The sequence below is a fragment of the Phascolarctos cinereus genome, unplaced genomic scaffold, assembly GCF_003287225.1.
Source record: "Phascolarctos cinereus isolate Bilbo 61053 unplaced genomic scaffold, phaCin_HiC Scaffold_726;HRSCAF=1367, whole genome shotgun sequence".
Taxonomy (NCBI): domain Eukaryota; kingdom Metazoa; phylum Chordata; class Mammalia; order Diprotodontia; family Phascolarctidae; genus Phascolarctos; species Phascolarctos cinereus.
In genome coordinates, this window is record NW_027556098.1 from 282,009,494 (window position 1) to 282,081,582 (window position 72,089).

The 72,089-nt window shown below is 37.6% G+C and overlaps 1 protein-coding gene across 1 annotated transcript; it reads left to right on the forward strand.

Moving 5' to 3' along the window:
• The first annotated feature begins 22,448 nt into the window (after positions 1–22,448).
• On the forward strand, positions 22,449–53,267 carry MTNR1B (melatonin receptor 1B). The gene is made up of 2 exons (XM_021000613.1): positions 22,449–22,890; positions 52,402–53,267. Exons 1-2 carry the CDS (start codon positions 22,449–22,451, stop codon positions 53,265–53,267), a joined length of 1,308 nt encoding a protein of 435 aa, XP_020856272.1.
• Positions 53,268–72,089: the final 18,822 nt, after the last annotated feature.

Sequence of the window (72,089 nt, forward strand, 5' to 3'; positions counted from 1 at the left end):
TACTATGGTGAGAAATGATGAACAGGTTGATTTTAGAAAAAAACATGGAAAGACTTGCATGAAATAATAAAGAGTGAAATGAGCAGAACCAAGAGAATGTTCTATATAGTAACGATATTGTTTGAAGAATAACTAAATGACTAAGTTATTCTGAGTATTATAGATACTTAAATCAACTATAAAGGACCTATGAAGGAAGATGTTATCCATTCCAGAGAAAGAACTGGTATGCATAGTATGATTTTACATACATACATACACATACATATGTGTGTATATATAGAAATATCTACACATCTATATCTATCTGTGTGTGTATGTGTGTGTGTGTGTGTGTGTGTGTGTGTGTGTGTGTGTGTGTAAATGGTGGCCTTCTCTAGTGTGGGTTGGGGAGTGATGGAGGAAGACAGTTCAGAACTTAAAATGTAACAAAAATAAATTAAATTAAAATTTAAAAGTAGACAAATGGATATTAAATTTTTAATAATACCCTCCCATCTAGCTCTCCATCGCTCCAACATTGCCTAAAGCCTTCAGAATCGTGGGAAGAAGTGTTTACAATGTAAACTGCTGTAAATTTAACTTTTGTAACAGTTCCTTCCCTGGGCCCTAGGAGCTAGGATATAGTGTCTTCTCTTTGAGAGAGGCCAGCCTTTCATACTTTTAATAGATTGTAAATCAGTCTCTAGAGTAATCTGGCTGCTCTGCAGATGTATGGACTGTTCCCTCCCAATTTGCACTTGGCATGGAGCACCTTACTGATTGATAGCTCTTTCCCATTGTCTGCCAGTTTATCACTCATAAGAAAAATGTATGGCCTTTCTGAACTATTTCTTCGAATTTCTTAGTGACTTGAATTCAACCACTGTTTTTAAGAAGAAGGGGGCTAAACAAACTTGGATTATCCTAGAGGAAATGAAAGGCTTTTTTTTTCCCATTGGCTTGAGGACTCATGGGTGCTTGGGCTTGGAGGAGGGAAGGGAAGGGAGGAATGCAATAGTTTTAACTATGATAGAGATATGCTTCTGTTTGGCATTCATCCAGTCAGATGCATTTTTGTGTGTATTGAGGAGGTAAGAATATACAGAAGTATTATGTAAGTTAGGGTTCCTGTCACACCATCACAAAATCTCAGAGTTGAAAGAGATCCAGTTTTTATGACATGATACAGAGTGTACCAAGATAAATCAGAGAAATTCATGCAATGACCCTGATAATGCAAAGGAAAGTAACACGGAAAGACATCAGACCACTGATCCATTCAGTGAACTCTTGTAATTCTATTCTAATCCTTCTGTTTCTTTTGCACACAGTGTTCCCTTTTGTGTGTAGGAACACATGACCTATTCCATATCAAATACATATTTGTATGTTGGGTAGCTTTTAATTTTCATTCTTTTGGGGAAATTCCTTAGATTTTTGAGTCTATAACTATTTCCATAATAGCAATTTTCTTTGGGCTGCTAAGACAGTGATGAACCAAGGGACTGATGGAGGGTACTTAGCCTCTATGCATGTAGGAATCTTGAAAATGCCAAGCACAAGGTAAGATGTCAAGTCTTTAGGGATCTTTATGCATTAGAACTTAATTTTTTTTCAATCCCTGAAAATCCACTATCTCTCTCCAGCTCCATCACTCACCTCAACTGAGAAAGAAAGAAAACCAAAATACCTGTTACAAATATGTAGAGTCAAGAAAAAACAAATTCCCACATCCAAAAAGTATGCCTGATTTGCACTCTAAGTCTCTTGACTGTTTTATCAAGAGATCGGTAGCATGTTCCTCTGGAAACTTGATAGGTCATTACATTGATCAGAGTAACTAAGGCTTCCAAAGTTGTTTGTCTTTATGATATTATTGTCATTGCACAAATAAGTCTCCTGATTCTGCTCACTTCACTCTGCATCATTTCATACAAGTCTTTCCAAGTTTCTCTGAAATCATTCCCTTCACTTCTTATACCACAATAGTATTCTATTACAATCAAATACCATAACTTGTTCAGTCATTCCCTAATTGATGGATATACCCTCAATTTCCAATTTTTGGTCACTACAAAGGAGCTCCTATAACTTTATACATTCCTAACTAGAATTTGTCTTGCTTAGGAGTAATCCCTCCCTTAGTGTACCCTCTTTTTAATCTCCCCCTCTATTTTCCCCTTTCCTTCCTGTTTCCCTATTAAGTCAAAAATATTTTCTTACACAACTCTGTGTGTGTTCCTTCCTCTTTCACCAGTTCAGATGAGAATGAGGTGTAAAGATTACTCACTCCCTGCATACTTTCCTCTTCAGATATACTTCTACTTGCATACCCTAATTATAAAAGACAACTTCTCCATTCTTCCTATTCCTATTTCCCCTCTAGTGCATCCCTCTTCCACTCCCTTTCCATTCTTTTAAGATCATTAAAATATAACAGAACCATTCCCACACCTTTGTCTAATTAGATTCCCTCTATAATCCCTGATGATGATAGGGTTCTGAGGAGACAAATGTTATGATCTGTCCATATTAGAATGTAAACAGTTTATCATAATTTGATTATCATAAATTAATTACCTTTTTAAGTTTCTTTCAATTCCTGTGTATGCACTTCAAAGTTTCTTTGCAGTTCTGTTCTTTCCATGGGAAATGTTTGTAATGTTTATATTTCTTTAGAGGTCTGTATTACCCTGGAAGTATTACATTCAGTTTTGCTAGGTGAGTTATTCTTGGTGTCTATAAGTCTATATCCTTTGCCTTCTGGAAATTAATATTCTAAGTTCTCTCTGCTTTTATAGTGGTGATTACTAAACTGTAGCCCCTCAGTTCTTGAATTCTTTTGTTTTTTGGATGGTTGCAGTGTTTTGGGTTTTTCTTTTTTTTTTTTTTTTGTCTTTTACCTGGAAACGCTGGGATTTTGGTCATCATGTTCGTGAGGGTTTTTATTTGGATGTTTCTTTCAAGAGGTCACTGGTGGATTCCTTCTATTTCTACTTTGCCATCTGGTTAAGACATTTGGGCAATTATCCCTTATGATTTCTTGAAATATTTTGTATAGGCCTTTTTTTTGGTCATGGATTTCAGGTAGTCCAAATGAGACTTAAATTATCTCTCCTCAATCTCCTTTCTGGGTCATTTGTTTTGCTAGGAGATACCTTACATTTTCTTTTGTTATTTTTTAGTCTTTTGATTTGTTTTAATATTTCTTGTTGTCTCATAATCATTGGCTTCTATTTGGCCCATTCCAATTTTCATGGAGTTTGTAGTTCAGACAAGATTCTGGACCTTTTTGATCCGAGCTGTTAATTCCCTTTCCAATTCTTCTTTTTCCTAATAAGTCTCATTTCTTTTCCAATTCCCTCCCTGTCCCCTAGTTTTCTCATTTTATTTATAAAACATTTTAATCTCTACAAAAAAACCCCACCTGTTTTTGTCTGTTCCAGGAAACCTAGTTGAACTGGTGTAGAAGACATATTTTCCTTTGAGACTTTGCTTGAGGATATTTTGGAGTCATTTTTTTCTTCTGGGTTTGTATCTTCAGCATCCCTGTTCTATGATAGCTTTTAATGGTGGGATTCTTTTTGTTGTTGTTGTTAGCTCATTCTTCCAGACTACTTCCTAACTATGGAATTTATGTTAGGGTCAGGCCCTGTGCACTAATGGTGGGAATTTCTGGGTCTGTCTTGTGTCCTTCTGGGCCCTGCTATTACTTGGCATATTGAGTATTGTATTATTCCAGAATCTCAGGGGCAGTTCAGCCCAGGTACTGGAAAGCTTTCAGTGTACGTGAAAGAGTTTGATCCAGGGTGAAGTCTGTGTGTTGTTCCCTGACCTGAGCTCTGCAAATGTAATATACACTACATGCACAAAACTTGCTTACAATTAATTATGCAAACTTAGTGCAGTGGAAACACTAATTAGGCTTACACTTCTTAAAGCTAAGAATCAAAGGTTTTTATCAAATAAATGCAATTGTTAGTTTGTGTTATCTATTAGATGATACAAGCATTAGCCTTACTAGGAACAAATTCTCAACCTGATTGTCTAGGGTTTCACAGTAAGTATGTTTCATATTGGTATTAAATGATAAGGTTCCCTCTCTGCCTGCTGAAGGTTATGCATCTCCCTCCCTGGAAGTCAGGAAATCTCTGTCAGTCAATCAGAACTGTCCTCAAGCCAACATAGGGTTGCTTAGATCTCAAGTGGTGCAAAGGAACACAAGAACCAGCCTCAGTCATGCCCCAAGGTTGAAGACTAGGGGTCTGTGGTGGGTTTCTTACAGTTTTGGCCATGGATGTTACCCAATTTCTGATTGGTGATTTATTACTTAAGTTTATGATGAAGAGAAACTATCAATCAGAGCTAATGTTATTAGCAAGTATTTGTCAGTCGTTCAATGGATTTAGGGGACACATGTCATTAGTAGCTATTTATCAAGTTGGGGAATAAACACATCATTGTCAAGCTATGCTGCTTAAGTCCTTATCTTAATACAGACAAAAGACAACTTATGTAACAGTCATTCTATCACAAAATGGAAGCTTAAAACCAAATGGATTTAGTTATATCAAGACGATAAACTTATTCTCATTACAGTAAGTTCCTGACCTAGGTTTAGATCTGAGCCACACGCCTGTGGACTTGCTCCAATTGGAGTTTCAGAAGACTGTTGCTGGACTTAGCTACTATTGGCCAGCTAGAAAGCCCTGATGATTATCAGTGATAAAATTTCCAGCTCCGCTTTGGTCTGGGATTCCTGCCCTGATTATTTTGCTACAGGCTTTAAATTGGGCTTAAGGCTGGAACTGAGACCTTGCTTAGTTCCTGGGATCAGAGCTGCACAGTTGCTGCTTGCTTCTGAACTTGTTCTTTGCCAGGTGCGTAGACCAGGGCACGTGTAATCATTCCTTACTTTGGAATGCTACCCTTATGTGCCAGTCCCTTTCTCACTCTACTCTGGATCTGTGAACTGGAACTAAGTAGTGAGTAGGAATGTGCTATTAAATGTTTAACAACTGCTCCCCAGGAAAAATGCATACACAAAACACTTTAACTTAATCTGCATTATTAACATTTTCTCCACCACTTTCTTAGGCCTAGACAAGAAATAAAAAAATAAATCAAGGACTGATTTTTGGCATTTTCTGATTTCTAAGGTGTAAATATTTACACTGACAATTTAATGATTGGCTCTTGTGCACCGTTACAAGCTGGCTCTAGCACATCCCTGGTAGTGAGCAACAGAGCTGCCAGTTGGCATCTGGTTCTGCACCCTGCACAAGCTCAGGCCCAGCTATGTAAGTTTTGGACCTTTTCTTACTCTGGTTCTAGCTCCCTTTGACAACCAGGGTCAGAAAAATGAGTCAGTCATTTTTTTTCTTTGGATCTCTCAACCAGGACTTGTCCTCATGTATCTTCTAGATCTGTGTTGAGAAGTTATGGGGTAGAATTCAATTGTATTTCTTCCTGCACTTCCACTATCTGCCACACAATAAAAACTGGACCCATTATGAAGAAATTCATTAGGCCTAAAATGAAGGCTCCATAAATTGTATAATGTCCCATAAGAGGCTTAACCTTTCTGTACATCTGATGTCCATATTTATAATGTTGGGAGCTGAAAGAACTAATGATGAAGCATACTATCTGCCTTCAGAGAAAAAAACTGATATTGTTTGAATACAGATTGAAGCACGCTATTTTTCACTTTATTTTTTCTTTTATTTAAGTCTTCCTATACAAAATAACTAACATGGAAATGTTTTATATGATTGCATATGTATAATCTGTATCTGATTACTTACTGTCCCAGGGAGGGGAAAGGGGAGGGATAGAATTCAAAACTCAAAACTTAAAAAAATGTTTAAAATTTTTTTACATGCAATTGGGGAGAAAATAAAATATATTACAAATTTTTTAAAATGAAGCGTGGGAGCTAATGTACATAACATTAGGATCATAGGTATAGAGTTAGAAGGAAGAAAACCAGCTAGTCCAAGACCCAGAGAATTGCAGTGACTTTCCCAAAATCACCCAAGTACGATGTGGCAGAATTGAGATTTGAATCTATGTCGCCTGACTTCAAATATAAAACTACATCATTCTGTCTCTCCAAAGTGTCAGGTCTTACATCTTGCTTTAATAATGTAAAGTTCTATATAAAACGAAATAATCAATGTAATGTGATATATTTCTGATGGGCTCATTTTGCAGTTGAAGAAACTGAGGCAGATAGAAGTTACTTTGAATTGAACTTTGTCTATGGTAGGGACTGGTAAAAAATAGTAATGTTTTATAATTGTAACTTTTCAAAATGCAGCGAATAGAGCACTGCACCCAGAGTCAGTAAGATTAGAGTTCAAATTCAGCCTTATACACTTACTAGCTATATGACTTTGGGCAATCATTAACTTCTATCTGCCTCAGTTTCTTCAACTGTAAAATGAGGATAATAATAGTACCTGTCTCCAAAGAGCTGTTGTAAGGATCAGATGAGATAATGTTTGTAAACCGCTTAGCACAATGTCTGGCACATAGGAGGCACTTAATAAATGTTTGGTTCCTTTTGCGAAATATAACTGCCTCTGAAGAACTGAAAATCAGTATCCCACAGAGTGTGATGGAGAAGCACGTGATGGGTGTGAGCAGGCTGCGACATATTATAAATAAGGAAATTTGAAGAATAGGGTGAAAGATGTTATCGAGGAAATGTATATTAGGAAGAGAAGATAAGGCTGGTTGTGCGGTGAATGTGAAGTATACTAGGTGTGTAGCCATTGTATTCTGGCGATACCCTCACAAGGTCAAGAAAATGTGAGGAAGGTCTCTGGGAAACCGGATGAAGGATGTGGACAAGAGTTGCATGAGACAGATGTGCAGGCAGGGGTGGCTTCTAATCTGAGTTATTGGAAGTAATACCTGATCTGATCACTTGGGTTGAATATTTTCACATGCATGTGACCTTTCTTTTGAATGTTACACCATTCCTGTGTGACACAACTATTTGATGGTTTGTGTAGGTATGTCTTGTTGTTGTTGTTTTCACTGGACTATAATTTCATTGTTATAGGGAGGGGAGAATCTTCCTCTGCCGATACAGATCAGTACCTCCTCTGCAGCTAGGGCAGCTAGGTGATACAGTGGATAGAGTGCTGGACCTGGAGTCAGGAAGACCTGAGTTCAAATTCAACTTCAGACACTTAACTATCTATGTGACCCTGGGCAAGTCACTTCATCCTATTTGACTCAGTTCTTAAATAAAGAACTGAGCAAAATGAGCTGGAGAAGGAAATGGCAAACTATTCCAATATCTCTGCCAAGAAAACTCCGAAGAGTTGGACATGACTGGAAAGACTGAACAATAACAGCCTTCTCTTCAATTTATAGTCTTAGAGATTCACTTAGAGCATTGAAATGTTTGTTAAGTGACTTGTCTAAGTTCAAATGGCTAATATAGAAGAATTAAGACTTGAACACAGATCTTCTTGACGTCAGGGTCAGCTCTCTAATCATAAAACATAGATATTATTATTCTCATTTTACAGAAGGGGAAACTGAGATTTGAGTGATCAAGTGACTTGTCTAAGATGGTCATTAATAAGTGACAGCTGGGACTAAACTCCATGTCAATTTATTGATCAATTAATCAACAAATATTTGCTAAAGGATTACTGTTTCCCAGGCACTTAATATCACTAGGCACTCAGAGACAAAGACAAAAATGAAAGTCTTTGCATCATAACCTAATACTATCCTAGAGTTTTATACTACACATCATACTCACGGCCCATCTACCCAATGCCCTGAAGGTGACCATCCCCTGGGATAGAGAATCTTTGCCCAAAATCTAACCTGGAAAACTGGCTACATACACAGTTGAAACTACGTTCGTTGCTGCAATTTTTGTGCTTGCAAAGGACTTATTTGCTCAGTAGGGGTTGAAGATGAACATGTAACAGGAAGTTGGAAAAGAAAGCTAATAGGGGAAGCTAGGTGGTACAGTGGATAGAGCACCAGCCCTGGAGTCAGGAGGACCTGAGTTCAAATCTGGATTCAGACACTTACTAGCTGTATGACCCTGGGCAAGTCAGTTAAGCCTGATTGCCTCAAAAAAAAAATGGAAAAGAAAAGAAAAGTAATAGAGCTGAAAAGTGGGCAAATCTTCTCAAATGTGCTCCTCAGTAATACTGTGACTGGCAGGTTGTTTTGAGAGAAGTGCTGTGTTAAGGTCTCCCCCACTGTCTGTGGGACAGCTGTACTAGTTACCAAATGGAGCAGGCTGACTGCAGCCTGGATCTAAATTTAAAGCTAAGCTACATTATTATGATGAGCTCAAATCCTTCTCTGGGTTCCAGTAAAGCAGCTGCACAGATAGATTTTCAGGATGTCCTGCTTCAAATTCCATAGATTAAGACAGAACCTACCAAGTGATCCAGGGGGAAACACTGATGAGGAGTATGGCCATCCCCATGTAATCAGTAGTTCATTACCAGCCTGTATATTCATGATGGTCAAAGGAGATAATGAAGTCTCATCACTTATGCTAGAAGCCATTGAATGGTAGAGGCCTGAGAGAAGGATTCCCTATCTTCTGGGAATTACTTATTTATAGTTTTGACATGTTTGAAAACTGTGCAAAAAGAAAGTACCATTTAACATATATATTGTCTCAGGAAACAACTCGGTACAATGCTTTCAATATAATAAATGTTTAGTAAATGTTTTGAGAATTGAATTGAATTGAATTAAAATTGAATTAAAGCCTTTGTCACTTACTAAAAAGCATTGTGGATTGGAAAACAACGTTAAGTACCTAGAGTAATTCACCCGACCACTCTAAACTTCAGTTTCCTCATCTGTAAAATGGGGTTAATGATTGAGGATATATAAGCTAATGGATAACAATCAGCTATGAGGTAGTTGAAAGAGTCCTGAATCTGCCACTAACTAGCTGAGTGACATGGGTAGTTCAAATCATATTTATAAATTCTTCATCTATAAAATGAGGAACATGATAATCTCATTACTTACATAAAGGTTGTAAGGAAAGTGTGGATGGCGTATGAGTGCTATTTGTGCCTACTAAATTTCAGTGAGTCATAGTTGCCCCACTCTAGTTACAACTCTACCCTGAAGTTTTGAAGATAAAAATGAAACCATTCTTGTCTTAAAGAATTTATAAATATTTTTTCTGGGAGGGGAAAAATCATCTCATTTGAGCTGTCTGTCTATAGAATGCTGCCTTGGGAGGCAGTAGGCTTCTCACAACTATAGAACTTCAAGTGAAGGCTGGATGATATCATGTTATGGAGGCATCATGATATGGGTCACATTGAGTTACCTCTGAGGTCCCATACAACACCAAGTTTCTATAATTTTGTAAAGAAGGAAGCATTAATTTGAAGCCAATGAAGATTCAGCTCACTGATCAAAGCAATTTATCCTGCCTTCTTTTCAGAAAAATTCTAACCCTGTCTTAAGCAATCCCCATTTTAGGCTATGTGATCTAGGAAATGCTCAGCCCATGTGCCTGATGGAAATGATCATCTCCACCTTCTGTAAGTTTACATTTAAAATACCTATAGAGGTCTCACGGGGCCAACACAAAACAATGCATCTATTTGTGCACACACACTAATACTTCAGTAGTTAATCAGGGCACCCCAAAGGTGTTTGTGTGTGTTTGCTGAGACCAGTGTCATTGGCAACAGATCTGTTGTCTGTATTGGAGGAATATAGGACCTAAGAGTCAAGAGACCTGTGTTCTAATTCCAGATTCAGCTGTGCATCTAATGATCTGGGTCTCAAATTTTTCACCTGCTAAATGAAGAGAATCATGCCAGTCTTGTCTACCATAGGCAGCTGTTACGAAGATCAAATGAGCATGTAGACCTCAAAACACTTGGCAAAGAATAAAGTACAATACAGATGTTATTATTACAGCAGCAATAATAATAACTTACCTCGACTGGGTAGGGGAGAAGGTTTGATTTGGAGCTGTGGAGGGGAAAGAAGGAGTAGCAGAGAAATGTAGTTAGGGGAAGGTCAGGAGATGGCGACCACCTTATTCAAATTCCATTCCATTAATTCTAAAAATATTGATTAAGCACTTATTACTGTATTCTAGACACAGCATTAGGTGCTGGGAAAACTCTACAAAACCCAAAATGAAACAGTCCTTGATAACAAGGAGCTTACATTCTAATCAGGAAGACAATAACACATACAAGTAGAATTACATACGTATATACTGAATAATAGGCAAAATAAATACATAAAGTTTGGGGAATTGTACTTTAGCAGCTGGGGTCAGGCTGTGTGTATTAGGAATGACTTCACATAGAAGGTGGTGCTTGAAAACCAGGAATCCTGAGAGATAGAGGTGAGAATGGAGAGCACTGAGAACAGCTAGTGCAAAAGAATGGAGGTATAGAATGTGAGGAACTCAGTGTGACTGGACCTTAGAGTACTCTGTGTGTAGATCTGTCCAGTTGGCCTTAATGTTCAGATCCTTGATCTATCAGCTCTATCTTTTCAGGGGTCACTTCTATCCTGTGTTACTAGAGAAGTGAGCTTGAAAATGTGAAAGCTGTGAAAGGCATCACTCCCTTTAAAACTCTTCCTTAAAAATCTGTCAAAAACATTGCTCTGAGAAGTGTGTGTGTGTGTGTGTGTGTGTGTGTGTGTGTGTGTGCATGCACGGAAACCACCATCCCTTCTTGGGCAGTGTCCTTCAGGATTTTTAAGCAATGTACAGTAAAACTCTTGTCTGATCCCCACTGAAAAATCAGAGACAATTTTAATCAAATGAGGAACATGGAGAGATAGTTCATGAAAATTATCATGCTTATAGACTTTCAGGGACATTTCTAGCTCAGTACATCCTTGAAAATGCACAAAAAAATTACAGGATTTTAGGGTTGAAAAAGACCTAAGAGGTCAACTTGTACCCAATTAAGAATCCCTTCTACAATTCTGCTAACAAATTGTCACCCAGCTTCTACTTGAAGATCTCTAGTAAAGGGGAACTTATTGTTTCCTAAGGCAGTACATTTCTGCCTTTCACATTTTTTTTTTACATTTTCTCTTTTACATTTCTCTCTCTCTGTTTCTCTTTCTCTGTCTCCCTGTCTCTGTCTCACTCTTTGTCTCTGTTTCTCTGTCTCTAACCCTTTCTCTCTCTCTGTCTCTGTCTTCATACACATATATATAATACATATGCATATATTATACGTATATAATATATGCATATACACACATACATATCCACACACGCACATATACATATCTGTATGTACATTTTATCTACGAATTGAAAATATAATCCCTAATATTGAAAATACAGATTCAACAAGTAGGATGAAATTAGACTGCATCTCTTGAGTTCATTTGGTTTTTACTTGGCCCATGATTATGTAGACTTCTAGGTTCCAAATGAAGAAGGAAGTAGAGAGAGGGAAAGACAGAGAAACAGACAAAGCGAGCAAGACAAAGGGACAGATACAGAGTGACAAAAAGAGAGACAGAGAGGTAGAACTTTACCAGTTGTGTGACCATGGGCAAGTGAGTCATTAAGCTTGTTTTCTCATCTGTAGAACAGAGATAATAATCCTTGTAGTATCAATCTCACAGGCTTGTTGGGGAGGATCAAATAAGATAACATATGTAAAGTTCTTTATAAATTTCAAAGCTCTTTATCAATTTCAGGACTCAAGAAAGAAAAATTTTAGAAAACCTGTGGCTCTTTAAATCCTATCCACCTCGTCTAGTCCAGGTAGCATGTTACCTTCTTTCTTACTTGACTTGATCACCTGTTTCTTGGCAATCTTTGGGTTAAAGGTAATATCATAGCTTCATTCCAAGTTTTAGGCCAGATCTGAGGATCACTTGGGGTATTAACCCTTTTCATTGTTTTGAGTCAAGAAGGTCCAACCCCTTTTACAGCAGAAAGCTGGAGCTTCAATTGAGTCACATGATACATGCTGCTTCCTTTTCCTGAGACTCATTATTTTGACTGAACCTGAGTACGGAGGGTGCAGTTCTCTCACTCTTGAACTCAATGCCAGATATTTAGAGGGCAACAAGAGGGTCATCAGTCGATAGACATTTATTAAGTGCCTCCCATGTGCCAGGCAATATGCTAAGTGTGTAGATGATAGAAATGTAAAACAGTCCCTGTTCTCAAGGAGCTCCCTATCTAAAGGGGGGAAACAATGTAATCGTCTATGTACAAATGAACTATATACCCAATAAATTGGAAATAATCAAAAAAGGGAGGGTACTAGAATTATAGAGGATCAGGGAAGGTTTTTCATAGAAGGTGGGGTTTTAGTTGGAATTTGAAGGAAGCCAGAGAAAACAGGAGGCAGAGATGAGGAAGGAAAGTGTTATTTGCACAGGAGGCAGCCAGTAAAAATACACAGAGTTGGGAATGGAATATCTTATTTGAGAAATAGCAATGAGGTTGGTGTCACTAGATCACAGAGAATGGGGGGTGGGGTGGGGTGGTGGAGAGGTGTTTAAAAAGATGTAAAATGATTGGAAAGATTAAGATGGAGTCGACTGATAATTTTGATATTATCAAAGATACTTAAAACAGGAAGACACATTGCCCTATTCCTTGGATTGATCATGTTTCTGCCTTCAGTTTATTGAGCTGATTCTAATTCTTCTGATTATTACTTGATATAGGGAAGAGTCAGATCCCTCACCCAACACCTGGAGAACCAGAAGATGTCTGTGGTTGATGGTGATAGCATCACATAGGCTGACCTAACCATGGTTATCTTGTACCACAAAAGAAGAATTGAAAAGGCTCTACAAAGTAAATGACCATACACTTGGATATTCAGGGACTTCAGTGCAAAAGTGGGAAGAGGTAAGGATAATAAGAAATATACAGGAAAGCATAGTTCCGGAAAAACAAGTCAGAAAGGCTGAAGACTTGTAGACTGCAGAGAGGCCTCAGGCTTTTGCATCATGAATACTTTCTTTGATAAAATACTTCATTGGCACTGAACTTAGCACCAAATAATATTATGAAATTGACTATATTTTAACAGACAGGAAAAGACTTGTTATTGATGTAGGAGTTATCCCTGAATCAGGAGTTAGACCACTGACTTATCAAGGCAAAGATCAAAATTAGTCAAGAGCAAGAAAAAGAATAATAATTGTGAAAAGGATATGATGTCCAGCTGAAACAGTTTGATCATGAACTTTTTACGTAAGTAATTAGGATGAAAAATGAGAAACGAACAACAGGAATTGTATTTTATACCTATTATGATAACTCTGTATTGACATTCGGCCATTGCAAGTCTATTGTTACAAGAAGACCAAAAGGACTAAAAAAAGCATTTTAGTCAGTGGAGGTTAAAACCAATTTAAAGGAAACTTCTTGTCCTTCTACCATTTTCATTCTTAAATGATCTTGAGATAACTTTGTATTTAAAGAGGAAGACAGGGGGTAGCTAGGTGGTACAGTGGATAGAGAATTGGCCCTGGATTCAGGAGGACCTGAGTTCAAATCCGACCTCAGACACATAACACTTACTGGCTGTGTGACCCTGGGCAAGTCACTTAACCCCATTGCCTAACCAAAAAAAAAAAAGAGGAAGACAGGTGGACAACAAATAGAAGAAAATGAAAAATATCTGCAAAGATTGCTGTAATTAACAATTTTCAACATTAAGGATGGTGGAAATACTATGTTTGATCTTAACATCAGTCTCCTGGATGTGCCTATAGCTACAAGAAGCAACATCACTAAGAAGGATAAAGATAGAAAAAACAGCTGGATTGGATAAAATGTATGTAGAGGAGATCTATGTTGGAGAAGACATGATTGCATAGGTATTGAGCAATCAATAAGCTCTTGAAAGTACCCGAAGGAAGGGAAGCTATTAAAAGCATAGAAAAAATCTTGGATCGTGTTAATACTCAACAAAGATGACCAAGAAAGCATGAACAAATACTGATCAATATGCCTACTCTCCCATTTATCCAAAATATTCATGTAAGTTGAGGACATTTTCAATGATGATATTGGTAAAGGAAAAGCAGGCTTCCACAAGGACTATTCAATAATAACTACCATTTCATAGCTTACTGAAGAATGAAGAAAATACAAGATCCTGCCATTCTTACTGTTTGTCCATTGTGAAAAAGCATTTAATTTTGTGAAACAGTGTCACTTCACAAGCTCTTCCAATAAAACATCTCCCATTCATACACTAAAATCATTCAAGGCTCTTTGGAATGCATAGGAAAGAAACAACTCTGTTCAGCAAAGTTCAAATCACAAATATCAGTCATGATGTAAGAGGGAGATGTACACTTGCCAAAAGTATTTGCTGGATCTCCTGTGTCACAGTTTTAGAACTGAAGTTAGAGAGGGATTCACCGTGGGTGGTGAGATTCTTCTGATGTGAACGTAGGTGGGATGTCATTGTAGAGGTTGACTCAAATCCTAGAACATTGGTTTCCTCACAGAAAAAAAAATCTGTAACCACTCAAAAAAGTTTGGTATCCCTAGCCACACAGAAAAGACAAGTAGATGAAGAATGTGTACTATACAATTAACCAATAAATATTTTTTAAGTGCTAGCTATGTGCCAGGCACTGTGGATGGATGTGAATGCAATCTTTATGAGTGAATGAAACAATCTATATTCAAAAGGAGCTTGCATTCTAAACAGGGGAAATAGCAAGAACATATGTAACTGTATGTAAAACTTATAGAGATCATTCATCAGTATTTATATGTGGGACAGAAAGTACAGATGAACAGTGGTTTGGGTCCGCAGTCAAACAAGAGGAGTTGGGTGGGCTGGGTGGCCTTTGAGAATCTTCTTTCACAAAACTTCTTTAATGACTCCATGCAAGCATAGGCACATTTTTTTTTCATATCAGCATTTTACCAATGTTATTGTATAGCAATGAAAGTCAGATTATAAGTCAAAGACTGGATGTGAATCCACATCTTCTTAACTTCTAATCCAGAACTCTATCCACAGCATCATGTGGCCATTTTTTCCCATGTAGAATTTAGGTGTTAGTTCTCAGGCTGAAGATAAGCTTTGAGAGGTGTAGTAAATTGGACCAATACTTGTGGCATGAGAAAACCTTTAAGCTTCACTACAGACACCAATTCTTAGGGAAAAGAAAGCAAGTCTGCTTTAGCCTAATAAACTTCGCTTGAGGAAAGCAATTCAGTGTTCTCAACTTGGGAGAAGACAGTCAATCATCTGTGTTTTTGAATTTTCCCTGGGGCACGAATTTAGCACCTACCACAAAGCCTGGCCAAGGTACAAGCTTGTCAAACTATGATCATGTTCTAGGCAGGTAAGGGAAAGTGTTTGGAGGATCAGGCCAGCTAATAGCATTCCTCTAGCACCACTAGTCAGACAACAAATATCCAGACCCCTTCATACAATTATCTCAAATTCTAGGTGGTTTGGGGTAGCAAAATAGTGGAAATAATCATCTCTGTCCCCCTCCCCCAATCAAACCCAACAACCATATTTTTTCTTATTTTGGGCAGAAATTCTTCATTATTATTGCATGATTGAATTACTGGAATATTATTAATCTATAATCATAACACCATGTTGCTGTTAAGGAGATAGTCTTACAATGAGGCATCACCTCATGTAGTCATAGAATTTTAAAGCTGGATGGGAATTTTAAAGCAGGGCCACTGTTGGATGTTGGGCGTGTTCCTTTATCCCTCTGGATCTCACTTTCTTCATCTGTAAAATGACAACATTGGACTATATGATCTCTAAAGTCACTTTGAGCACTCAGGTTCTACTTCCATAGTTTACAAATGTGGAAACAGAGGCCCAAACAGATGAATCAAGTTGTCCAGAATCACATATCTGGTTAGCAGCAGAGCTAAAACAAAAACCCAGGAGTCTGATGCCTAACCCAATTATCTTCCCATTCTACCACCTGAACACTTGTCTATTTTCCTTTAAGAAATATGATTACAAGTGCTCTGAAACTTCCATTTTAATTCAAATTTTATTATTTCAACTAATAAACATTTATTTTCTCTCCTTCCTATCTCTTCCTCTCTCTCCACCCCTGCCTCTGACCACTGGAAAAGAAAAAGAAAACCCATGTAACATATATCCATAGTCAAACAAAACTAATTCCCATATTGACCATGTTCAAAAATTTGTGCCTCATTTTGCATATTTAATCTATCACTTCTCTGAAAGGAAGTGGATAGCATTTTTCATCACAGCACATTTCATCATTGGATTTTTATCAGGAAGTAAATATAAAGATTATGTATTCCCCCTAAGTCTTCTCTATCTCAGGAATCATAGCTGAACATTGCATTGATCAGAATTTTTAAGTCTTTCAAAGTCGTTTGAATTTACAATGTTGTTATCGTATAATTGTTCTTGTTCTGCTCACTTCACTGTGCATCAGTTCAGGCTAGCCTTCCCAGGTCTCTCAGCAAGTCTCCTTTTTCATTTACATTAGTATTCCATTACATTCTTAACTTTTCTATGTTCTGTGATCTATGACAAATCACCTATGAATCTAAGGACTCAGCAAAACAAATAGAGCTAACAGTCCAGAATAAGTGTGAAATATCACTTAGCTCAATGGATGTTGATATTACCTATTCTTCAGTTGGGCTGAAAACTAAAGCTCCTTTCCCTCTGCTCACTTTAGAAACAGAAAAAAAAAGTCCTTTAGAGCTGTAATTTAGTGAAAGATACTAGAGGAGGCGCCAGTTTCAATACCAGGAAAGTCAATTTTTTTCTGCACAATGCATTCTCTTAGGGGCAGCTCTTCTGCTTTAAAATGTGAGCCATATGGATTGGTCCTAGGTTGGATTTTTGAACTAGTTAGAGTAGGAAGAACAGTTTTTCACTTTAAGAGGAAAACCTACCTTGACTACACCTAGGTAGCACTCTAGATTGCTCACGTAGACGCAGAGTTCAGAAGGAGAAAAAAGATTCTAATGGCTGGCTCATGGAGAGTTATTAGAGAAAACTGCTATGATTTGGTAAGTAAAAAGTTCTGTGTTTGTATGCTTTCTCATTTCATAATGAGTCATTTTAACTACGACCTTTTTAATGAAATTAATGAACAGAGTATTACTTGACGTTATTTTATTCAAAAAGGAGATGAGGTTCATCTCCCATGACATGTTCTTAATGAATCCAAGTTGGTGCTTAACAATTCACCCTTCCCAAGAATTGACAAGCCATCTTTAATTATAAGCTCTGGAATTTTATCAGGAAATATATATTAAGATTATGTATCTCCCTAAGTTTTCTCTTCTCCAGGCTAAATCTCTTTCCTTTAACCATCTTTCCATGACATGCTTTCAAATTCCCTCATCATCCTAGTTACCTTCTTCTGGACACACTCTAGCTTTCCAAAATATGGTACCAGAGCTGAACAGAATAGTCCAGATGTGATCTTACTAGGGCCAAGTCTAAGAACTGTCATCTCCCTTGCTCTAGTCACTATATTTCCATTAAATTAATATATATATATATATATATATACAATTCTTTTTTTTAAAAAAGAATGTATTATCTATTGATTAGAGAAATGCAAATTAAAACAACTCTGAGGTATCACATCACACCTATCAGATTGGCTAACATAACAGAACAAGAAAATGATAAATGTTTCCACAAAAAAGATGTGGGAAAGTTGGAACACTAATGCATTGTTGGTGGAGTTGTAAATTGATCCAACCATTCTGGAGAGCAATTTGGACCTATGCCCAAAGGGCTATAAAACTGTGTATACCCTTTGATCCAGTAATACCACTTCTAGGTCTGTATCCTAAAGATATCATAAAAAATGGGGAAAGGACCCACATATACAAAAATATTTATAGCAGCTGTTTTTGTGGTAGCCAAGGATTGGAAATTGAGGGGATGCCCATCAATTGGGGAATGGCTGAACAAGTTGTGGTATATGAATATAATGGAATACTATTGCTCCATAAGAGATGATGAGCAGGCAGATTTCAGAAAAACCTAGACTTATATAAATAGATGTTGAGTGAAGTGAGCAGAACTAAGAGAATGTTGTACACAGTAACAAGCAATATTGTGCAATGACCAACTTAGATAGACTTAGCTCCTCTCAGCTATGCAATGATCTAAGACAATTCCAAAAGACTAAAGATAAAAATGCTATCCATATCCCAGGAAAGAACTATGGAGTCTGAAGGCAGATTGAAGCATACTTTTCTCTCTCTCTTTTTTTCTTTCTCATAGTTATTCCCTTTGATTCTGATTCTTTACGACATGACTGATGTGGAAATATGTTTAATATTATTGTACATTTATAACGTATCAGATTGCATGCTATATTGGGAAGGGGGGAGAGGAGGGAGAAGGAAAATTTAGAACTCAAAATCTTATAAAAGTGAATGTTAAAAACTAAAAATAAATTAATTAATTAAAAAAATAAATTAAATCAAGCTTCAAAAAAAGAATGTTGTAATTGCATGACATTTTAAAATATTTTTATTTTAAACTGGACAAACACCAAGAAACATGGATATTTCATATAAAAAAGCAGGAAAATATTACATATAAAACTCTGAATTTCTATTATTAAGCTCTTTTAAAAAAACATATATTAAATTCAATATGCTTCTTCCAAAGTGGGCCCATTTGTTAGTGTTTCCCTCTGAATCTCCTCTGTTTTATTCTTTGCATTTTAAAAATGCTTCATTGATGTTTTCTTTCTTTTTTGACATTGTCACCTGATTCACCTCTTCTAACCCAATCCTTCCCCCATCAAAGTTTTTTTTAATCCTCCTATATAAGAAATAAGCATAAAGTGAGACAAATCTATGCATTGCCCAAGCCCCAAAATATCTGTCTCATTCTTTATCTCTGAATCATCACCTCCATGTCAAGAGAAGTAGATCATTACTTTGACCATAGTTCTTAAGGTTTTAGAAGTTATTTTTGTTTGCAGTGTTGTAAGGCATTGTATAAATAAACTGGTATCACTCACTTTGCTTATAAGGTCTTATAAGTATTCCCAGACTTCTCTGAATTTGTCCCTTCTGACACTTTTTATGGTGCAATAATATCCCATTAAATTGATATAGCATTATTTGTTCAGTCAGTCTCCAAATGATAGTGAACTCTCTTAGTTTTCAGTTAATTTTGTTACAACAAAAATACTGCTGTAAATATTCTTGTTCATATGTGTCCTTTCTCTTTTTCTCTTTGGGGTATATGCTTAATAATGTTATTGTTTGGTCAAATGCTGTATGCACAGTTTAGTTCCAAATTGCTTTCCGGAACGAATGTGCCAATTTATAGCTCTACCAACAGTATAATGGTGTGCCTATCCACTCATATTCTTTCCAACAATTTTCCTTTTCCTTTTCGGTCATCTTTTCTAACATGATAAGTATAAGATAGAACTTCAGAGTTGTTCCATGTTGCATTTTTTTATTATTAATAATTCAGAATATTTTTTCACATGACTGTTGCTTGCTTGCTTTTCTTCTTTTGGAAACTGCTCGTTCCTATCCTTTTGATCATTTATCAATAGAAGAATGACTCTTGTTCCTAATATTTGAGGGGGTTCCCTATGTTTGTATTTTTTAGATATCAGAACCTTTATCAGAGAATATTTTTTGCAATAGTTTTCCTTCTAATTTTAGCTACATTTATTTTGTTTGTGCAAATGTTTTTCAACTTAATGTAATCAAAATTATCAGTTTTATCTTCTGTGACTCTCTCTATCTGTTGTTTGGTCAAGAACTCTTCCCCTATCCATTGTTGGAAAATGCAACCGCTTTCTTGTTCCTCAAATTTGTTTATGATATGACCTTTCATGTCTAAGTCACATATCCATTTGGAGCTTGGGGTTATTTTGTGTGAGATAGTGGTCTGAATCTAATTTTTGCTAGATTGTTTTCTAGTTTTCCCAGAAGTTATAGTCAAATAATGAATTCTACCCTTGCCTGAGGTAATTGAACATTGTGACAGTGTGTTAAAGGCTGATGCCGTTTTTGCCAGAGATTTTCTTTTCTAAATTATTTGTTCTTTTATCAATATTCTTGTGAGCAGGCTTTTGGTCTGAATTTGAATCTAGTAAGAGGTATATGACAAGAATCAGCTGGATTTCTTGAACCTCTGTTTCTATTGCTCATTAGTATTTTTTCCTCCCATGCAATTTCATCTCACCATAGGTAGTAGCTAATATTTTTGTCTGTTATGAATAAATTCTTTCTAGATGAGAGTGAACCAACCTGGAATGCTAAAAGCAATCAGGAGTCCACTCGTGTATGGTTATCACAGTCAAAGACTGCTTGCTGCAGTGACTGAAGTGGAAACTTTCCTATACTGGAATGGAATTGGAAAACTGGGCTGGATTCAAATATTTGAAAAAACAACCAGTCTATTTCTCTTTCTAGAAGCAAGAATGTGGGCAACAATATGAAATCATCCTTACTTTGTGATCATGGTCTAGTAATCTCTTAGCTTCATTTTCCTCATCTGTAAAATCACAGAAGTTCAGATTTGAAGGGGTCTAAGAGTACTTTTGGTCCAATCCATACCTGAGCAAGAATCAAACAAGTGCCTACTGTGTGCCAGGGACTGTAGATATACAAAGACAAAAACAGAAACAATTCCTGCCTTAAAGAGGCTTATGTGCTCTCTAGGGAAACAGCAAATGTAAGTAAATACAAAATACATGTAAAGTAAATAAAATATAATTGGATGTTTGTTGGGGAACTGGAGGGGTGAGGGGGATAGCTTCTGTTAGTAGTGAATCAGCCTCTGTTTGAAGAAATCCTTTGAGGGAGACATCCAATCTTCCAAGGCTACCTATTCCAATTATTATCTCATTTGATCCTCACAACAGCTCTGGGAGCTAAGTGTTATTGTTATCCCCATTTTATAGATAAGAGAATTAAGCTATTTGTCCAGGGTCACATGGCTAGTAAGTGTGTGAAGCCAGATGTGAATTCAGGTCTTCCTGACCCTAGGCCTGGCACGCTATCCAATGCATCTTCAATATTCCTTAACCTAAGAGTAAGAAGGAATAGAGGCAAGAAAGGCAGAAACTATGGCAGGGCCTTATGTTTGAGGAGTCTGAAAGGGGAGAGTAGGCCACTGGTGTTCTCCCCACCCAAAGGTTTATACTTCTTATTGCCTCTCTCACTACCAGGAAAGAGAAACATTGATTGGGCTAGTTGGTACCTTTTGAATTCATACCTAGTTCAAACTGAGCAGCTAATTATCAGGTTATTGCCCTTTTCCTCCTTATCTCTCTCTCTCTGCTCCATTGGGCTCCATATAGAGTTGTCTCCCTTCTCATTTGCCCCACTTGGACTTGGATTTGACTCACCTGGGCTTGAGCCTTCCCTTTTAAAGAGAAGCATCTTTTTGATGACCAACTTAGTTAGGATCAGGTGAGGGCTCTTTCACTTAGGACCGTTTAATAGAGGAGGCACTGCCTTGGCTCTAGGACTACATTTCACAGCCTCCACAGTCTTGGACTAAGAACTGCTGGATGTGACTAAATAAAAAGAGTAAGACTTTTTGTCAGCATTGGAGAATGAGAGCTGCTGCGGCCAAGGGAAGGGGCATGGTCAGGCTTTGGTGAGGAGAGCAGACCACCAACTAAGCGTACATAGACTGAGGACACAAGTAGGGAGAGTAGATGATCTGGTCTATGTGGTGAGGGCCATGCCTAGGGAAATAGGAGTATCTAGGACTATTCCAAGAGGATACAGTTGGGCAAACAACACAGGTAAAATTGGGTTAAAATGAACATTAACATGAAGGATAGCCTTGATGCAGAAAAGACTTCACAAATAATCCTGAAGGGAAAGGAACATTCCCAATTCCATGCCTTGGTAACTGTGGGGTGTTTACATACTAACTATATATTATGAACCTCAATATGTTTTAATTTTTTAATTTTAACTTAAATTGTTAATTTCTTTCTTTTTATTTAGTTCTTGCCTGGCTGGTATCTTTTTATTAAGTCATTCCTGCACAATGCCTGGCACATAACAATACTTGTTTCCTTCCATCCTTCCCTGACCTCCCCACTTTGATCCTCTTCTCTCCTTGCCCAGATCAGAGTGCCTCAAGGTATTGATTAAATGAGATAACGGATGAAGTGCTTCGTCCTGGAGCTCTTGGCCACTGTCACAGCAGCTACTGAAGCATGGACTCCAGAGACAAGAAGAGTTTGGTGGTGTCTCCCACTCAGTCGTTATCCCTCTTCACTTCTTTCCTTTCTAATCCTTAATTTTCTTCTTTTAAGTCCTCCTCTTACTACTTCCTCTCCTCCCCACCCTCAGTGAGCCAGGGAAGTCCAGGTATTGCTTGGCTAAGTGACAGTGAGAGTATGTGGGGAGGGCAAGGCTCGTTATAAACCCTCCTGAGGCCTTGGAAGTGGAGGAGAGGGAGGGGCAAGACAGAGTTGTGAGGATGGTGGCTTGGGCAAGAGCCAGAAAAGCCAGAGGCAAGGACAGAATTAAAGCTAAAACCGGGTCCAGGGAGGTGGGGCAAGTAGAAAGAGGGCCGAGCCTAGGTTCCCGGGCATGTGCCCAATCACTTGCTGCTGCTGCTACTGTGCGGTCCATGCTGCGGTGGACACAGGAGCCCAGACAGCAGGTTGGGGAAGCAGAGGTCCGAATGCTGGAGAATGCCTCTCTCCACAATTGCTGTGAGCTGGCTGGATCCGGCAGCTCTTTTAGCTGGGAGGAGGAGGAGGCGGCTGGGGAATGGACACAGCCCTCCTCGGCCGCTCGGCCCTTTTGGGTGGCCCCAGCGCTGTCCAGCGTTCTGATCATCACCACCGTTGTAGACCTCGTGGGCAACTCGCTGGTAATCCTGTCGGTATTAAGGAATCGCAAACTCCGGAACACAGGTAGGGGAGGTGGGCAGAGCTGTGGGCATCTCATTCTTCCTCATTCCACCCATTCGCCTGTCCCACCATTCTACACTCAATCCCCACTCTTTAATCTGGTTCAGAAAAATATCCCCTCACTATAAGCTTTTAAATCTTTTGACACTACTTATGTTTTCTCCAAGTTTGACATGGAACCTAAAAGTTGGGCTCAGGGCTTTGCTGTGGTCTAGTCCCTAAGGCATGGGAAGTCCAGCCCCTTCTATTAGTTCATCTTGATTCAACAACCAAGTTGAAAAGTTTTGTTGCTCATTTCCTGAGGCTGCTGCCCTTGGGGTGGGTGAGCTTTGGTCAAGAAGTATGTTCCATAACTGACTCCCACTTCATGCAATTCTAGGGAGTGCTATCTGCTAACAAATTTCTGAGGTTTTCCCTTGTGCTTTGTGGACACTGGGTCTCTTTTGATTGCCAGTTGATCTAGTACCAAATAAGAAAACTTTGTTGGTCACAGAAATTGAATAAATATGCCTGGAACATATAAATAGACTGTTTCTTTGGAGATTAGAGGGTTACTGGAAATATTTAAAGACGAAGGAATAACTCCCCTTCATATTTGTGAGTTTACAATTCTGAAATTTTCTCACATTCTAGACTTTCAGATTTTCTGTGCACAGGATTTGGAAGGAAGAAAACTGAGTAGGGGACATACCCTGGACAACTGTCCTGCTTGGTCATTAAGCTTATATCATGGTCCTTAGCATTACAGATTTACAGCTTGAAGGTTGTCTAGTCCACCTCCTTTATGTTATAGTTTAGGAAACTGAGGCCCAGATTAGGTGCCTTGCCTAAAGCCACAAGTGTAGTGAGAGGTAGATATGGGATCTGAACCTCTGACTCTGAATTTTTCCACTTGCCCCACACTGGTCAAGAGAGCTGAAATATCTTTTCTTTGCAGCCTTCCTCAGGATATAAGTCAAACATAAAAATTATTAAAATAAAAAAAAGGCCCAGCAACAGCAAGCAGCTTATAGAGTTTAGAAATCTTGCTCAAGGGATCTATCACATAAGGGAGACTATTTTTTAAAGTAAATGCTCTTTTCTTTGACTAGTTGGATCCAGGATCTTCATACCAGAGGAACCACAGGAGGATTTGATGTCAAGTCCTGACATGTGTACATATCCACTCAATCAACCAACAAGCATTTATTAAGCACTTATTAATATCTAGGTACCAGGTCATCTTGAAAGTATTCTTCTTAAGGGGCAGCTAGGTGGTGCAGTGGGTAGAGCACCAGCCCTGAAGTCAGGAGTACCTGAGTTCAAATCTGGCCTCAGACCAAACACTTACTAGCTGTGTGACCCTGGGCAAGTCACTTAACCCCAATTGCCTTAAAAAAAAAGTATGCTTCTTAATAGGAACTCTTAAAAAAAACAAACCTCTTCTTATGTATATAATTTAATATTACCTCAATTACTTAAAAGTTCTTTTAAGTTCTTGTGGCTATAATAGCTTTTTTGAATAAAGTATATATGTTTATATTTTGTTCAAAGTACCATAATAATTCCTAAAAGAAAATTACATTCAATTCTTTTGCAGGAAGATTATAGCTCTTTCTTTTAAAGTTATAAACCAGAACCAAGGCACCAAGGCTTGAAAAAACACTTTACATAATAACGAGTCACAGTTATAGAGCACTTTAAAGTTAACAAAGTGATTTTTCTCATAACAGCCTGGTGAGGTAGATGTTGCTGTTGTTATTGTTGTTGCATTGTATTGGACTCTTTGTGAGCCCATTTGGAGTTTTCTTGGCAAAGATACTGGAGTGGTTTGCCATTTCCTTCTATAGTTCATTTACAGATGAGGAACTGAGGCAAACAGGATTAAGTGACTGACCATGGTCACACAGCTAGAAAGTATTCAAGGCTGCATTTGAACCCAGGGAAAATGAGTCTTCCTGCCTCCTCACACTCTTTTCATTGTTCCACCTAGCTGCCCAAGATCAATAGTGCAGGTATTATTTTTCCCATTTTGCAGATGAAGAGACTGAGGCTTGGAGAAGTACAATGACTTCCCTTAAGGTCATATTGCTTATACATCATAGAGCCTGGTTTGGTACCTAGGTTTCCCTCCCCCCCCATTAATAATATTTTTTTCCAATTACATGTAAAAATAATTTTCAACATTCACTTTTATGAGATTTGAGTTCCAAATTTTTCTCCCTCCCTCTCTTTCCTTCTCTCTCCCCAAGATAGCAAGCAATCTGATATAGGTTATATGTGTACAATTATATTAATCATATTTCCACATTAGTCATGTTATAAAAGAAGAATCAGAACAAAAGGGAAAAACCATAAGAAAATAAAAAAGTAACAAAACAAAAGTGAAAATAGTATGCTTTGATCTGCATTCACACTCCATAGTTCTTTCTCTGGATGTGGATAGCATTTGCCATCATGAGTCTTTTGGAATTGTCTTGGATCACTGTATTGCTGAGAAGAGCTAAGTCTAAAAAACTTGTCATAGCACAATGTGGCTGTTACTGTGTACAATGTTCTCCTGTTCTGTTCACTTCACTCAGCGTTGGTTCATGTAAGTCTTTCCAGAACCTGGGTTTTCTTGCTTCAAGTCCAGTGTTCTTTTCATTATGCTACTGTCCCCATTTTTAAAAGCTTGCATTAGGAAAGCATAATAAACAACCAGAAAAACATATTTAATAATCTTTGTCTCAGTTCTATGCTAAGGAACATTTAAATCATTGTCTAAGTTGAGAAGAAAAAGCAGCTTTCTTCCCCTTGTTTTTATACTCTTTCCTTATGTTTAGTTCAGTTCTCTTGTGCTTGGCAGCTGGCATGTGTCTGTCTGCTCTAACACATCTTTTTTTTTAATTTCCTCCCTCTATTAGAAGGGCATAAAGAAATGTGATTCTGCTGCATCTGAGCTGTGAGTCTGCCTGACTAGTTGTGTGCATAGTGGGATCCCCCGTACTCCCAGCTGTTCTCCTCCTGTTTGTGGGAAACAGTCCTGCAGAATGATAGCACATTTATATAGTGCAAGTCACTTACCCTCTGTCAGTTTCCTCATCTGTAAAATGGGGATGCTAATAATAGCAGTTTCCTCCCAGAATTGTGAAGAAAAAATGAAGTAGTATTTGTGAAATTCTTTACAAATCTTAAATTGCTATATAAATGCTATTTATTATTACTTCTATAAGGTTTGCAAAGTGCTTTACATATATTACAACTCTTTGAGGTTTTATTATTATTCCCACTTAAAGAGAAAAATGAGGCTCAGAGAGGTTGAATGATTTGCCTGGACTCACATAACTAGTAAGTATGCGAGGCAGATTTGAATTTAGGAAGGTCTTCTGATTCTGTGCCTGAGGCTTTATCTACCACTACCTTTCTTTGCTTCACACCCTTTTAGACTCTGAGCTCCCTTGTATTTTGGGTGCTTCTAGTGTTTGGTATAATGGAATAATACAAATGTAATTGAATTGCTGGTACCTCATTTATTCTAATTCCTTTCCCTCTCTTGCATCTGCTGCAATTAATCAGCAGAGCAATAGTTCTCTACCCTAAGCTGTGTTTAATTCTGAAATGCTAGTGACTGCCCCTGGTCTTGTGATTTACTCAATTCTAAGTTGACTATTGTGTCTGAATGGTGGTATTCATGAAGATCATTTGATATTAACATTTTACAAAATGATTCCCCTGAATAAGCCATTAATGAACTCCCTAAGAAAAAATCTCCAGGGCCAAATACGTTATGCAAGTGAATTCTACCAAACATCTAAGGAACAATTAATTCCAATACTATATAAATTATTTGGTAAAATACATGGAATCCTACCAAACTCCTTTTATGACACAAATATTGTGCTGGTACCTACACAAGGAAAAGCTAAAATAGAGAAAGAAAATTATAGAGCAATTTCCCTAATAAATATTGATGCAAAAATTTTGAACAAAATACCAGCAGGGTGATTGCAGCAGTACATCACAAGGAATACACACTATGACCATGTGGGATTTATACCAGGAATGCAGGAATACTTGGTTCATTATTAGGAAAACTATCAGCATAATTGATAGTTGAAAAAGCTTTTGACAAAATATAGCACCCATTCCTATTAAAAACATGAGCGAGCATAGGAATAAAGGGAGCGTTCCTTAAAATGATAAGCAGCATCTATCTAAAACCATCAACAAGTATTATCTGTAACGGGAATAAGCTAGAAGCCCTCCTAATAAGATCAGGGGTGAAGCAAGGATGCCTATTATCATCACTATTATTCAATATAATACTAGAAATGCTAACTATAGCAATAAGAAGAAAAATTTTGAAAGAATTAGACTAGGCAATTAGGAAACAAAAGTATTGGTCTTTGCAGATGATATGATGGTATACTTAGAGAATCCTAGCAAATCAACTAAAAAAACTACTTGAAATAATTGACAACTTCAGTAAAGTTGCAGGATACAAAATAAATGCACATAAATCATCAGCATTTCTTTATATGACCAACAAGAAATTACATTTAAAATACCTATAAACAATATAAAATACTTGTGTCTTCCTGCCAAGACAAACCTAGAAACTATATGAAAACAATTACAAAACACTTTCCACACAAATAAAGTTGGATGTAAACAACTAGAAAAATATCAATTGTTCATGGGTAGGCTGAGCCAGTATAATAAAATGACAAATCTTACCTAAATTAATCTATTTATTCAGTTTCATACCAGTCAAGCTACCAAAAATTATTTTATAGAACTAGAAAAAAATGACAAAATTAATCTGGAAGAACAAAAGGTCAAGAATATCAAGGGAATTAATGAAAAAAAAGTAATACAAAGGAAGGTGGCCTAGCTATATCAGATGTCAAACTATATTATAAAGCAGTAATCCTCAAAAGTGTCTGGTGCTGGCTTAGAAATAGAATGGTATGGTGCAGTGGATAGAGCACTGGCCCTGGAGTCAGGAGTACCTGAGTTCAAATCTGGCCTCAGACACAAAACACTAGCTGTATGATTCTGGGCAAGTCACTTAACCCCATTGCCTAGCTCCCCCCACCCCAAATAGAATGGTATATCAGTGGAATAGGTTAGGTACACAAGACACAGTAGTAAATGACCACAGTAACTTAGTGTTTGATAAACCCAAAGACTCCAGCCTTTGTGATAAGAACTCACTGCTTGACAAAAACTGTGGGGAAAACTGGAAAATAAGAGGAAATAAGCTAGGTATAGACCAACATCTTATACCATATACCAAGATAAGGTAAAAATGTGTACATGATTTAGACATCAAGGGCAACACTATCAGCAAGTTAGACCCAGTAATAGTCTACCTGTCAGATCTATGGAGAAGTGAAGAATTCATGACCAAACAAGAAATAGAGAATATTATAAGATAGATAATTTTGATTATATTAAAATAAAAAGCTTTTGTACAAACAAAACCAATGCTACCAAGATTAGAAGGAAAACAGAAAGCTGTGAAATGATCTTTATAGCATCTCTGATAGAAGCCTCACTTCTCAAATACATAGAGAACTGAGTCAAATTTGTAAGAGTACAAGCCATTACCCAACTGAGAAATGGTCAAAGGATATGAACAGGTAGTTTTCAGATGAAGAAATCAAAATTATTTATAGGCATATGAAGACATGTTCTAAATCACTTTTGATTAGAGAAATGAAAATTAAAACATCTCTGAGGTACCACCTCACACCTGTCAGATTGGCTAATATGACAAAAAAAGAAAATTATAAATGTTGGAGAGGATATGGGAAAAATAAGATACTTAATGAACAGTTGGTGGAGTTGTGAACTGATCCAACCGTTCTGGAGAGTTATTTGGAGCTATGCTTAAAGGACAACCAAACTGTTCATACCCTTTGATCCAGCAATACCACTATTAGGTCTGTATCCCAAAGAGATCATAAATAAGGGAAAATGACCTATATACACAAAAATATTTGTAGCAACCCTTTTTGTGGTGGCAAAATATTGGAAATTGAGGGATGCTCATCGATTGGGGAATGGCTGAACAATCTGTGGTATATGAATGCAATGGACTATTATTGTACAATAAAAAAGATGCATGGGCAGGTTTCAGAAAAACCTGGAAAGACCTGTAGTAACAAAGTGTAGTAACAAAGTGTAGTAGCAAAGTGTAATGAGCAGAACCAGGAAAACATTATACACAGTATCAGCAGCATTGTGTGGTGATTAACTATGAATGACTCAGCTCTTCTCAGCAGCATAATGATCTAAGAGAAGTACAAAGGACTCATGAAAGAGAATGCAATGCTATCTACATCCAGATAAAGAACTGTTGGACTCTGAATGCAGATTGAAGCATATTTTTTCACTTTATTCTTTTTCATGGTATTTTTCCTTTTGATCTATTTCTTTCTTCACACTGTAAGTAATATGGAGATATGTTTTACAGGATAGCACATTGTATAACCAATATCAAATTGACTACCATTTTGAAAAGAGAGGAGGGAGAAAAATTTGAAACTCAAAATCATGTAAAGATGCTAAAAGTTGTCTTGACATGCAATTGGGGAGGAAATATAATAGTATTTAAAAAAAAACAAAATGAGTCCCCTGGAGTAGCTGCTACAAGATAAAAAAATTTCAAAAGGTATCAAAACAAATAGAAACTTTGGTCCTAGCACTTTGAATAGTCAGCTCCTATCCCTCTCTGTTCTTAGTCATCTCTTCTACTGTTCACATTCATATTCAGGGAAAAGATACTTTCCTGAGCCTTTAAAAAAATACTAATTATATTTTATATTTTATATAATACATATTATATTAGATTTTTATTTTATATATAAAAAGTACTGATTATGTTCTACCGCACAATCTAGCAACATTAAGAAGACAGGACTTAGAGGATGTGAGAATGAAAGCATTTCCATTATTAATTAATAACTCAGGTATTCTGTGCCAATAAACTATTTTTTAAAAAATTGAAAATCATTTTATATGAGTACTATAACACTAGTCTCTCAGCAGGAGGGACACTATTTGGGGTCCAGACCTTTCACTAATGTAGAGAACTCCTCTTGTGGAAATTCCTCCCACCATTACAGATCAACTCCTTAGCAAACTTATTTCAATCAATCAATATGCATTTATTAAGTAGCTTTTATGTGCCAGGAATTATGATAGAAATTGGGAAACAAAGAAACTGGAAAACAAAGACAAACACTAAACAGTCCCTCCCCTCAAGGAGTTTATATATTATTGGGGAAGACAACAGGTCCATATACACTAAGTATACATAAAATACTAACAAAAAATACAAGATATTTTTGGGGTGGGGTGAGGTAGGAAGAGGGTGTTAGCTGCTGGAAGAGATCAGAAAAGGCTTCATGTGGAAGGTGGCCTGAGGTGAGCTTTAGAAGAATAAGTGATTCTAAGAGGCAGAGGTTAGGAGTACATTATTGGCATGGGAGACAGCCAGTGCAAAGGTAGAGATATGGGAGATTAAGGGACATGTCTGAGGAACAGCAAGAAGTCTTGTATGGCTTGACTGTAGAATGCAAGAAGAGGATATATATATATATATATATATATAATATATATATATATATATATATATATATATATATATATATATATATATATATATTATATATATTATATATATGAACAGCAAGAAGTCTTGTATGGCTTGACTGTAGAATGCAAGAAGAGGAGATATATATATATATATATATATATGTATATCTATGTGTATATGTGTGTATGTATATGTATATGTATATGTATATGTATATGTATATGTATATGTATATGTATATGTATATGTATATGTATATGTATATGTATATGTATATGTATATGTATATGTATATGTATATGTATATGTATATGTATATGTATATATGTGTGTATATGTATGTATCTACACATAGATATACATATGTATGTGTGTATATGTATATACGTATGTATATGACTAGAAAGATAGATGGGGTCTAGGTGGCAAAGGGCTTTAAATCCCTTATAGTTCTAGAACTATGATCCTGTGATGCCAAATTTCAATTGACCCTACAAGTAATAGGGAGCCATTATGCTTTATTGAAAGGAGAGTGACATAGTCAGGCACAGACTTTAGAATAAAATCACTGTACTCCTTTCTACCTTAGTTGTAGAGAATTGTGATCGAGGTTAAGTGAATTATCTATCTAGGCTCACTCAGATATTATGTGTGAGCCTGGATCTTCCTGGCATTGAGGCTAGACTTCTATCAACTATATCATGTTGGCTGGATTCTGTCTATCATATTATTGTCCTTAATGTTAGTTAGAATGTGATACTATTGATTAATGACATCATGGGCCACTGGAGACAGTGCTTGCAGACAGGAGAACTGAGGTTGAACAATAGTTCTGAGGCTCATCAGCTATGTGTCTTAGGAAGATCCCTTCACCCTTTTTGTGCCTTAGTCTCCCATCTGTAATATGGGGGAAAGAGAACTATTACTACTCACCATTAAAGGCTTTTGAGTGACTGATTTTTAGTGCAAGGCAGTTTTCCAAGGTTATAAGTTATAGGTGCTCGCTGATCTCCATCTGTAGAGGGAGTTTTCCCACACGGCATTTCCTCACACTAATGAAACCCTGGTTTGCGTTTTTTAAAAATAGCTGTCGGTAGATATTTATTGCGTATTTTCTATGCATCCAGCATTGTTCTTCCTGCTGGGCACAGGAACGATGCCAGCAAAGAGACAGAAGGAAGGAAATAAGCATTTACTAAGTACGTACTATATATCAAGCACTGTGCTAAACATTTTGTATACGTTATCTCATTTGACCTTCATAACAACTTGGGATGGTAGCTGCTATTGTTACCCCCCATTTTACCACTGAGGAAACTGAGGCAGAAGATGCTATGTAACTTGCCCAGGGTAACAAAGTTAATAAATGTTTGAAGCTATTTTGAACTCAGGTCTTCCTGACTCCAGGCCCACCCCTCTATCCACTGCACCACCTAGCTGCCTAGAAATGGGAAGGCAAGGCATTAGGAAAAGCAAGGAAACACAACATGGGCAGTGCTAATAGGTTTGGCATTGCAGTCAGTGTCACGGCACCCAGACATAGGTAGAGTGGGAGCATAATCAATGAGTAAATGATGTCCCTAGGGAAGGTTTTGGTTTTTGGTTTTTGAATTTTTTTGTATTAGACCAGTGATTTTTTGGTATGTGGAACTCCCAGAAAGGTAATTCCCTCTGCCAATGCAGATCAACACTCGCTCTGTAAATGATAGTCTTGCAATATTCCCTGAGTCACTGAGAAGTCAATGACTTGATCAGGGTGGTACAGCCACTATATTTGGGACCTACACTCAGAAGGTCCCCATTGAGGAGCAAGGGAAAAGCTGGAGGCTTGCCCAGCACTGTCAGCCATTTCCTCAGTCCCTTATCTTTGGTCCCCAGCTCCTCAGGACTACCTGCTTATTAAAGACTAGCTTGTTCCCTGTTTCAGACCCTGAAGCTGATATGGGCCTCTGGAGGGTACCAGACTTGTTCTATGCTTACTCTGTCATTCCCCTTGTGGACACAGTCCCATCTTTTTAAGTTCATTATCACTCCGGAAATCTTTTACTTATCATTTATCATTGTCTCATTCCTTTCTCTGGATAGGTCTCTTACCACCTGTTTCCTCTATATTTATGTCTACCTTTGAACAGCTGTGGGTAAATTGAACAATTTCTTCACTTTCTATTACAAAAAAATGTTTATTCAGGACTTTTGCCTTCATATCACAATTTGGGGGAGAGGGATAGAAACACCTCTCCACATGGAATCCTCTTTTGTGGCAAAGAAAGGCTTTTAAGTAGAAACCTGATATGATGACTACACCTGACGGTGGATAAAATATTTTTCCCTGGGAGTCCTCCACTTTTCTGCCATGAAGCAGAAAACATTTTTCATTATCTGTTCTCTTGGACATTGACTTTTAAAGTTTTATTGATGTTATTTTCATATATACGTACACATACACGCACACACACACACACATATCTCACTCCCCTCTTTCATTAGTTTTTCAAGTACTTAGAACTTAGCTTCCTTTTAGTGATATTTTCATTTACATTGTTGTACTTATGTATGTTCTCTTAGTTCAGCTTATTTCATTCTATATCAGTTAATATGAATCTAATGTTTCTCTGAATTCTTTGCATTCATAAATTATTACTGCACAATATTTTATTACATTCATATGCCAGTTTTTTCAACCATTAACCAATTGATGGGCACCCATTTTGCTTACATTCCTCTGCTACCGCAAAGAAGGCTATTCAGCCTATTCTGTTTTATATTGGAATTTTATTTCTGTCTTTGACTTCTTCAGGTAAATGGTCAAGGATAAAAAGGCCGAAGGATATGGAAAGTTTAATCACTTTTCTTGTATAATTCCAAATTTATATCTAGAATGGTTGGACCAATTTACAGCTCCATTGGCAACCCTGTTGGCATTTCTGGTTCACTTTTTTAATGCCATTTTTGCCCCTAATTTTACAGATGAGTAAACTGAGATTGAAAGAGGTACATAGTAAATATCTGAGGGTGAACTTGAATTAAGATCTTCTAGACCAGAGGTGTGACCATTTACACCAAGTACTTGAAGCAGATTAAAATATAATTGGGAAATCTTCAACAAAATAAAAATATATAGTACAACATGAATAATGTTCATTTGTGGTATCCTAAGTCAGTGTGCTGCCTATGTGGGTCAATTTCTTTCTTTTTTTTTTTTTTAACACAATTGTTCCAACCAGTGGTGTCAAACTCAGATAGAAACAGGTCATAAATCATACATAAAGATCCCTGCAGCCACTTACTGACTTAGAAAATAATGAGTTTAACTGTATTTTTGTTGATTATATTAAACATTTCCCAGTTACATTTTAACCTGGTTCGAGCTACACTAGGGAACGTTCCCCAGTGCTACTCATCTTTCTTACAGGTTTATAATAAAAGACATTCCATCTCCTCTCTCTGTGCCTTTATATTTATTGTCATTAATTCTTGGAATTCACTTCCTCCTCACCATAATCTCTCAGGATTCCTAGTTTCCTCCGAGGATAAGCTCAAAAGCTTTCTTCTATGTAAGACCTTTTCTTATCTTCCTACTTACTAATGCCTTTCCTCTCAAAATACCTTGTATCTATTGGTAAATTTCTACATACATGTTAGGTATTGCCTTTGTTTTATGTGAATATTTTATTTGCTGAAAGAGGTAAAGTAAAGGGTTTGGTTTTTTTGTTTGTTTGTTTTTTTCATGAAAAGCTGAGCAAAAGTGCTTGAAAAGAGAGACAGATAATTCTGAGAGGACCGGAGAGAAAGTAGCCTCTCAGAAAAAAACATACTTACTGATAGTAAAGATGGCTGTAATGCATTATTTCCCAATGGTTAATTTATGTATCACCCATTTTATGACTCTAGTTCAGAGTTTTCTGGTTATAAACACCAATAACTATTTAGGGAATTACGGGACAATTGTATATTGCCTATTTGTGTCATATTTAACAGAAATACGCATTTTAGTTTTTTCAACCTGGGACTGACCTGGGTTATTACACATAAGAAGGCCTTGATTTGAGGCAGAGGTAACACAAGAAACTTAGAAACAAAAAAAAATCAACAATAGAAAGACAGAAGGCAGAAGCCAATGGAACTAAGAAGCCAGCAGATGTAGAGAAACAGAGCAGAGAAGGAAGACAGTAAAAGAAGGTTCAAGGTGATTCTAGAAGAGCCCAATTGATTAGAAACTGACTCTGAAGTTGACACTGTGAAGTTTATCTGATCAGAATAAAAACACGGCTGTTTGAGAAAAAAGGGTGCAGTTTCGGAAGAAAACTTGTGCCTTGAAGAGCCATCTGGGCTTGTTTGCCTGGCTCTTTAGCACCACCTTCAGCTCCAGAGAGGAGTATTTTTCCAGAGTCTTGCCCACATTTCCCATTATGCCTTCCATGTTTTGAGAGTTAGAAACATTTCCAAGCCCACTGAGCAGACCTGAATAGCTTTGTAGATCCCAAGCTTAAGGGAATTATTTTTCACTAAAAGAATGTAATGCTGCCTTAACACTCAGTTAAGTGAACAGACCCAGGAAACTCTTCAAATTCCAGGCTTAAGGTTGCTGTTTGCTAAATGAGCTTAGCACTGTTTCAGTGACTTGAGAATAGCAGATAACCAGTTTTGTTTGTCAGGAGAATTCAGAAGAAGAGCTATTCTTCTTAGTAGGTGACACATGGTAAAGACTATTCACTTAAGAAACTAAGGACTTAAAGGCCAGCAGTCCAGAATTGTGAGTTGCCCAGGCATAAGGGTTTTCTTATTAATGTACCTCACTGCTAGGTTGCTATAAATTTGTGCTCACTGTCCTCCACAGAAACTATATGTATTGTTGGAAAAGTATGGCCTAGGTTTATGAGTGGACTGTTACGTTATCACAGAATCACAGAGTGTAAGAATTGGAAGGGACTTCATGTGCTACCTGAAATCCTTACTATAATATACCCAACAAGAGATCTGATTGAAGATTTCCAAGGAGGGGCAACCTGTCCTTGTTGTGATTATCAATTTATTTGCTTCTTGTCATTTAATGTTTCCTGTTTGAGAATTAACGGTGTCATCTTGGCTGATTTGTTTAAATAGGAAACACATTGGTGGGGGCTTAGGAGCTGTGAGCAGTAAATGAGTAGCTTTTTCATGTAAGGGTTACCCCTAGTACTGTGAATATGAGTTGTAGCAGTGTGGATGTTTCTTCTGGAAACTCCCAACCTGTCAAAATAGGAAGAGTAAGGGATGGTAAACAAGCCAATCTCAGGAGGAGGGAAAAGAGAGAGTTGAGAAAGTTAGGAGCCCAGTGCCACAACTGTGCTGTATTTTACATTTATTCATGTGAATCAACTAGATTGTAAACTCCCTGAGGGAAGTGTTATCTTTGTATCCCTTGTGCCTACCACATACTTGGAGGAGCCATCAACTTGTAACATCTTTGGTGTGATCAGTTCTTAGTTTGGAAACTCCCTCCACTCATGCAGATTGGCAACTTGGCTGTAATTTATAATTTTAGTGGGTTGCCTAGATTGCTGAGAAGTGTTGTGACCAGCCTGTGGATGCATGGCTAATATGTGGCAGAGACAAAAATTGAACCAACATCTTCTTTATTCCAAGACTTGCCCTCTATCCACTATATTGTTGCCTTACTCATAGCAGTGTGGTGGGATTTGAGAGCGGATTGGTATCCTGTGATTTGTAATTCAGAAGGACAAAAATTTTCTCTCAGCCCTGAGAGTGATTTTGACTGTGATCTTTAAGCTGGAAGGTAGATTCCAGTGAAGGCCAAGAATTCTTCAGAGACACACAAAGTATATGAGACAGAGACTGAAATAACTGAGCAGTGGGAATCAACTTTTCCAACCTCGATAAGTATTTACAAACCAAGGTGCAAACAATTAGTGGCACAGGAGCAACAAAAGAAACAGAGGACCTGAAAGCAAAGGAGATTGCAAAAGGCAAGCTGAGGGGCAACTAGGTGGCACAGTGGATAGAGCACTGGCCCTGGAGTCAGGAGGATCTGAGTTCAAATCCAGCCTCAGACACATAACATTCACTAGCTGTGCAACTCTGAGCAAGTCACTTAACCCCAATTGTCTCACATTTAAAAAAAAAAGGCAAGCTGAGCTGCGGCAGAGAAGGAAGAGACTGAGGAGGGCCCTTGGACCTTGACAGGCATCTTTGAGCACGAGCCTCTATCCAAAGCCATCAGGTTGTATATACTTTTAAAGAACTGAAGTCCCTCTCTACACATACCTGCTCTTTACCCAACTTTCCCTCCCCAGGTCTATCCAGTAACAGATACTATAAAATGGTCAGTGCTTACTTCTTTTACCTAAACATTTCCTGAATATTGATTTTGGCCTCAAATACAAAAAGGCCAAAGGTTAGCTAGAGATAAACATAAATTTAAACTAGGGCAGAGAGCCAGATCTCTGTCTAAACATGAAGAATTTTCCTAATTGGAGGCTCTATGCTGTTGTATTATACTCTTAACTTTTTATCTGATATAAATTTCATAAAACAACTTAAGTGGGAACCATGTGGATGTGAGAGACCATTATATTTCCTCTCAATCACAAGTGGCCTACCTTCTACATTTTGCCATCCCTCATTATCAATCAAAATTCTGCTTCATGCTTCCAGAGGGCCAGATGCCTCATGGCCTTTCCAAGCCTCCTCAGCCTTAGGGTGGTTGTTATCTGTTGGCACTCAAATCTATTAGCCTTGGACTTCACTCTCTAATGTTCTCTAAGCTTTCCAACTTCTCATTTCAATTGTGAATACCTTATTATCTTCCCTCCCAGCAAAAATTAACTAATTTTAAATCCTGTAATTATGTCTTTAGCTGGAAAATCAGAAAAGCTTGTAATCCTTTTTAATTCTTCTTATGCAACACCCAGTAGACAAAGGTTATAAAGACTTTGATGTTTCTTGCCTTTATTCTTAGATACCTGGCTCGCTATTTAGACTTAATGCTGAAATATGCCTATTCAGAAAAAAAGTGGGAACTCTATTGGACTTTTTTGCTAGTCTGAATGAATATTTGTTAAAGGTGTGAAAAAAAATCAGAAAAACGGAAGATGAGAAGGAAGTGATCCATAGATGATACTTAAGCTTGTCACAACTTCAGGTTTATTCAGGCGACATGGCTGGAAGAGAAAACAATCCACAGCCAACCTAGAGGTGGGGATTGGCCAATTTAGGTCATCAGGATTTGCAGGATTTACTGGAAACCTGGATACAAGCCAACCACTGAGCTTAAAAGAAAGTGAATTTAAATACTGGCTTTCCTGCTTATGAACTGCATGACTTTGGATAACACATTTACCTGCTTTGCATCTTGGTTTCCTCATACATAAAAGGGGAGGTTTGGATGTGATGACCTCTAACATTCCTTCTAGCTCTAACCCTGTGATCCATGATGAGCCTATGAACATCAAGGGTGCAGTAGACTTTTTGCACAAAACTTAGTCTAAGTCTTTGGAATCCAATTCTGTTAATAGAAATTGTCACTTCCAGAAATTATTTCTGGTCTATGTGAAATTCTGCATCAAAATGTATCACCAAGAAGCTCACGGATGTGAACTTTGTTACTAAGGAAAAATTATCAGAGAAAAGTGTGTCCCTAGATAAAGTAACACCAACTAACATTTAATAACATTTTAAGGTTTGCAAAGCACTTTACATACTTTGTTTCACATAAACCTTGAAACTACCTTATGTTGTTGTTCAGTCATTCTGTCATGTCTGACCCCACAGACCATAGTCTGTCCAAGTACATGTCCACTGTTTCCATGACACTATCTGTCCATTTCATCCTCTGCCTTCCCCTTTTCCTTTTGACTTCAATCTTTCCCAACCTCAGGATCTTTTCCAAATAATCCTATCTTCTCATTATGTGGCCAAAGAATTTAAGTTTCATCTTCAGTATTTGACCTTTCAGTGAATAGCCTGAACTAATTTTTAAAGTATTGACTGATTTGATCATCTCGCTGTCTAACGTACTCTCAAAAGTCTTCTCTGGCATCACAATTCGAAAACATCAATGCTGTGCTGCTCAGCTTTCCTTGTAGTCCAACTCTCACAGTCATATATTGCTACTGGGAAAACCATAGCTTTAACTATACAGACCTTTGTTGGCAAGGTAATGTCTCTGATTTTTAGTATGCTGTCCAGATTTGCCATAGCTTTTGTCCAAGGAGTAAACCTCTTTTAATTTCATCACTGCAATTGCCATCTGCAGTGATCTTTGAGCCTGAGAATGTAAATCTTACACTACTTCCTTCCCTTCTTCCTCTATTTGCCAGGAAGTGATGGGACTGTTGTCAAGATCTTAGTTTTGTTTTGTTTTTTAATGTTAAGCTTCAAGCCAGCTTTCACACTCTTCACTTTTATTCACATTAAGAGGTTTCTTAACTCCTCTTTAGTTTCTGCCATCAGAATCTGTGTATCTGAGATTGTTGCTATTCCTCCTGGAAACCTTAATTCCAACTTCTGATTCATCCAGCCTGGCATTTTACATGATCTACTCCGCATACAAGTTAAATGAATAAGGTGACAATATACAGCCTTGTCGTACTCCTTTTCCAATCTTAAAACAATCAGTTTTTCCATGTTTGATTCTAACTGTTGCTTCTTGATCTGCATACAGGTCCCTCAGGAGACACTGTCCTCTCTTTGAGGACTTGATGCATTTTGTCATGATTCATATAAAAGCTTTAGTATAGTCAATGAGGCAAAAGTAGATGGTTTTTCCTGGAATTTCCTTTCTTTCTCCATAACCCAGCAAGTGTTGAGAAGTTGGTCTCTGGTTCCCCTGCCTCTTTGAAAACCAGCCTGCTCTTCTAGCACTTTTCAGTTGACATATTGCTGAAGCCTAGCTTGTAGATTCTGAAGCATAACCTTGCTGGCATGTGAAATGAGTGCAATTGTTCAGTAATTTGATTCACCCTATGAGGTAGGTGTTATTACTGTGCTAATATTATAGATGAGTTAAATGATGTTGACAGAGGTTAAATGACTTTTTCAATGTCACACAATTAATAAATATCTGAGGTCAGATTTGAACTGAATCCAAATCCAGTACTCTATCTACTGTGTCAAATTGTGTCTATGCTTATATATTTGTTGTACTAATGATTAATCCATCAAGAAGCTTTTACTTTTTATTACGTAATAAATTAAACTTTTAATTTTCTAAATTAAAATTTAATTGAAATTGAATTTTATTCTTTCAATTGATAAGCATTTATTTTTCTCTTTCTTTTCACTACCCTCCCCAAAACAGGTAAACAAAACCCTTGAAACAAAAAGGAATAATGAGTCAATGTAATTTCCAAAATGTGCATTCTGCTTATTTAGTCCATCACCCCTCTGTCAGGAGGTGGAAAACATTCTTCATCATTGGTCTCATGGAATCATGGTTGGTGATTGGGTTGATCAGTATTCTTAAGTCTTTCAAACCTTTTGATGTTATTAAGTGCTTCCTACATGGCACAGTGGATCAAGCTTGGAACCTGGAAGACTCATCCTCATAAGTTCAAATCTGGCCTCAGATACTTGCTAGCTGTGTGACCTTGGGCAAATCATTTAACCTTCCTTACCTCAGCTTCCTCATCTGTAAAATGAGCTGGAGAAGAAAATGGAAGACCATTCCAGTGTCTTTGCCAAGAAAACCTCAAATGGAGTCACAAAGAGTTGGACAGGACTGAAATAACTCAACAAAAACAACATACATGATGATAATGATAATCATAAGATCAATAGAATTATAGATTTAGTGCTAGAGCTGCCTGTAGTTGTTACATAGTCCAACCCCTTCATTTAAAAGACTTGAGGTCCAGAGAGATTACTACTTCTCCAACGTCACAGAAGGAATAAGTAGCAGTTAGTTTTGGAACCTATGTTTTGTGATATCAGATTCATCCAGTACTCTTTTTATGGCCCTTATCCTAGTTTATCTTCACAATGTCTGTGAGGGGTGCAGCTAAGTGGTACAGTGGATAGAACACCAGTCCTGGATTCAGGAGGACCTGAGTTCAAGTTTGGCCTCTGACATATAACACTTACTAGCTGTGTGACCCTGGGCAAGTCACTTAACCCCATTGCCCAACCAAAAAAAAAAAGATTACACAGTGTCTGTGAGGAGGGTAGTTCCAATATTCCCACACACACTTCCATTTTAGAGATGAAGAAACTGAGCCTATGAATTAAGTGAATTGACAAAAACCATACAGCTAATTAATAAAGGGCAGACGCAGAACTCCTATATGAGTCTTCTGACTCTAAGTTCAGTATTCTTTATCACAGTCTCAAAGACTAGTGAATGTAAGGAGGTGGGGAATTTAATGGGCTAGTCAACTGGAATAATAGTTCCCACGTCTTTTATCTTATACCCTGGTCAATCAAAAAACATCTGTGTGGCTGTTGGCTTCCTTGTCCAGAGAAACATGCACTGGAAGGGGGTTGAGGGTGGGAGAGTGAAGTAGGAATACTTAGAATGGAAGAGGTTTTTTAAAAAAAATTGTTAAATCTCATGCACAGAAGACTGGTGTGAATTAGTGAAAATTCTGTATCATATACAATTTTATTAATGAAGTATTTCCCATTTGAGGTTCTCAGGCACCCTGATTTAATGGTTAGGAAAGAATGATTTATAATGATCTTATCAATTATTTTATGGAAGTAGCTGCTCTTAAAATGCTTGAATGAATTTTCTTTAAACATAACATCTATAATGTTGTTTATACTGGCTCAACACACCCACAGTTGAAAGAATCTCTTTCTCTAATGCTATCAGCTTGAGTTCCCGCTGGGTGTGTTCCTACCATTGTTAATCATAGTGACTGGTGTCCCAGTTCCATTTAATCAGTTAGAACCAGTTATCTTTTACGAAAGGATATTTCATCTGAAGATGGAGGAAAAACAGAAAAGGACAAACATTTCCCCTTAGTGACTTAGGGGCACACTCCCCCTAGATTACCTCAGTCTCTGGGGAAAACTGGCTCAGACAGCACAATGTCAACATAGCAGTAGTCTCACCAAACTCACATTCAAATGTGACATTGCTGACAGATGCATTCTCATCTCAACTTCTGGCTCATCCTAGCTAGGCTGGTCCTGAAGGATGCTCTCTGGGTCATAAATTCTGGACTGGCTAGAAAATGCAGCATAAACTTAACTCTTAGACTTTGGGTGACTTGCTTTCCTGACCTTACAAAATGAACAAGGTTATTGCTCCCAACTTCCTTCATGTAAAATGAAAAAAGATAAATACTAACAATAGTTAACATTTGTTACTTACTGTGTGCCAGGCGTTGTGGTAATCACTTTATTATCATCTCATTTGATCCGTACAATAACCCTGGGAGGTAAATACTAGAATAATTTCCATTTTACAGATGAACAAACTTAAGGCAGGCAGAGGTTAACTGACTTGTCCAGGGTCAAACAGCTAGTAAGCATCTGGGGTCACATTTGAGCTCAGGTCTTCCCAGTTCCAGGCCTGGTGCTCTATCTATTATACTATCTAGCTGCCTCTGATTCGTGTAAAGAACTGTAGTCCTTATTTGTAGGTCCACATATTGGCCTTGGGGAGGGAGGGACAGACAGACAGATAGGCAGGCAGATTCGGGCCTCTCCCCTTACACCACTGTTGCTGATTGGATGCTGTCAGCAAAAGAACCCAACCAAGAACAAAGAGCTAAGCAAGGGTAGTGCCCAAGGATGACAACACCTTTTAGAGATGCTCAAGTTTGTGTCTACAACTGCAGTCAATTAAAAAAGCTCCTGTGTTTAGTGGATGTGAACCAGTTACAGAATATTTAAACATGCTCTAAAGTCTCTCCAAGGCACTTCCATTACCCAGTAACAGGGCTGTCCTGGAAGCAGGCTCCCCAGCCTTCCTTCCACGTACCCGGTGAAGGTTTGCAAGGTCTGGCCTTACCGTCAGTGCCTTTTCATACATGCATTTCCCATGAACATTCGCAGGGAAAGAACTTTTTTTCTGGAAAATGCCTTAATTTGAATACCAATAACCTATATTTTATGTAACATTTATTTTATTTAAATCTTACATGTATTTTATTATTTTATTTTTATTCATGTCATTATTTTATATTATATATTTATTACTTTTATAATTTTATGTAGCTATTGAATTTGTTTTTATTTTATATCTTTTATATATTTAACACTTGTAAATTTTTGAAACATTTTAAAATATCTCATTTGATTCACTTAAGTATTCTGGGAGGTAAAAAGAACAGATATTGTCATTTCCACGTTATTAAAAAAAAGAAAAGAAAAGAAAGAAAGACCAAAAGCTAAGCAGAAAAGAATAAAGTTCCTACTTTAGCTTTTCTATCTGTATAATAAAACTTCGCTCATTGCTTTTTACTTCTCAGGGTGCTTTCAAACATATTACCTAATTTGTCATTTCTGTCTTTACAGTAACTCATTTGCAATTACATTTTAGATTTTGGTTATTGTGTGCATGTGCATTTGTGCACTCATACACAATGTAATGATCTAATCCTCGTCTTGGTGCTTCCGACATATTTCCCCTTTTCTCATTCACACAGCTACCACTCTTGTTCAGACCCTTACCACTTCTCTTCTGGGAAATTTTATTTGCTTTCTAACTGGTCTCCTTGCCTCCAGTACTCACTCTAATATCCTCCAGGATGCTCTTGTCTTACCAGTTACTGTGTCATTATAGCTCTTCCCTGACTGGGTCTTCCCCAGAAAGTCCAGATACCCCAAAGCCAGACCTTCTTTTAAAAAGACAAGATCTGGGAGTAGTATGTGGAGTAAACTTGAGAGAGAGAGAAGAGGTAAGAAGCAGTCTTCTACTTTTCCTTTTCTTAGGCTGGTCCTTTTTCTTTGGGGGAGGCAGCAAATGAGTCTTAAAGATTGAGATGACCTTGATCCATGCATTGTGTCTTATACTGGTCAATTTCATAAGTCTTGTAACTGACATTTTTCAAATTATTTCTAACTTTGAACAGGTCGTATTGATCAAGAAGACACTACTTACCATTTTCATTTGTAAATACATTTTAGGTTTTGGGCTGTGTGTGTATATGTATGTGTCTGTGTGTGAGTGTCCATTAATAAGCTACTAAATCCTATTTTGGTGCTACATCCACAGTAATCCCTTCCCATCCGACCCAGACATAGGGACATCATTTCACTTGTTATCCTATAAATATTCATGAGATGCTCCTGAAAAAGCTTATTAGCAATCTCATGTTCATCCTAATTTAAACCTGTCATGTCTGGGGCAGAAATATATGGGGAAATGATTTCTCCTTGACTGTAGACCAAGAAGGCTGGGCCTGATTTTGTCTTGGAAGCAAAACAAGGCTTTTTCCTTCTTCTTCCCAGAACCATTCAAAGGCCCAGGTGAATGTGTTGCTGCAATTAGTTGATTTGAGCCTGCTAGGAACAGTCACTGTATTAGAGGAGAATAACGAGGTCAGTTTCCATGAGGAAACCAAGGTTTTCCTGCCTTTTTCCTCATGCCATTTCTAGCCCTGCAAGGCCTCATTCTTACAAAAGGCAGCTTTTAGAACTTAAGCCCTCTTCCCAAGAGAAACAGTTGGTGAAGAGCTGGCAATAACTCTCATGTTGGACTTTCACAGCACATGTGCTAGCTACCTTAGAAAGTTAATTGTTTACTTGTTAGTTGCTCAGAAGAGGATGACAGAAGTGCCTCTCTTGAATTGATTGCCATGTGTTGAAAAGAAGAATATTTCAAATAACTTCCAGAAAACAGTGTTATGGATTAGATGGGAGTAGGACATTCCAAGAAGACATCTGTGAGCAATAAAACATGAATGGAGAAGGAAGTACCTGGTATACAGTAAGTACACAGTAAATAGTTGATTGATTAAAAATCCAAAGTACTAAGATTAAGGAAATTAGGTTTTTTTGGACAGTCAGGGTTAAGTGAATTCCCAGGGTCACACAGCTATTATCTGAGACCAGATTTGAACTTAGGTCCTCCTGGCTTCAGGGTCAGTGATCCATCCACTGTACCACATAACTGCCTCTAATTAAGGAAATTCTTTAAAGTCTCCTAACTCACTCTGGAGAGACAGTCAAGCTGCTGATTCATCCTGAACCCAAAAAACACTCCCCTAGCACACCAAGTGACTCCATATGTTTATAAACATCATATATTTAGCAGTGGAAGAGATCATAGAAATCATCCAGTCTAACCCTCTGATTTTCCTGATAAGGAAATTGAATACCAGAGAGGTTAAGTAAGTGCCAAGGTCACACAGGGCTAGGATTTGAACCTAGTTCCTCTAATGCCCAATTGGGCACACTTTCCGTACACACTGTATTTCACCTTGAAAAACTCCCAGGGAGTGATCATGTTTTGAAAAATGCTCCTGTTAAATAACACATTGACTATTTGGATGTTGACACCACAGCTCTGCCCAGGGAGACCTCTAAAAATGCCCACTACCTATAGATGTGATTCTTAACCACCGGCCAAAGCTATGTAATAAAGAGTCAGCATTGTTATAATGCTCATATTGGCTATTTTGACTTTTCTTCCATTTTTCTATCTGTCCATCTTAATAAGAAAATGTCACTTCTACAGGAAGCCTTTCCCAATCCTCCCCCACCTCTTATGCTAGTGTTTTCCCTCTATTAATTATTCCAGTTTATCCTGTATATACCTTGTATGTCCACAGTTGTGTTTACATGTTGGCTCCTCCATTAGACTGTGAGTTCCTTGGGAGCAGGCTCTGTCTCTTGCCTTTCTTTGTACCTTCTACACTTAGCACAATGCCTGGGACATAGTGGACACTTAATTAATGTTTATTGATTCATTGACTAGTGCAGTAAGATTCTATCCTAGGAAGTCAAGACTTTCTCAGGGGGAAAAACAAATATAATTGGCTGCTACCTCTCTGTCCCCTTAGAATGCCTTTTCCTAGTTTTTTTTTTTTTTTTCTGGTGCTCGCCTGATTTAAAGAACAAATGGACTGGGTAGTTCCACATGAGGAAGTTCAACCCCAAGCAGAACTATTTCTGTGAGACATTTAGCAGGACAGACAATCTACTATGCCCCCAGGGACATAAGAGAGGAAGAGTTAGAAATAACTGAGGCAGGATTTTCACTAATTAAAGGCTGTATAATGTGATTTTTTAAATTAGTCAACTAGAATTTATTAAACACCTGTTATGGCTTATCCCTGAGGATGCAAAGAAAGGCAAAAAACAGTTCCAGCTCTCAAGGAGCTCACAGTCTAATGGACACAACATGCAAACAACTGTACACCAACAAAATACATGCAGGGTGCCCTGTATATTTGTTTGCATGTTGTCTTTCCCCACTGTTAGGATGTAAGTTCCTTGTGGGCAGAGGCTGTGTTTTGCTTTTTTTATATCCCCAACACCTAGCACACTGCCTGGCACATAGTAGGCACTTAAGAAATGTTTACTGATTAATTAATTGATACATTGGTAATCTCAGAAAGAAGGCACCTCAATTAAGGAGGACTGGGAAAGGCTTCACCTGACCACTGTAAATCTGAGCAGTTTGGGGTAGGATATCTTACTCGGGGTCTCATAAACTTTAAGCTTGTTGATTAATTGGCCTTGTAAGTCTGAGCAAAACACTTTGCCAGGCTCTAGTTTATAAAACAGAGATGATCATGTTAGACATGACTTTCAGGTTTTTTGGGTAGATTATCCACTCTGAATTGTCTTAGGTGATTTTAATATCATAGGAAGGCCTTTCCTAAACTGGTTGGTCCCTTACCTTTACAATTCAATGGGAAGGTGTCCTCCTATATACCTCATGATTCACTAGCTGTGTTCCTTTTTCTGTCATCAACATTTGCTTTAAACTCACATGTGCAGGCAGAGATAACTATTCAGATTATTCTTCCAGCAAAACTAAGTATAGTAATAAAACTTGTTCCCTCTAAAAGTCAGGACGAAAGTCTTCCAAGGAGTCTCTTAGAGTTCAAGGTAGTTACCCCCTTACTCTATGAAACCCTTAGAAAGGCCAGGTCAGAATTTCAGGTCCTGGTTGGCTGAAGTCGTGTGTGTGTGTGTGTGTGTGTGTGTGTGGTGTACATATGTATGAGTATGTATATTTATACACACATATGTATATGGGTATATATATGAATGTAGACACATATATACATATATCCACTGAAACCAACCAATGCACAGCTGATTCCACTTCTTTACTGTCTTCAAGTCAAGTCATCAATCATTTTTAAGTTCCTGCTATGTGCCAGACATTGTACTAGCAAAGAAAGACAAAAGACAGTCCCTGCTCTCAGGGAGCTCATAGTCTAATGGGAGAGGCAATTTGCAAACAACTATATAAGCAGGATAGATTGAAGATCAACTTACAGAAAAGGCCCTAGTGTTAAGGAGTATTAGGAAATAAACACAAAGATCTAAGCTTCTGGGACAAGAACTTACTGTTTGACAAAAATTTCTGGGACTGGAAGGCAGTTTGGCAGAAACTAGGTATAGACCAACATTTCACACTATAAACGAAATAAGGTCAAAATGGGTACATGATGTAGACATAGAGTGATATCATAAGCAAATTAGGGGGACATGGAATATTTTACCTGTGGGATCTACGGACAAGGGAAGAATTTGACCAAACAAGAAATAGAGCACTATGCTACATAAAAAGGATAATTTTATTACATTAAATTTTAAAAATTGCACATGCAAAACCAATGTTGCCAAGATTAGAAGGAAAGCAGGAATCTAGGGGGAAATTTATAGCAAGTTCTCTGATAAAAGCCTCATTTCTCAAATATATAGAGAACTGAGTCAAATTTACAAGAATACTAGTCATTCCCAAATTGATAAATAGTCAAAGGCAATTTTCAGAAGAAAAAATCAAAGCTATCTATAGTCATATGAAAAATGCTCTGAATCAACTATTGATTAGAGAAATGCAAAACAACTCTGAGCTATAACCTCACACCTACCAGATTGGCTAATATGACAGAAAAGGGAAATGACAAATGTTAGAGGGAATATGGGAAAATTGGGACACATGCACTATTGGTGGAGTTGTGAACTTATTCACCCCTTCTGGAGAGCAATTTGGAACTATGCTAAAAGGGCAACAAATCTGTGCATACTCTTTGATCCAGCAATACCACTATTAGGCCTATATCCCAAAGAAATTAAAGAAAAAGGAAAAGAACTTAGATGTACAAAAATATTTATAGCAGTTTATTTTTGTGGTGTAAAAGAATTGGAAATTGAAGGGATGCCCATCAACTGTGGAATAGCTGAAAAAGTTATAATATATGATTGTGATGGACAATATGTGGGGGGGGGGTTGTTGTTGTTGTTGTTTTAGGCAATGGGGTTAAGTGACTTGCCCAGGGTCACACAGCTAGTAAGTGTTATGTGTCTGAGGTCAGATTTGAACTCAGGTCCTCCTGCATCCAAGGCCGGTGCTCTATGCATTTTGCCACCGAGCTGCCCCATGGATAATATATGTTGTGCTACAAGAAATAATGAGCAGGATGCTTTTAGAAAAAAACTGGAAGGATTTACATGAACTGCTGCAAAGTGAAGTGAACAGAACCATGAAAACATTGTATATAGTAGCATAAATATGTGATGATCAACTGTGAATGAATTAGCTAACCTCAGCAATACAATGACCCTAGACAATTCCAAAGGATTTATGATGAAAAAATGCCATCTATCTCCAGAGAAAGAATTGATAGAGTCTGAATAAAGATCAAAGCATGCTTTTTTTTAATTGTATTTTTCTTGTTGGTTTTTTTTTGGGGGGTTCTATGTTTTCTTTTGCGGTGTGGCTAATATGGAAATGTTTCGCATGACTGCACAGGTATAATCTATATCAAATTGCTTGCCTTCTCAAGGATAGGGAAGATAAGGTGGAGTGGGAGAGAATCTGGAACTCAAAAATTTTTTAAATGAATGTTAAAAATTGTTTTGACATGTAATTGAGAAAAAATAAATTAAAAAAATAAGAAGTATTGGGAAAGGCTTTTTTGTAGAAGGTGGGATTTTAGCTGGGACCTGAAGGAAGTTAGGGGAGCTGAGTTGTGAAGATGAGGAGAGAGAGGATTCTGGACATAAAAGGTAGCTACTGAAAATGCCCAGAGCATCTTGTGAAAGAAACGGCAAACAGGCCAGTGTCTTAATGATTTTTTTTTTGTGGGGAGTGGGAGTAAGAAGGTGTCAAGATTTGTGAGTTTTTCAGTGTGGAGTTCATAATATTCCCAGTATGAAAACTCCCTCCACTGATACAGATGAGCAGCCTCTCTGTAACTCACATTCTTAGAGGACTGACTAGAGGCAATGAGTGGTGACGACTTTTATAGTCACAAAGTAGTATGTGTCAGAGACAGTACTTAAACCCAGACCTTTTTGACTCCAAGTGAAGCCCTCTATCTATCAGTGATGCCACACTGCCTTTTATCTTCATGATTTTTTTTACTGTCCTATGATTTCATCACTAACAGGGAGTTCTTCTCTTTACCAAACTAAGTCTGTACCTTTTCTACAACTCATAGAGAGTTGCCTGGGGCACTGAGAGGCTAAGTGAATTACCCAAGGTCATATATTTAGTATGAGTCAGAGGCAAGATGCAAACCCGTATTATCGTGACTACAAGACTAATTCTGTATCTTCTCTGTATCTCATGGATACAATGATCCATGTCCATCCTTGACTTACTTAAAGTGAGTAGGTAGCTTCTCGACTATATGAGCATTCCGTGCATAAAAGTTAAAGTGCAGAGAGGATTGCTAAATGACCATCATTAACTAGTAAGGAATTCCCTATTAAGACTTATAAGTTTATATTCCCCACAAAGAAACTCTTTCACAACTAAAGTCTCGTTTCTCTCTTCTGTGGCTTTTCTCCCATTTTCTGACTTCCTCGGGCCTCTCAGACACATGGTGGCAGTAAAGATCTATAGTCATCATTAACAAAACTGATGACTTTACCCAAAGAAAGTCTGTTCTATTCCACTGGCCTTTGTTGCAATAAAGATGATATCTTACATAACTCTTCATGTTGCCTGCAAACCAAGTTCCCACCAAAGATCAGGCAGGGGCTTTGCTTTTAACTCATTGAAGAGATCAAGAGAGAGCCTTTGACCTTATAGTCACTGAGCAGAAAGTGTGGGTCTGACAACTGGTTTCAATGGGTAAAGAGTAAAATTAGAAGACAGTCCCACTCTAGGTCATTATTGCTTTGGGGAAAATATTTTAGAAGACCAGGGTGGTTCAAGGGCTAACTCATATAGGTTGTTGTTGACTCCATTGGCAATAGAATGAATTTATTGCTTGATCTTATACTAGAGTAGGAACTGACATTTAGGTCAGCCCAAGAGGCATTCATGGGGAGATATCTTTATCCTGCTCTTCCTTTCTAATGTCTCTGTTACATTTGATGCTGTTGACCACTCTCTCCTCTTGGAAACTCTCTTCTGTCTGGGTTTTCACAATGCTATTTTCTCCTGGTTAATCTTCTGCTTCAGTCTCTCAGACAGAAGTCTCTCAGACCTCTCCTTAGTCTCCATTACTGGCTCATCATTAATATCATGCTTTCTAATTAGGGGAATCCCCCAAAGCTCTGTTCTGGGTCTTCTTCTCTTCTTTCTCTATAGTGTCTCTCTTGATAAGAACTCCCATGGGTTTAATTATCTTTATTCAGATGATTTGAGATCTCTATATCTTGCCTCAGTCTCTCTTGAGATCTATTCCCACATCACCAATTACCTATTGCATATTTCAAACTGGATGTCCCAGAGACATCTCAAAGTCAATATATCCATAGCAAAACTCATTACTTTTTTCCCTTCCTGCTTAACCTATCCCTTCTAAATTTCCCTATTTATGTCAGTTACCACCATTCTTATAATCTCTCAGTTTCATAACCTCAATACTAGGTGATTGCTAATACCCTACATCACTCCAAGAAGACATCTACGACCAATGGAACATGAATGGAGAAGGAAGTACCTGGTACACCATAAGTGCACAGTCAATATTTTATTGATCAAATAGTAAAAGTACTAAGATTAATGAAATTCTTAAAATTCTTGGATTTTATTTTAAGGGGGTGGGTAATTGACTGAGATACACTTCCTCTCCTCCAGCCCCCAATTACTGAAGCACTTGGTGCTTCAGAATGACTCAGAAGCAACTTGGTCCAATGTCAGTAAAGCCTGCTTGTGTCAATGAGGATCGGCCAGAGCAGGAGGAGGGAAGCTACCCACTTAGACTTCAAGAGAAATTGACTCTACTTCACAACCTACTTTCTTCCTTCCTCCCTCCAGAGTAGGACATGTTAATTTCTGAAACTTCTAGTGAGGGGTAGAGTAAGGGCACCTTCCTTTTCCCCCACTTTATGTTGGCTTTGAACACTTGTACCGCCTAGGCAACCTGGAGCCTGCATCTTGGGCCTCCGCCTGCTCCTTCTGCTTCGTGTTTCTTCCCCAAGTATAGCAGTCTGAATAGCTACCTCAAGGAAATGTCTTCTGGCCAGTCAGGTCAGAAGTTGGGCCTCCTCCCCCTTTCCCTAGTAGTTTTCTCCAAGAAACTGCAAAGGACACCTCCCATTGTACAGTTGACACCTACTGAGGAACTCAGTAACTCCTGAACTCTTGAGGTAGCCATTCCTGAAAAGTCTATCTTTAAGAATGGATGAAAGATGAAGTGAAGAGGGGAGGGAGTCAGTGGATTACCACCATTCCACTAGGAAAGGCATATATTATGAGTGAGACAGTATTCTAGCCATTCATTCTTTCATTTTAAAGAACTTGAAATCAGTGGGAAGAAATACCTCAGACCAAAGCAGGAGAGAGAGTGGGGAGGGCCCTAAAGCTTCTTGAAGAGCTGAAGGTGGGGGGCTATGACCTGGGCATTTCACTTTTTGTTATCCAGTTCACCAGAGGAAAATGTTTTGCAGTGATTGACATCATAATCAGCTCCTTATTCTCATACATCCCACTTGTCTAGTCAGTTGCCAAATCCTGTCATTTCTACCTCTACATATCTTGCAACCATTTCCTTCTGTTTAATCACTTAACCACTACTATATTTCAGGCCCTCATTGCATCAGATTTGGACTATTTTAATAGCTGCCTAATTGGTATCCCTTAAGTCTCTCCCCGTTCCGAACCATACTCCACATGCACTGAAGCATGAGCCTTAATTTCCTCATATATAAAATGATGGAGTTGAATCAGATGATTCCTAATGTCCCATTTAGATCAAATACCCTATAGTTCCTCTTTCCCTTTTTGCTCTTTCCCCTACTCCTGCCCCATTTTCTTCTCCTTTCACTATTCCTTGCCAATCCCAGCCCCTCTATCGCCATTTATGATCATTTATGATCAATCAGCATGATATATGGCTCCTCTGAATCAGTATGCCCTACCTCTGACACACTGTTGGGACCCTAGGCAAGTCCCTTATCCACTCAGCACTCTAGGCAATTCTCCAAGATCCTTAGTTGCAGAAAAGGTTCCAACCTGCCTAGGTAGAAAGAGTTTCTTCATCTGGGAGTTTCCTATACCAGAGACACCACAAGTGCAGTCCCCATCCCTACCCCTAAGGGTAAATGGAAGCAGAAAATTGTACAATTCAGGCAAAACTAAATGCTTTTATGGGAATTTCTTAGACCCAAAGCAGAGAGAACAGCAAAGAAACTAAGTGTCTTGCAGGTTCAATACAGGACTTGAGGATATATTTTTTTGAATGAATGAACAAATGCTTTGGTTGTAGAACATAACCTTAAGTGTCTGATGTGTTTGGGGGGTGGGGCGGGTGAATTGCTGATTTGCCAGGTAAGTACCCATATAGATTGGGTGTCTACCACATGCATTTATTATAGATGCAGTCTCAAATGATTGTCACCTCTTTACTCTCCTGCCTTAGGTAACATGTTCTTGGTGAATCTGGCTTTGGCAGACCTGGTGGTTGCCTTGTACCCCTACCCCCTGATCCTGATGGCCATCCTCCATAATGGCTGGGCCCTGGGCGAGATACACTGCAAAGCCAGTGGATTTGTGATGGGCCTCAGTGTCATTGGCTCCGTCTTCAACATCACTGCCATTGCTATCAATCGGTACTGCTGCATCTGCCACAGCCTTGGCTACAAAAGGATCTTCAGGGCCTGGAACACTGTCCTCTACATCTGCCTTATCTGGGTCTTCACTGTCATTGCCCTGGTGCCCAATTTTTTTGTGGGGTCCTTAAAATATGACCCCCGCATCTATTCCTGCACATTTAATCAGACGGCCAGTACCTACTATACCACTGTGGTGGTGGTGATCCATTTCCTTATCCCTATCACCATTGTCACTTATTGCTACCTGAGGATCTGGGTGCTGGTGATTCAGTCCAGGAGAAGGGTCAAGTTGACAATGAAGCCCAGGCTGAAACCAAGTAAGGTCAGGAATTTCCTCACCATGTTTGTGGTCTTTGTGATCTTTGCCATTTGCTGGGCTCCACTGAACTTCATAGGTCTTGCTGTGGCCATTAACCCTTTGGACGTGGCTCCCCGGGTCCCTAATGGGCTGTTTGCCACCAGCTATTTCCTGGCCTATTTCAACAGCTGCCTGAATGCCATTATCTATGGTCTTCTCAACCAGAATTTTCGGAAGGAATACAAAAAAATTCTTTTGTTTCTGTGGATACCAAGGCTCTTCTTTCAGGGCAGTTCCAAAGATGGGACTGACAGTCAGAGGAGCAAGCCTACTGCTTTAAACAAGAACTACCCAATAGAGACCAACACCTTGTAATCTTTCTATAGAGCACCTAGAAGGAATCAGTGCATCTGGGATAAGTTCTCTGGCAGAGCAAGGAAAGGACTGGGGGAGTGTTTTGGAGCAGGTGGGCTCTGGGATCCTTATTTTATTTTATTTTTTCAAACAGTATTTGACTTGTGGAGCCTCATCTTTCATACGATCACTTTTGGACAAGATGCTCAATGGACTTGTACAGGAGTACCATGATTAACTAAGCTCATGTGCTCGCCATCTCTCTGCACAGTGATACTTGTCTCTTTCATTTTCTGCATTGCAGCCCTGGTATTTGGTGCATCTGAGGAAAGACTAAAAAGCTGCATAAGGCAACAAGAATCTGATTTCTGATCTGCCAACATCTCCCTGGGGGGACTTCTGCCTGTACAGACATTTTGACTTCTCGGTGATGTGTTCTCACTGCTCCATCCAGAGACAAAAAGACCTTACTCCCTAGAATGGTGTCAAGACAAGTCCTACATGGGGGAAGGTCAGTTATCCAACCAAGGAGGTCCCTCTGAAAAAGGAACCTCAGCAAAGTTAGTAAACATCTCACATCTCCCTTCTATCCTCATTATTTAGGTGAAAATAGGTAGTGAGGGCAGTCTTTATGGGGAAGGAAAAGGGCCATTCAAAGAAAGCCAAAGATCAGGTAATGAGAATCGGAAAGGGCAGAAATAAAGTCCTACCTTTTGCTCTGTGTGTGTGTGTGTGGGGGGGGACACACACACAGAGACAGAGAGACAGGCAGAGATAGAGAAGACTTTCTGGACAATTTGTCCCTTGTCCCTTCTGTTTACCTTGTCACACAGGTGATGCCTAATATTACTCACAATTCACTAACCCAAACCTCTCCACTTTTTTTCCATAGGTTCCTGCTATCGGGCCTGGAGGCTGGAGACAGGGATGAGAATGGGGCAAGATGGGAAATCTTGATATATATACTCACACACATGTGTATTTGTATATGTATATATATGTGTGTATACATACACACATCAGGGCTGTTTCAAGCTACAGGACTTGACTCTCAATAAAGAAAATTTTGCCTGAAACTCTTTTGCCTGTAATTGTTTCCCCAGTGGTCCAAACATTTACCCACATTTTTCCTGCTCCCTGTCTCACATGTACACTGCTTACTTTCCTTCCTCATAGTACTCCACTCACTTTCCTATGTCATTCTTCAAGGTCATCATAATAACAACTACCCCATACATTTGTACACCACCTCATATTCTTTTTTATTTTTATAAATAGTATTTTATTTTTTCCAATTACATGTAAAGGTAGTTTTCAACATTCATTTTTATAAAATTTTAGGTTCCAAATTTTCTGCCCTCTCTCCCTTCCCTCTCCCCAAGATAGCAAGCAATCTGATATAGGTTATACATGTACAATCATGGAAACATATTTCCAGAATAGTCATGTTGTGAAAGAAGAAACAGAACAAAAGGGAAAAGCCACAAAAGACAAAAAAACAACAAAAAAGTGAAAATAGTATGCTTCCATCTGCATTCAGACTCCATAGTTCTTTCTCTGGATGTGGATAGCATTTTCCATCATGAGTCTTTTGGAATTGTCTTGCATCCTTGTATTGCTGAGAAGAGCTAAGTCATTCATAGTTGATCATCACACAGTGTTACTGTTACTATGTACAATATTCTCCTGGTTCTGCTTACTTCACCCAGCATTAATTTATATGTCTTTCTAGGTTTTTCAGAAATCCACCTGCTCATCATTTTTTATAACACAATAGTATTCCATTACATTCATATACCACAACTTGTTCAGCCATTTCCCAATTGATGAGCAATCTCTCAATTTCCAGTTCTCTGCCACCACAAAAAGAGCTGCTAAAAATAATTTTGTACATGTAGGTCCTTTTCCCTTTTTTATGTTCTCTTTTGGGTACAAACCTCATGGTATTGCTGGATCAAAGGGTACGCACGGTATGATTGCCATTCGGGCATAGTTCCAAATTGCTCTCTAGAATGGTTGGATGAACTCCAGCAATAATGCATCAGTGTCCCAATTTTACCACAACTCCTCCAACATTTATCATTTTCCTTTTCTGTTATATTAGCCAATCTGATAGATGTGAAGTGACAGCTCAGAATTGTTTTAATTTGCATTTTTCTAATCAAAAGTGATTTAGAGCATTTCTTCATATGCCTATAGATAACTTTGATTTCCTCATCTGAAAACTACCTGTTCATATCCTTTGACCATTTCTCAATTGGGGAATGGCTTCTATTCTTATAAATTTGACTCAGTTCTCTATATTTGAGAAATGAGGCCTTTAACAGAAATACTTGCTGTAAAAAATTGCTTCCCATCTTTCTAATTTCCTTCTAATCTTGGTTGTGTTGGTTTTATTTGTACTAAAACTTTTTAATTTAATGTAATCAAAATAATCCATTTTGCATTTCATACTGTTCTCTATCTCTTGTTTGGTCATAAATTCTTCCCTTCTCCACAGATCTGACAGGTAAACTATTCCTTACTCTCCTAATTTGCTTATAGTATCACCCTTTATGTCTAAATCGTGTACTCATTTTTACCTTATCTTGGTATGTGGTGTGAAATGTTGGTCTATGACCAATTTCTGCCATGCAATTTTACAGTCTTCCTAGCAGTTTTTGTCAAATAGTAAGTTCTTATCCCAGAAGCTGGGGTCTTTGGGTTTATCAAAGAGTAGATTACTATGGTTATTTACTACTGTGTCTTGTATACCTCACCTATTCCACTGATCCACCACTCTATTTCTTAGCCAGTACCAAATAATTACTATAATTGCTGCTGTATAATATAGTTTTAGATGTGGTACTGACAGGGTCTAGAGGCTTGGGGTGCTGGAACCCCAAGATCACGACTCAGGCCCTGCCTGAATGAATTCAACTCAAGTCTTCTTCCGGTCAGAGAAAAAGTTTATTAGAGATAAACCATATAGGCCAGGTGATGCCTGTAAGGACAAGCAGGCATGAGAAAAGCTCAGCCTTTTGGGCATGAAAATTCTCAGCAGTTGAATGGGGGCCAGGGTGGATCTTATACACTAAAGTAACTTTGGGTGGCCAGAGGAGGGGGCTGGGGAAAAAGTCTAGGTGAGAATTCCCATTGGAAGGTCTGAGAGATTGAATAGACAATGGGAATAGATAATGAAGGGAACTGGAAGGAAGAAGTTTGAAAGGTATCTGCATAAGATCAAAAGGTGGGGTAGGGCTTTCAAAGGGAGATAAGGGGAGTCAATAAAGAACCTAAAAGTTTAAGGGTTTTCTGGGGCCCCTGTAGACAAACAGGAACCAGAATCTTTTTAGGGCAAGTGGCAAAGGCTCATCACAATAAGATCAAAAGGTAGGGCTAGGGCTTTCAAAGGGAGATGAGGAGCTAGGCCATTAGAGCCAGATTCCCTTTAGGCAAGGGGCAGATCTCAGTACCCCTAGGCCATCTTCCTTTGTATTTTTTTTCATTAATTTCCTTGATATTCTTGACCTTTTGTTCTTCCAGATGAATTTTCTTGTTATTTTTTTCTCACTATAAAATATTTTTGGTAGTTTGATTGGTATGACACTGAATAAGTAAATTAATTTAGGTAGAATTGTAGTTTTTATTATATCAGCTCAACCCACCCATGAGCAATTGATATTTTTCCAATTGTTTAGATCTGACTTTATTTGTGTGAAAAGTGTTTTTAATTGTGTTCATATAGTTCTTGGGTTTGGCTTGGCAAGTAGACTCCCAAATGTTTTATGTCATCCACAGTTATTTTAAGTGGAATTTAAGCAGTTTTTTGTTTGATTCTCTAGGATTCTCTAAGTATTCTATTATATTATCTGTAAAGAGTGACAGTTTTGTCTCCTCATTGCCTATTCTAATTCCTTCAATTACTTTTTCTTCTCTTATTGCTAAAGCTAAAATTTCTAGTACAATATTGAATAAGAGTGGTGACAATGGGCATCCTTGTTTCACCCTAATCTTATTGGGAAGGTTTCTAGCTTATCCCCATTACAGATAAAGTTTGCTAATGGTTTTAGATAGACGCTACTTATCATTTTAAGGAAAGCTCCATTTATTCCTATGCTTTCTACTGTTTTTAATAGGAATGAAGGCTGTATTTTGTCAAAAGTTTTTCTGCAACTGAGATAATTATATGATTTTTGTTGGTTTTGTTATTGATATGGTCAGTTATGCTAATAGTTTTCCTAATATTGAACTAGCTCTGCATTCCTCACCACTTCATATTCTTAGGAAGCACATTCCCATATATGAAGTCATCTGATCTTGGAAACAGCTCTGAGAGAGACAGTCACAGTGAATGAATAAAGCTCCATTCAGATTCTGATATCTTAAGGCAAAGGTTCCTAACCTTTTGTGTGTAAAGGATCCCTTTGGCAATATGGTGAACTGGATCCCTTCTCAGAAGATATTTATAAATGCTTAAAACAAAATACTTAAGATTACAAAGGGATTCATTATATTCAAGTGAAGTTATTGAAATATATTTAAAAGATTGGGTGGGGTAACAATACCTAGATTGAGGAGAATGCTAATCCTATCTGCTATCATCAGTACTGTCTTGTTGAGCCATGAAATGAGGACTTTAGAAAAAGGAAGAGAATTCTGGCTGTCCCTAAATTGGTTATTAATAATAATTTCTCTCAGGTTTATACTTCCTTCAATAATAATTTAGTAATAACCAACATTTACATATTGCTTACTATGTGTTAGGTACTGTGCTAAGTGCTTTACAAATATCACGTTTGATCCTGGGAGACAGGTGCTTTTATAATCTCCATATTATGCTTGAGGAAACTGAAACAGAGATTAAGTAACTTGGCTAAGGTCACACAGCTAGTAAGTGTCTCAGGCCAGATTTGAACTCATCTTCCTGACTCCTGAACTGGAACTCTATCCACTGGGGCACCTAGCTGCCCTCAGAATCACAAAACAGCAACAGCAAAAAGCTTTCATTTGTTTACAAGGGAGTCTTGCCAACCTACTGGCATTTGGCCATCTTGGCTGATACTTCAAGACTGGAGCAGGTTGCTTCTTAATGGATGTGTTATGGCTGGATTTCAGTTTTTATATTGGTGACCCTACCTATAATTAGGAGCAAGAAACCTTACCAGGAACACCTGGAGAAAAATCAGTGAGCAAAACTAAGAGTGGAGAGGGAGATTTTCTTTTCTTTTCTTCTTTCTTTTCTTTTATTTTGGCGGGGGGGGGAGGGGAAGGCAATGGCATTAAGTGACTTGCCCAGAGTCACATAGCTAGTTACGTGTCTGAGGCCAGATTTGAACTCAGGTCCTCCTGACTCCAGGGCCAGGGCTCTATCCAATGTGCCACCTAACTGCCCCACTTTTTTTTAGTGGTATTTTTCCCCCCTGTTACGTGTCAAGACAATTTTTGTCATGCTTTACAAGATTTTGAGTTCCAAATTTTTCTTCCTCCCTCTCTCCCCTTCCCTCTTCTGAAAATAGTAGGCAATTTGATATAGGTTATATATGTGCTATCATGTAAAACATATTTCTGTATTAGTCACAGTTGTGAAAGAAGAAACAGATCAAAAGGAAAAAAAACCCACGAAAAAGAATAAAGTTAGTGAAAAAAGTATTTCATCTGCATTCAGAGTCCGTCAGTTCTTTATCTGGATGTGTATAACACTGCATTCTCTTTCATGAGTCCTTTGTACTTGTCTTGGATCATTGTGTTGCTGAGAAGAGCTGAGTCATTCATAATTGATCATCACACAATGTTGCTGATACTGCATACAATGTTTTCCTAGTTCTGCTCAATTCTCTTTGCATCAGTTACTACAGGTGTTTCCAGGTTTTTCTGAAATCTGCCTATTCATTTCTTATTGCATAATAGTATCTCATTACATTCATATACCACAGCTTGTTCAGCCATCCCCCAATGTTGGGCATCCCCTCAATTTCCAATATTTTGCCACCATGAAAAGGGTTGTTATAAATATTTTTGCACATGTAGGTCCTTTTCTCTTTTTTATTACCTCTTTGGTATACAGACCTAATAGTGGTATCGCTGAATTGAAGTATGCCCAGTTTGATTGCCCTTTGAACACAGCTCCAAATTGCTCTGTAGAATGGTTGGATCAGTTCACAACTCCACCAACAATGTATTAGCATCCCAATTTTCCCACATCCTCTCCAACATTTATCATTTTTTTGGTCATATTAGCCAATCTGATAGGTGTGAAATGGTACCTCAGAGTTGTTTTAATTTGCATTTCACTAATCAAAAGTAATTTAGAGCACTTCTTCATATGCCTATAGAGAGCTTTGATTTCTTCATCTGAAAACTGCCTGTTCATATCCTTCGACCATTTCTCAGTGGTCAATGGGGAATAGCTTGTATTCTTATAAATTTGACTCAGTTCTCTATATATTTTGAGAAATGAGGCTTTTATCAGAGACACTTGCTGTAAAGATCATTTCCCAGCTTTCTGCTTTCCTTCTAATCTTGGTAGCAGTGGTTTTGTTTGTGCAAAAGCTTTTTAACTTAATATAATCAAAATTAGCTATTTTACATTTTGTAATGTGCTCTCTCTCTTGTTGGGTCACGAATTCTTCCCTTTTCCATAGATCTGACAGGTAGACTATTTCTGGCTCTTCTAATTTGCTTATGGTGTCACCCTTTATGCCTAAATCATGTACCCTTTGGACCTTATCTTGGTATATGGTGTGAGATGTTGGTCTATACCTAGTTTGTTCCCTCTTGTTTTCCAGTTTTTCCAGCAGTTTTTGTCAGGTAGTAAGTTCTTATCCCAAAGGCTGGGATTTTTGGGTTTGTCAAACACTAGGTTACTATGGTTATTTACTACTGTGTCTTGCGTACCTAACCTATTCCACTGATTCACCACTCTATTTCTTAGCCAGTACCAGATAGTTTTGATGATTAATACTTTATAATATAGTTTGAGATCTGGTATTGCTAGGCCACCTTCCTTTACATTTTTTTCCCATTAATTCCCTTGATATTCTTTATCTTTTGTTCTTCCAGATGAATTTTGTTGTTTTTTTCTAGCTCTAATAAAGAATTTTTTTGGTAGTTTGATTGGTATGGCAGAGAAATTTTCTTTTATATCAGATCCTCTGAGAAAAAAGTTGACAGTCACTGGTGATAGTAGAGGGAGGATGTGTACAGCCCCTGCTAGGCTGAGGATCACCAGGCAGCATCAGTTTCAGGGGTCTAGTGGTAGAGTCTCTGCCACTGGTGCTGACACTGTCGGCTCTTGTCTCTTGTGGTTCCAGATCAGGATGCCTGGGTGCTGCAGCTCTGAGGGCAGGCTTCTAGTCTCTTGGTGGTCCTCGGGAATACAGGCTGCTTGGGAGCTGTAGCATCAGCCTTATGTTTTAGGGGAAGCATTGGAAAGTGGAAAGAATATTAATAAAAGAATCTGGATTAAAGTCACTTCTCTGCCATTTAATGGTTGTTGGACCTTATGAAAAACAGCTAGCCCAGAAAGGCTAAAATAGGAGTGGTTGTAAAATGAGAGTGGTGGTACCAGATTAATTCTAATGTCCTTTCCAGCCCTAAATCTACAATCCTATAATCTTACCATGACTTCCACACTGGCTTTCTCTCTCTTTTTTAAATGTAATGTTTATTTTATTTTACGTTTTTATTTTTTTCAATTAGCAAAGATTTTTTTCTCTCCCTTCTATGTTCCCTTATCACACACACACACACACACACACACACACACACACACACACACACACAAGAAAGAAAAACAAAACTCTTGAAATAAATATGCTTAATCAAGCAAAACCAGTCCTTGCCTTGGCCACATCCAAGAAGATCTATGTCTCATTCAGCCCCTGAGTCCATCCTTTGTCAGGACGTGGGTGGCAGACTATATGATTGGTTCTCTGGAATCTTTTTTAAAAAATTTATTGTCTACACATTGCTTGCCTTCTCAATGATGATGTAGGGGAGGGATGGAAGGAGGGACTTTGGAACTCAAATTATTTTTAAAAATTGTGGGTTAAAAATTATTTTCACGTGTAATTGGGAAAAAATAAAGTATTAAGTATATTTAAACTTACTGTCTTTAAAAAAAAGTTGAAACTACCAAAAATTATTTTATAGAGTTAGAAAAAAAAATAACAAAATTCATCTGGAAGAAAAAAAGGTCAAGAATATCAAGAAAATCAACAAAAAAATGTGAAGGAAAGTGGTTTAGCAGCACCAGATCTTAAACTGTTTTACAAAATTTTAATCATGAAAATGATCTGCTACTGACTGAGAGACAGAGTGGTAGGTCAGTTGTATAGATTATGTACACAATACACAGTATTAAATGACTATGGTAATCTAATGTTTGATAAACCCAAAGATCCAAGCTTTTGGGGCAAGAACTCAACATTTGTCAAAAATTGCTGGGAAAACTGGAAAGCAGTTTGGTGGAAACTAGGTATAGACTCACACTATAAACTAAGAAAAAGTCAAAATGGGTACATGATCTAGACACAAAGAGTGATATCATAAACAAATTGGAGGATGACAGAAAATTTTACCTTTCAGATCTATGGATAAAGTAAAAATTTGTGATCAAACAAGGGATAGAGAGCATTACGGGATACAAAATGTTTTGATGGGATACAAAATGGATTGTTTTGATAATATATTGAAAAGGTTTTGCACACAAAAAAACAATGCTGCCAAGATTAGAAGGAAAACAAGAAACTGGAAAAAAGTTTATAGCAAGTTTCTCTATTAAAGGATTCATTTCTCAAATATATAGAGAACTAAGTCAAATTCCTAAAAATACTAATCATTCCCCAATTGATAAATGGTCAAAGAATCTAAACAGTCAATTTTCAGAAGAAGAAATCAAAGCTATCTATAGTCATGTGGAAAATGCTTTAATTAGAGAAATGCAAATTAAAACAACTCTGAGGTACCACCTCACCTACTAGATTAGCTAATTTGATAGAAAAGGAAAATGACAACTGTTGGAAGAAATGTGGAAAAATTGGGATACTCATGCACTATTGGCAGAGTTATATACTGATTTACCCAATCTGGAAAGCAATTTGGAAGTATGTCCAAAGAGCTATAAAACTGTGCGTACCTTTTGACCCACTATTAGGTCTATATCCCAAAGAAATTAAAGAAAAAGAAAAGAACCTGTATGTACAAAAATATTTATAGCACCTCTTTTTGTGGTGGCAAAAAATTGGAAATTGAGGAAATGTCCATCAATTAGGGAGGAACGGCTGAACAAGTTATAGTATATGATTGTGATGGACAATATATATTGTGCTATAAGAAATGATAAGCAAGATGCTTTCAGAAAAACCTGGAAAGACTTATGTGATCTAATGCAAGGTGGAGTGAGCAGAACCATGAGACCATTGTACATGTTAACAGAAATATTGTACAAGGATCAACTGTGAGTAACTTAACTATTCTCAGCAATACAATGATCCAAGACAATTCCAAAGGACTTATGATGAAAAATGCTATCCACCTCCAAAGAAAGAACTGATGTAGACTGAATGCAGATTGGAGCTTATTTTTTTAAACTTTATTTTTTGGTTTGTGTTTTCTTTTGCAACATAGCTAATATGGCAACATGTTTTGCATGACTGCACATGTACAATTCATATCAAATTGCTTGCCTTCTCGAGGAAGGGAGAGACAAAGGGAGGGAGAGAATTTGCAAATTAAAAATTTTTTTAAATCAATGTTAAATTTTTTTCATGTAATTGAGAAAAAAAAGTTTTAAAAACCTTATTGTCTAAGCATGGTATTGGCTTTGTTGGCTTTATTGAGAGTCTGCCTCAATAGGTGGCCAAGAGGGACCTGGTATGCCCAAGCAGTGTCTGGTTTGACTCCATCCCTGTGCAGTGAGCCCTTATGTGTTTGATGGGCCATGGGGATCCTAACCTGGTGACTGACTCTTGTCTCAGCTCAGGATGCCCACAGGCTTCTATTAGTCTTCTTGTGTTGTCCTGAACTGACTGGAGGAACTTATTGATGTCTCTTTACCTTTCTTTACCATTCTTTCTTCTGGTGCATTTTCAGAATTTTGTTGAACTGTTTGTAGACATCTGGGCTCCTCTAGGATCTTTCACATCACCATCTTAACCTAGAAAACAATAGCAGCACTTTTTATGATAACAACAAACTGGGAACAAAGTGGGTACCCATAAATTGGGGAAGAGTTGTGGCATATTAATGTAATGGAATATTATTGCATTATAGAAAATAACAAATATGAAGAATTAATAGAAATTTGGGAAGGCATATGAACAAATGCGAAGAAAAATCAACAGAACAGGAGAATAATATATACAATCACAATAATGCAAGGAAAAATAATTTTGTAAGACTTTAGAGCTCTGAAGTCATGACTGATCACTGTGTTAATTAACTGATGATGTAGCATGTTTTCAACAGAGGTATGAAATGAGACATATTTTTCCAGACTCAACCAAAGAAATTTGTTTTTCTTGTTAATAAATCAACATTTATCCTTAAATACCTGCTATGTGCCAGTGCTAAGCATCGAGAATATAAAGACAAAAGATAGCCCTCACTTACAGGGGATTCACAATCTGATGAAGGTGACAAAATGCAAATAACTATCTATAGATTATGGAGGGAGGGAAGTTGGTGGGGAGTGACAGAGATGTTTTACCTATGTTGATTACCTTTATTTTCACAACAACCCTGAGAAGTAGGTGCTACAATTATCTCTATTTTGTAGACAAGGAAACTGAGGCAGACAGCAATTAAATTATTTGCTGAAGGTCATATAGCTAGTAAGTATTGGAAGTTGGATTTGAACTTGGGTCCTGCATTCTTTCCACTGTGCTGCTTAGCTGCCTATAATAGAGAATAATATAATATAATATAATATAATATAATATAATATAATATAATATAATATAATATAATATAATATATGATATGATATGATATGATATAAATAATAAAAATAATATAATATAATATAATATAATATATGATATGATATGATATAAATAATAAAAATAATATAATATAATATAATATAATATAATATAATATAATATAATATAATATAATATAATATAATATAATATAATATAATATAATATAATAACCTTTATTAAGCTCCTGCATTCAGTGTGCAGAGCAGTATGTACAAAGTTTAGATAAACTGAAGACCTGGACCTCAAAGAGCTTATAGTCTAGTATGATGATGTAAAGATAAGACACAAGCACAGATAGCTATAATAGGCAGGGGTAAAGAATGTTGGTATGGAGTCAAAGACTGTAGATCAAATCTAGACTCTGGTATTAACTAATTGTGTGACCTTGCACTAGTTGCTTAACTTCTCTGGGCTTTAATTTCTTCATTTACAAAAGGAGGGATTCCTTCCAAGTCTAAGTCTGTGATTCTAAGTGTATGAGTTACAAAGGTGTGTAATAAAGGTCATAGGTGCATAGATACAGAGTTGGAAGGGGCACCAAAGGCCATCTAGCCCATCTCCTAATTTTATATATGAGGAAACTGAAGCCCACAAGGGTTAAATGACTTATCTAAGGTCACATAAGTAGAAAGCACCAGAGCCTGGATATAACCCCAAATCCTATGACTCTGGAGCCAATACTCTTTCCACTCTAAAGAGACCATTTCTGAATTGTCATGTTTACTGCTGGTTAGTGCTAATGAGCTTATGTACTCTTCAATTTCCCTTGAGATTATATGCCTTACTTTACATTTTGTAAGTGTATGATTTTAGTCAGTGGCCCATGAAATAGTCCCAATTGTGTATGTAATCTATGGTTGATGTGGCACAGGCTTAATGTTTTAATGTTTGAATCTGAAATATATACAACATCATCCCTCCATCCCTGCCCCCACTTCATGTACTGAACTTTATCTATCCTTCAGGTCTCACTTCAGATTTTATCAACTCCAAGAAACCTTCCAGGAATACCCCAGCCCGTAGTGATGTAGAATGATGATGATGATAATGGTGGTGGTGGTGGTGGTGATGATGATAACGATGTAGAATCTTTCTTCAGGACTCCTAGAATGCCTGTTTGTAATATTAATTTGGAGATTCAAATTTATACCATCTTTTACTACTATTTTTTCATATGTATGTCATGTCATTCCACATGGATTTCAAGTTCCTTGACTGCGTGGATTGTGTCATACATTTCTCCTTGTCTCTTTTAGTACTTAACATAGTGTCTAGCCTACAAATAGTTCAATAAATGCTGATTGATTATAGAATCATATATTTAGAATTGGAAGAAGCCATAGAAACCAACTCCCTCGATTTACAGATGAGGAAATCTTATCAATGAGTTTGTTACTCTAGATCCCTCAGGAAATAAATAGTAGAAATGGGATTTGAATTCTGGTCCTCTGACTCAATAGCCAGTGCCCTTTCTACTGTACCATGATACAGCCTGTAATTCATTAGAAGTGACCATTATGGGAAGGGAATCAATAATGTTGACCTCATTAGCTCTCTTGTGACAAGCCTGTACTTTTCAGAGAGTGAAGGGCTTATAACAGGGAGATATATTCAGGAAGATTTGGGAAGAACATTCTAAACATATCATGATATCGTGGAAAGTGCTGGATTTAACCCCTCAGGACCTTGGTTCAAATCCTGCCATATATTAACAATATGGCCTAGAGGAAGTCATGTATCCTCCCTGGGAATCAATTTCTTTATGTGTAAAATGAAAGCAATTGAATTCAATGACCTTTAAGTTCCCTTCCAGATATAAATCTATGACCCTCTGAAGAGAAAAGTGACCAGAACATTTACAACCAAAAAGTGATGATGGAGAGGTTATTAGGTTCATTATTCTTCTGCTAAGACTTGTTTGGTGTAAATGAATACCCGAAAAAGAAGTATAAAAAGTGTAATTATAAAGTAACTTATAAGAAAAACCAGTCCCATCTCTTTAGTATCACACCTGATTTTTGATTCCAAATAGTTTTTACCCAAGTTAGTCATATTAATCAGACTTGGCTTCAAGTGACTTTTGGTGTTTTGTATTATTGTAGCCAGTAACTACTCTCTCAAAGTCATGCTGACTGGGTCTGCTGCTCAGAGTTCTAGGTTACCCTGAAGGGTTCAGGGTATCTCTTAATGCCATTCACTCAAGCCCCTACTGGATATATTCTTCCACTTTTAGTTGCCAATGAGTTGCACCCCAGTTCCATTTAATTACAACCAGCTTTTACAAAGGGATATTTATTTAAAATATATAACCATAACAAAAATCGAAACATTCTTCCCAGTGCTTCAAGGATACAATCCCCCCTACCTCACTTAGTTCTTTGGGAAGAGCGTACTCAAAGTCAGCTCAGTTCCTAAATAACATTGGTCTCACCAAGTTAGCATTCATATATAGCAGGACTATGTGATGAGTTCTAGTCTCAGTTACTATTGGGATAGGTCCTAAAGGTCACTCCTTGCCAAATTGGGTACTGATGCTGAGTTGACTGGAAACCTGGATGCTAGGATATCACTGCTCTCCTCTCACCTAAACAAACACCAAGGCAGGAAAAGAACCCAGGCTTGTAGTCATTGGACCACATGACCTTGGAGGGGAGAGGGCCAAGACCACTCCCCTTATAGCAAGAGTTGGCAAGCTATGGCCCAAGGACCAAATATGGTCAGCTTCCTGTTTTTGCATGGCCTGCAAGCTAAGAATGATTTTAAAAATACTTTTAATGCAAAAAAAAGCTTCATTTAAAAATGTAAAAACCATTCTTAGCTCTTAGGCCATGAAGAAAGATATGGCCTTTGGGTCACAGCTTGCTGACTCCTGCCTTAAGGCATTTTTTCTCACTGTGTACCATGAGCAAAGAAGTCAAAGAGATCCACTTGAACAGCTCAACAGAAAATCTATGTCTGACACCTGCTAATGCCTTTTTGAAGGCACCCAGATGTTCCAGTTCCACACACACAGCCAAACAAGAAAAGCTTCTCCTAATCACATTGTTAGTAGATCAGAACCAATTTAGAATATCTTGGCATGTTTCAGTCTGTCCAAGGCACTTCCTTCTCAATGGCTCTCCAGCCTCTCCATGCGGGAGATTCTCTGTACATGGGCAATCCATCAAGTTAAAGCCCTGACAGAGCTATTCATTATCATTATTTATTTTTTTCAAAGCCCAGAATCTGTTGGACCCACGTAGAACTTAATTTTTGCTTAGGTCTGGAGTTTGCTACTTGGTGTTTTTGTTTTATTTATCTTTAAAGTATGAAAATATGCCCACTACTAATGATAAGGATAGATATTAAACCTGTGACTTAACTGGTATAGGGAACTCCCAAGTGAAGAAATTCCCTTTACTAATGCAAGTTGGCACCTTCTCTGCTTCTTATCATTTTACAGCAGAGGCATCAAGTTCACAATCCTCTGGCCCTTGCAGTGTGGCCTGAACTGGTTTAAAATGTAACTGGGAAATGTTTAACAAATAAATAAAAGTATAATACAACATAGATAATGTTAATTTGTAATTTTCCGAATCAGTATGTTGTCAGTAAGTATTCATTTCTATTTGAGTTTGACACTGCTGTCTTAAAGAGGTGCCCAGGATGCTGAGAGATTGTGACTTAACCAGGGTAATCAGCCACTATGTGTCAAAAATGGAACTTGAGCCCGGGGAATGGGTTGAAGATAGCTCTCTACCCATCATGCCACACAGCCTCTCTGAATATATTCTAAATTCTCTGTAATAGACTCAAAGAAAAAGAGGGAGTTAGACTAGATTGTCTCTACTATTCCTTCTACCTCTAAACCCCTGTGGATTCTGAAGTATATACAGCCAGGTCCCAATTACTGGTACTAATGAATCCTGTGAAGTGGTCCCATTATTTGAATTCAAACTGTGTATTTCCATTGGGCTAGAACCAATGATCATATTTTGCATAATTATAACTTCAAATCATGCAAATTTAAATACATGGGACCACTTCACTGGATACATTATTTGCACTAAGCTGGGACCTAACTTCTGATATATTTGTGAAAACACATACAATCTAGTACAATATATTTCTAGGCAAACCCCATGGAGGCAGCTAAATAGCTCAGTGGATAGAGAGCTGGACCTGGAGTCAAGAAGACCTGAGTTCAAATCCAGTTTCAGAAATTAATTAGCTATGTGGCTCTGGGCATTCAACCCCGTTTGCTTCATTTTCCTCATCTATAAAATGAGCTGGAAAAGGAAATGTCAAATCACTACAGTATCTTTGCCAAGAAAACCAGTTGGACATGACTGAAATGACTGAGCAACAACAAAAACTCCATTGAAGCTCCAAAGAGGTGCAAGGAATGGAAAAAACCTTGATGCATTAGGTAAATGAAGTTATCTACTTGAAAACAAAATGAAAAACACTCTTCTCCCTGACCGCATTTTGTCTAGAGGTAGCTGTATCTTATATCTCCACAATCAGCCTGTCAGCTCCAGGAAAACAAGGATGTCATGTGTTATCTAACCTGCGTGTCTCATCTTCCAATGCCTGAGATTGTGCTGTATGTAGAACAAGTAATTAAGTCTGTTGAATTTGAATTTATTTTTTTTACTGTGTAGTTAAAATGTCTCTGTAGAATGACTGACAGTCCAAGAGGCTGGTTTCTGACCACAAATACATAAGAAAGACAAAACTTTGAAACAAAGACCTGAGGTAGGAGCAGCTAGGTGGCACAGTAGATACAGAACTGGCCCTGGATTCAGGAGGACCTAAGTTCAAATCCGGCCTCAGACACATAACACTTACTAGCTGTGTGACCCTGGGCAAGTCACTTAACCCCACTGCCTAGACCAAAACAAGACAAAGGCCTGAGATAGAGAGTAATGCTGCTCAGAAGCTTCATTTGGGCTCTTCCTTGTTTTACCCTTTTCCTTTTATTTGTGTGGAAGACCTAAATAATCTTGTAAAGTGAGAAAAACTTTAAAACATGAGATCCAGGTAGCTCTCAGAAGTTTATTGAAAGGCAGTCTCTGAAAACATTGTGAGGCAGTGTAAGTTGACGATCAGAAATTAATATAAGTTAAAGGGAACTTTCTAACCCTAAGGCAGGTAGAGGTTTAAGACAGACATTGACCCTTATTTACTCTTGCTTATCATAAGCAAAGACAAATAAAATGTTTGTGGGCTTTCCTTAGCTATCTGGCTGCTCAATATTCCAAAAGAGATTGGGTTCTGGAGGTGAAGACTATCTTTCTAAGGAAAGAGTTGCCCACAACCTCTGGTTCTAGAGTATCAGGACAGTTTTCCTTGATGATTTCTCAAAAGTTGATGTCTAAGTTCTTTTGTTTTAATCATGGCTTTCAGATAGTCCAAAAATTCTTAAATTCTCTCTCCTGGTTCTATTTTCTGGGTCAGTTATTTTTTTCAATAAAATATTTCATATTTTCTTCTGATTTTTCATTCTTCTGATTTTGTTTTATTGTTTCTTGATGTCTCAAAGTCATTAACTTCTACTTGCCCATATCTAATTTTTAAGGAATTATTTTCTTCAGTGGTAAAACTTGCAATCTAAGTGAAATGGATAAATATTTACAAAAATATAAGCTGGACAGATTAACAGAAGTGGAAATAGAATTCTTAAATAATCCTATCTTAGAAAAAGAAATTGAACAAGCCATAATGAGCTCCCTAAGAAAAAAATCCCCAAAACCAGATGGATTCACAAGTGAAATCTACCAAACATTTATAGAACAATTAATTCCAATACTATATAAACCATTTAGAAAAATAGGCAAAGGAGTCCCACTAAATTCCTTTTATGAAACAAATATGGCACTGATGCCTAAATCAGGAAGAGCCAAAATGAAATAAGAAACCTATAGACCAATTTGTCTAAAAAATATTGATTCAAAACTTGTAAGTAAAATGCTAGCAAGGAGATTACAGCAACATATCACACAGACCATACACTATGACCCTGAATGCAAGACTGGTTCAATATTTTTAAAAAAACTATCAGCATGTGACCATATCAATAATAAAAACAACAAAAAAACATAAGGTTATACCCAGAAGAGTTGATTAGGATTAGATGCAGAAACAGTTTTTGACAAAATACAACACCATTTCTTATTAAGACACTAGAAAGTCTAGGTCAATGGAGCCTTTCTTAAAATGATAAGTAGTATCTATCTAAAACCATCATCAAGCTTTATCTGTAATGAGGATGAATTTGAAGCCTTCCCAATAAGATGAGGGATGAAGTAAATCCTTGCTTCATTATCACCACTATTATTAAATATTGTTTTAGAAATACTAACTATAGGAAGAGAAAGAAAAAAATTGAAGAAATAAATATAGGCAATGAGGATACAAAACTTTCTTTGCAGATGATATGACAATATACTTAGAAAATGCTAGAGAATCAATTAAAGAACTAGTTGAAACAATTAACATTTTTAGCAAAGTTGCAGGTGACATAAGTCACCAGCATTTTTACATACTACAACAAAACCCAGCAGGAGGAGTTAGAAAGAGAAATTCAATTTAAAATAACCCTAGACAATATAAAATACTTGTAAGTCTACTTGACAAGACAAACCCAGAAAGTATATGAACACAGTGACAAAACACACTTCACACAAATAAAGTCAGATCTAAACAACTGGAGAAATATTAATTGCTCATGGGTGGGCTGAGCTAATATAATAAAAGTGAGAATTCTTCCTAAGTTAATTTACTTATTTAGTACCATACTAATCAAACTACCAAAAATTATTTAAAAGAGCCAGAAAAAAATAATAACAAAATTCACCTGGAAGAATGAAGGGTCAAGAATATCAAGGGAATTGAAAAAAATGTGGAAGGAGGTGGCTTAGTAGTGCCACATTTCAAACTATATTACAGAGTGATGATCATCAAAACAATGTGGTACTGGCTAAGAAATAGAGTGGTGGATCAGTGGAATAGGTTAAGTACACAAAACATGGGTATTGAGTGCTTGCCATGTGGGGAGCAATTAAAGGAACAGACATGTTCAGTCTGGAGAAGATAAGATGTTTGGGAACATGATAATTACGTTCAAGTGTTTGAAGGATTATCATATGGAAGAGAAACCAGGCCTCAGAGGGCAAAACCAAGAGTAGTGGGTAGAAATAGAACATTTTGTTTGACATCAAGCCTAAATTGGGGCACCTAGGTGGCTCAGTGGATAGAGCACTGGAGTCAGGAGGACCTGAGTTCAAATCCGGCCTCAGACACATAACACATACTAGCTGTGTGACTCTGGGCAAGTCACTTGATCCCAATTACCTCACTTTAAAAAAAAAAAAAGAACATCAAGCCTAAATTGACCTCACAATTGGTCTGAGAAGGTAACTAGTTCTTCCTCTTTTGAAGTCTTCCAGGGGAGGACAAATGACAACTTCTCTGGTAATTTCTGTCAGGTGTGAGTTAAATCAAATGATCACTGAGGTCCTCTCTAATCTAAAATCGTGAGATTTTGTAATACTGGACAGTAGGGAGGGTCCAACTGGAGTTATTCTTTTAGGTGCCATAATCAAAGCTAATGATAACTTTAGGATACTCCAAATTAGTGAGAGTTTAACCTGTTTTGCCTGGTGCAAATGATAGACTTTGAGGCCTTTCTCTTTTTAAAAAGATATATTTTATTTATTTCATTAAAAATTTTCTAATTACATTTAAAAAAATTTTTAGTATTCATTTAAAAATTTTTTGCATTCCAAATTCTTTCCCTCCCCTACCCCTTGAAAACGTAAGCAATAAAATATTGTTTATACATTTGAAGTCATGCAAAACATATTTCCCTATTAGCCATGTTGCCAAAGAAAAT

Excerpts from the sequence above, each read along its gene's own strand:
- MTNR1B (XM_021000613.1), top strand. The coding sequence starts at position 22,449 with ATGGTGGCTTGGGCAAGAGCCAGAAAAGCCAGAGGCAAGGACAGAATT. Across the intron at positions 22,891-52,401 it reads TCGCAAACTCCGGAACACAG|GTAACATGTTCTTGGTGAAT; the intron begins GTAGGGGAGGTG and ends CTCCTGCCTTAG.